This window comes from Varanus komodoensis, unplaced genomic scaffold (assembly GCF_004798865.1).
Source record: "Varanus komodoensis strain SLA01 unplaced genomic scaffold, ASM479886v1 scaffold39, whole genome shotgun sequence".
Taxonomy (NCBI): domain Eukaryota; kingdom Metazoa; phylum Chordata; class Lepidosauria; order Squamata; family Varanidae; genus Varanus; species Varanus komodoensis.
Window position 1 is genome coordinate 1,234,793 of NW_025335922.1, and position 71,058 is coordinate 1,305,850.

The following is a 71,058-nucleotide window of genomic DNA, read 5'->3' on the forward strand; positions in this document are numbered from 1 at the left end:
ATCTTGTCTTACATATTTTCCTTCAGCTATTACAAAATACATTTTTGTATTTTATTTTATTCTATTGGTTTTAATTGCTCACTGCCCAGGGAGTCCTATATAGGACTATTGGTGCAATTTATAAATTTAATAAATAAAAATAGTAATAATTATTACCTTGCATTTAATAATTGTTAAGTTATTGTAAATTTGCTGTAAACCACCCAGAGATCTTTGACTGTGGGTAGAATAGATATGAAATAATAATAATAATCCTCTTTTCTTTCTCTTGCAAGGAGCCTAAGGCAGATTACAAGGTTTTCCTCCTCTCCCTTTTATGCTCACAACAGCAACCTTATGTTAGACTGAGGGGCAGTGACTGACTCAAAAGCACCCAGTGGGCTTCTTGGCTAAGTGGGGCTGATGCCAAGATCTCCCTGTCCAGTCCAACTTGCTAATCACTCTGGTGCACTGGCTCTCCTACCCTATCACAGACATCTTTTCAATTTCTCCTTCCATGAATGTTCTCTGACTGCACAACCCATGAAAACTTCAGTCTTCTGGTCATGCCACAAAGTTGTTCCCACCCTCCTTTTAATTACCATGTAACCAAGTTATTGGTGTTTGGATATATGACTATTTATTTATTTATTTAAAAATTTCTATGCCGCCCCATTCGCCGAAGCCTCAGGGCGGCTTACAAAACAACAGTTAAAATATAAAACACTAAAAATATAAAACACATTAACATTATAAAATAAGTCGCCCTGGCAGAAAAATTAAGCAAATAATATTAGCAATTAAAATGACATTTGAATAAAAAGTGCAACTTTTGTTGCACATTTATCTAAAAAGATAAACAGTTGACGATGTCTTGAGAATAGGTCATGCAACAGTTTAGTTCAGATCTCATCTCTGCTGCAAACTGTCACAAAAACTGAATTTGGCAGGGCTTACTTCTAAGTAGGAACATGTAGGATTGTGATGCCTTAAGCAAACCACTATGTTTTAGGTCCCCATCGGGTACTGGGATTTCAAAGATCTGGGTCCTCTTTCCCACTTGGCCATGAAGCTGCCTGGGCCACTGACTCTCAGGCTAACCTACCTCACAGGGTTGTTGTGAGGATAAAATGGAGAAGAGGATCGTGTCAGCCACCTTGCATTCCTTGCAAGAGGATAGAAATGTAATACATCTGGAGATAATAATGGAGAACTACCTAACAGGGCTGCTTTAAAAGCTACTGGGAGAATACATGTGGAATGCTTTGAACACACAGAAGCACTATATAAATGCTCTTATTGAGTCAGCATATTATAATGCTTAAACTAGTGCTGGGCTTAGAGCAGGGAGACCTAGGTTCAAACCTCTGGTAAGCCAGAAAAATAACTGGATAGCCTTAGGCCAGTCATTCTTTCTCCTTGTGACCTACCTAACAGGGTTGTTATGAATGGTAAATAGGGGAAATGTGCATGCAACCATGAGCTCTTTGGAGGAAGGATACACTAAACTGACATTTAACTAGTCTTAAAGCATCGAATCCTCAAATCTTAGGACTCACCTGTCAAGAAAGTCCTGCATAGAGTGGGAGGTTGGACCTGATGGCATTACTGGACCCTTCCAACTGGGCATTTACATTCTATGAGTCTAAGAGAAGGTAATCAAAAATCAGATATGTATAGCATATTGCTTTACAGCAGTCAAGTTCATTTGCTTTTAAAGCTCAAGTTTATAGTAGATTCAAGGTACAGAGTGACCTGGGAGCAAGCTCCATTGAACATTGCAGAAATTCTGAATCAATATCTGGATTGCTCTGCATTACACACACTGACCTCAAGAAAGGGATAATATTATCTGAAGAAATACAATCATCTTCACAGACAGATTCTATCATTTTCTCTTAATGCGGCTTGGTAAAATTCAGATTGGGTGAAGGCTACACAGTTGATTAGACTGTCGGCCCAATGTGGTGGGTGGAAGAAATTAGGTTATAAATCTAATCTAATATATAGTTGGTTTTGCTGTAAATGTTTTATTATTCTATTAAGTGCATTATGAAGACTTTTATGGGGACTCGTTCTATTTATAGGATTATTTTATCCACTTATCTTTGGTGTTTATATTTACTTTTCTTTACTATTGTTGTAATTTGTGTTTTATCTTTTAGCACCGGGATCAGTGGCCAAGTCACTAGTAAATATACATACACGTAAGTGAATGTCCAATGAAAATCATTACTATAAATTACTGCTCTCTCCAAACAGAGGATAGGTTTCCCCTGCAACAATTGATGTATTACCACAGCAACTTCTCAGGATGCTGATTGCTTTAAAAAAGTAACTAAATCACTCTCCAAGCTGGGAAAATATAATTGCTTTTCCTATGTTGGAAGGAGCTGAGAGATTATGATTGCCATAACTGAGCAAAGAACTAGAGTAGTGGTTAAGAGAAGGCCAAATATCAAATAATAAGGTATCACATTAGTGGTGAACTCCTGAGGAGCAAATCACCTTAATCAAACCATGGACCAGGTGTGCATGACCGTCCCCTGTATCTTATTGAAGCCACAGCAAAGGCAATGAGCGTGGTCACCATTTGGAGTATGTGGCCTTCAGCAGAACATTGTTGTAGCTTGTCATATTTCAGAAGCCTGGGTGCTATGGGCTGTGAGAGGATTAAATTAAATTATCCTAGAGCAGTGGTGGCAAACCTATGGCACGCATGCCACATGGGCCCGCAGAGCCCTCTCTGTCAGCACGTGAGCCAAGTTGCCCCAGCATCGCCCCAGCAGCTGAGCATCAGATAACAGCGCACAGAGGGGCCATGGGCATGCTCGGAAAGGAGTAGTGGCACCGGCGATAACGTCATGAGCTGCGACTCATTAGGCTTGACTTGTCTGAGCTTTAGCCTGGCTGGTCAGTGTGCTGACAAGGATATATATATATTGCTTGGATTGACTGTGAGTTCTTTTTGCTAAACTCAGCTTTCAGGTTTTATTGTAGTATTGGCACTTTGGAATAAATAAGTGGGTTTTGGGTTGCAGTTTGCACACACAGTCTCTAAAAGGTTCACCATCACTGGGTTAGGATGAGAAAAACGAGGTGTCCTGGCATGACTTTGATGGTTGGAATGTGTTTAGACTGGGCAGAAATGATGAGCTGTGCAGAAACAGCCATTCAAGCAAGGCTTTTTCAGAATCCCTCTCTTTTCAATGGAGCTTTAGCCCTATGTTCGGGTTAGGGTTAGAAAAACGAGGTGTCCCAGCATGATTTTGATGGTCGGAATGTGTTTAGAATGGGCAGAAATGATGAGCTGTGCAGAAAAATCTACTCAAGCAAGGCTTTTTCAAAATCCCTCCCTTTTCAATGGAACTTTCGCCCTATATTAGGGTTAGGGGTGTGCACTAGGGTAGGGTTAGGGTTAGAAAAACGAGGTGTCTTGGCATGATTTTTATAGTTGGAATGTGTTTAGAATGGGCAGAAATGATGAGCTGTGCAGAAACAGCCACTCTGGCAGTGCTTTTTCAAAATCCCTCTCTTTTCAACGGAACTTTACCCCTCCATTAGGGTTAGGGGTGTGCACCAGGGTAGGGTTAGGGTTAGAAAAACGAGGTGTCCCGGCATGGTTTTGATGGTTGGAATGTGTTTAGAATGGGCAGAAAGGATGAGCTGTGCAGAAAAAGCTACTCAGGGAAGGCTTTTTCAAAATCCCTCTCTTTTCAATGGAACTTTCGCCCAATGTTAGGGTGAGGGGTGTGCACCAGGGTAGGGATAGGGCAGTGGTGGTGAACCTGTGGCACACGTGTTGGCATGCAGACCCCCCTCTGTCAGCACACGTGTCAAGTCAACCCAGCATCCCCCCAGCAGCCGAGCAGCGGATAACAGAGACCATGGGGCCATGCGCATGCTCGGACAGGAGTAGCAGTGCCAGGCAATGATGTCACGAGCCGTGACTCATCCAAGCTTTCTCCTGGCTGGTCAGTGCACTGCCAAGGTTATATATATAGTTTGCTTGGACTGGCTGTGAGTTGTTTTTTCTAAACTAAAACCTCAGTTTTCAGGTTTTATTGTAGTGTTGGCACTTTGCAATAAGTGGGTTTTGGGTTGCAGTTTGGGCACTCCTTCTCTAAAAGGTCGCCATCAGTGTTCTAGAAATACTCATGACTCCCGAATCTGCTAGACTTTGATTCCCATGTGTTGTGACAAGTTAATATTGTCCCACCTTATAAGGCCAATGTAAGGGTTACTAAGATGATGAAAATTTCATTAAATTTCTATGCTGCTCTTCTTCCTCTTGGAAACAACCCAGAGTGACCTTCAAGTTGCTCCTCTTCCCCATGATATTCTCACAACAACAATCTTGTGAGGTAGGTTAGGCTGAGAGTCAGTGACTGGCCACCCAGTGAATTTCATGGCTAAGTATCAGAACTCAGATCTCCTGAGTCCTCCTACAACACCCTCACAATGGCTCTCAGGAAGGAAAGGACTTAGGAAGAAGGCAGTATGAGAATTGAGGGCAGAATCCAATGAGGGACTTATACCCTCATCAATTTGTCTGTGCCCTGCGGATTTTGTTGCACAAGCAGTGGGTCCTGCCAATTCCATTAATGTTTCACAAAGGAAGCCCCCAGTGTGTATCAGGAATATATTCTTTATGTGATATAAACCATATGTAGTTCCTATGTAAGCTTCACCAAGCTGTCCTATCTCAAAATGAACATTTTTGTTAATTTCCAGCTACCCTCATGTTGGGAGTTATAGGCCTTTTTTTCCTTGTCTAAACTTTTTAAAAGAACTAACTAGACATATATTCAAAGCTATGGTTTTTCCAGTTGCAAGGTATGGCTGTGAAAGTTGGACTGTAAGGAAGGTTGAGCACCGAAGAACTGAGGCCTTTGAATTGTGGTGCTGGAGAAGACCCCTGAGAGTCCCTCAGACTGCAAAGAGGTCAAACCAATCAATCTTAAAGGAAATCAACCATGACTGCTCTTTAGAAGGCCAGATCCTTAAGATGAATCTCAAATACTTTGGCCACCTAATGAGAAAGAACAACTCACTGGAGAAGACCCTGATGCTGGGAACGATTGACAGCAAAAGGAGAAGGGGATGGCAGAGGATGAGGTGGCTAGATGAAGTTGCTGAAGCAGTTGGTGGGAGCTTAAGTGGACTCTGGGGGATGGTGGAGGACAGGAAGGCCTGGAGGAATGTTGTCCATGGGGTCGCGATGGGTCAGACACAACAAAAGACCTATATAATAGCATTCTTCCATACTGAGAGCCCTCCTTCAACACCAATATTCAAAATCAGACTTGATTTCAGTTTGTATTACCCTTCTTCCCTTTCGCCTTCACTCACTTCTCTCCTCGTGCTGGCCAGCTAGATCTTTACTTTCTGATCCCACCACCTCCATTTAGGTCCTAGGTTAATATTTTCCTGTTTCTGAATGTTTTTAATAGTTAATGCTGCTGTTAATTTTTTAACATGTATTCTAGTTTTGGAATGTTTTTAATAGTTAATGGTAAGTGTGCTTTGTGTTGTCATTTTCATGTTTTAAATATTTGTGATTGGTTTTCTTGCTTTTCTGTCCCTTTTAGGTTGCCTTGGAAGCTTGCCAAAATGCAATTCCTAAATGTGAAAAATAAATAAATGATATGTGGCACTAACTTTGGCACTTGACTGAAAGGGCTGGTCCTCCCATCTGGTAGGCAGAGAGGTCCTTTTCCAGGTAACTGATTTCTTTGTGAGCATATTATTAAATGACAGCAAATGGTAAGTTATTTAAGGGACAGTCCAATGACTGTAGATGGAGAAAAGTCCTGTATCTTTCAGCATTCCCTAGCCAACAAGGTTGGTTAGGGAATAACAAAAATTGTAGAACATTTCTCTGTCTAAACATGCATAGGATTGCACCTTTAAGACACAATCCTATGTGTGTTTAGACAGAAAAAGCAGAGCTGGCTGAGGCATGCTGGGACTTGTAGGCCTTTCTGTGGTCTAAATATGCACAGGATTGTGCCTTTAATGTAATATAACATTGTTAATTTAGGGTGTGCACCAGTTGCATTTCCAGGGACCGAAATGTCTGGGACTACCAAAATGATTGCCGTGGAAACTGCCTGATGATGTCCCCTATTCTTATGACAAGATGGCAATTCTTCTCTGAACCACATTTTTTTTGATAATAATAGCGCTCTTGGAATAAAGCTTTGTGTTTTGAACATGAAAAACAAACAAGAGGTATTTACTAGCAGTACTAAGCAGTAGCCAATATTAAGAGATCCAGCATGGCGCTTTAGTTAAAATGTTGAACTGGGACCTGGGAGATCCAGATACTAGTCCCTGCATGGCCATGAAATGCACTGGGTGCATTTGGGTCTTTCAGTGATGCTCAGTTTAACCTGCCTCACAGGTTTGTTGAGAGGATAAAATGGGGAGGAGAAGGACCATGTAAGCTGTGTTGGGTTCCTTGGAGGAAAAATGTGGGATATAAATGTAATAATAAAATAATAAGAAATATAACAAAGGATACCTACTTTCAAGGCTGTTTTAATGGCTGCTGAGATGATATATGTGGAACACTTTGAATAGGCAGAAGCACTATATAAATGCTGCAATTGAAGCAACAGGCATAATGGTTAAACTAGTGCTGTTTTTAGGGCTATTAGCTATTTAGAACATGTATAGACTCAGAAGAATGGGGCAGCCTGATTTTATTCTCCACAGGTATAGAGCATAGGATCAAGCTAGTGTTTGTTGAAAGCCAGGTCTCCTTTGGCCCTCCAAAGTCTAAGGTCAGACTTAATAAGGTCAAGGTCAGCAACAATCCCTGCCAAGTGAAAAGATCAGGTCTTAGGTAATAGGAAAGACCTCTTTCCACCTGAAACCTGGGAAAGCTGCTGCCAGCAGGGTATGCAATGCTGGAGTAAGTGGACAAATATATGGACCTGGGAACATACATAGTTCCCAGGTCTGGTATCAAGGATAGGCAAGGCTGGCCATCTGCCGAAGACCTACACCCCAGCAGGGCCCTGCAGACAAGACTTGCTTTTCCTCTTCTTCATTGCAACCTGCTTGTTCATCAGCTTCTTGCTCTAGCCTGCTTGAGGACGCCTGCGCTTGCTCAGTGATTCTTTGCCTCCCAAGCAAGTGAGATGATGAGAAAGAGGACGAGGAACATTAGTCACTAGTGATAGTGGTGAGGAGAAGGTAGGTTCCTCAGCCCAGCGGGTGGCAAACTCTTCTCACTACTTCCTTTGGGGTGGTTTATAAGTCATTCCACATAGTCATGGCTTGTTGCAGGGTTTGAAAAACCCTCTGTGTCTTGGCATGTCATCTGGGGAAGGAAGGACTGCCTCCTGTTGGCACGATGCAGGCCTTCCCTTCTTGCTGCCCAGACCTGACATCCCCAGCTGAGCTGTGCCATGGCTGAGCAATGGCGAAGGGGGCACAACCCACCCTTGCCTTGGTCTCCAAGCCAGCATTAGGTGGTTTGCGCCCCCCATTCTGGGTTCCCTATGCTGTGTTCCTGCAGATGCTGGGACAGTGGGATTGCTCATAAGCAGTCCCCTCTGTTGGCTTGGCAGGAGTGCAGGGCAGGGCAGCAGCCAACAGCTGCTGGAAATGCAAATTTTGGGCAGGTATAATCCTCAGTGCTCCAGTTCAGTGTCCCCTGGGCTACTGGCTGGAGGACTGTGGGGAAGCCGGGGGCGTAGTGCCTTAGGATCCCTGCTGTGCCCAATTGTTAGTTGGCCATAGCTGCCCCTCCAGCAACTCCAAGCCCAGTGTTCTGTGGCAGAGCATATGTTGTACATGCAGAAGTCACAGGCTCAGTCTCCAGCATCTCCACTGGTTTGATGGCCTCACATGATCTTTGCCAGCCTCAGCGCCTCCTCTTGCAAATCAGTAGTACAGAGTTGATAATAATCAGGGGTGTAGCAGAGGGAAGGATGCCTTAAAGTGCTTTGGGATGCCCTGCTTCGGAGCAGGAGTTCTGATGTCATTTGCTGGAAGGCCAACTCCTGGCTCTGAATGAAAAGGAAGGCAGGCAGGCAGGCAGGCATTCAAGTTTCACTGTGGTTTATGACAGATCAACTGAGGCTAGCAGTCAGAGAATGAGGGGCTGAGGGGATGGGGGAGGGAAAAGCCAGCAAAGTTTGAATGTTCCTTTTCTTTTGACAGTGTTCCCACATCAGCCCTGCAGTTTCAGTGGGAGCATTTCTTTGAAAAACTGATTGCCTTTCTAATTAAAAAGGAAAGGCTTCATTTCAGCTAGCTGAAGAATGCCTTTGGTTAAAGCTCAGTGTGTTTTACAGGTTGAACCAGTGAAGTTGGAAACAAGCACCACTGAGTTCAATGAAGTTTATTCTCACATAGATAGGACTACAGTCAAACCATTTTTTAAAAAGTTTCTGTTTCTTTCCCCATCCCCTGCTGTGCCAGGTAGGCAGATGAAAACTTCTGGAGAGCTCAAAAGCCTGCACAATCTTTTGTGGTACTTAGTTTGGTCTAAAGGCAGTTGTCTTCCACTTGATCAAGGTGGCTGTTTACCTGTGGCTGTCTGAGGAATGCTAGGAGTTGTAGGGCTTTTTGCATAGGATTGCATCCTAAAGGTGAATTTTGGTTCTTGCAAACACCCCCATCCTGATTGTTTTGAACTTTTGGGCCAATGCATCCACCTTCGTTTTTCAGACTGTGTGTTAGGCCTGCGCTCAATGCCCCCGAGATCCTCCCGCACTTCCAAATTTACCACCTGACCACGGAAGACCATTCAGACCAATCCCGCACCGTTGCTGAAGATGAAACCCGCCGGAAATGCTTTATAAATGCGCCATGTGCCTTCACTATTAATCGGACAGGCGCGAGAGAAGGGAACAGATGTGCGTGCCCTGCACCGTGTTCAGGAAGGCTCGCTCGCTCTCTCTCAACGCCCCCCGCCCCGCCCCCGTCAATCATCTTCCTTCGGGCTCGGGTTTCTTTTTGCCTTCCCTCCCCGCCCAGCGGGCTGAGTTTCTCTCCTCTGGGAATGCAGTCCTCGCGGCGCGCATTCCTGAGCGGGCGGAAGGGCTGTTGGGACTTGCTTGGTTCGGGCCACCTCGAGTTCTTCATTCAAACGCGAGCCCGCCCCCGCCCGGGCGGGGCTGCTGCGGCCGCTCCCGCCAGGTGTGGGTCTCGGCGTGAGTGAGCGTGGAAGAGGGGAGGGAGGGCCAAGGGAAGGCAAGCCAGCGAAGGAAGGACGGTGGCGCGTAGTAAACAGAGACGGAGAGAAAGTTGGCAAACTCCTGCATTGCTCTTGCTGGGTTGGGAGTTTGCGCCCCGTGGAATTAGCCCATCAGTTCAAAGGCTTAAGGTAACAGCCCTCATGCTTCAACAGGAGCCCACATTGGAAAGGGGTGTGTGGATGTGTTTGTGTACCTTTCACTGATAGCTGTGCATGTTTCCTGGCCGGCTGGGTGAATCTCATCCTGTCAGTGTGCGGGGTGGACGTGTCTCCAAGGGAGAACTAAACCTGAGTTTGCAAAACAGATAAATGCAGAGCCCTTTCCTTCTGGCCTCTGCCTCCTTTGTAAAGCTCTATCTGTGTTTGTGTGTGGGCAGATAGCTGGGGAATACTGGGTATAGTATACTTTTTCCATCTAAACCGGCATAGGATTGCACCCTTTAACAAAGGCAGAGCAGTTCTTGTCCAAGGTTGCTTGGAAAATAATTTCTTTGCACCCTATACTCCACCATGTGGAGATGGGGAGTCATTTCTTACTAACGTTGGGTGGAAGAGGTTCTCTGCACATTGTCCATTATGCTCTCATTTAAATTTTTTTCCACCAGTGAAGAGGCTGAGGCCTGGCATTGGATCCAGGTTATGGGAATAACCCTGGCCACTCCTGGTTTAAATTAAAGCAGGTGATGGTTTTAGGTCCATGCTGTGCTGTGTGCCTTCAGCATCCACACAAGAAGCTAATTTGACCAAAAGAATAGTGGAGCAGTGGGATTTCTTAAGGTGAGGCGGGAGGTGAAAGGTGATGTTGTCCCTCTGCCTCTTCATAACATTTTTTCTTCCCTTTGATTGCTTCAAACATTTGTGGGACGAAGTGTAAGCATTTTTATGTGATGTGTACTTTAGATATGTAGCATAGTAACAGGGAGTTGCATGGGGACAGAGGAAGAGAAGAGAGAGGAAAGGAATTTGAATGCCCATATGGGACAAGATGCATGATCCAGGCCATTAACAATTAGTCAACAAAAGAGGGATTGTAGTGTATTAATAATGACAACAACAACACAGGTTTTGTGTGCTCTTTTGCCAGCTTAACATCTCCTGGGAAAGTGGGATGGTCCATTGACACTTACAATAACAGAGGAGGATATATGGAGAAGAATTCACAAAAATAGACGTTTTTATCTGGTTTTACCCCTGACTTTCCAGCATGACAGGTAAGGTAGTATCAGTGATACAGTTTGGAGTGGATCCTGAGGCCAAAGCCGGGTTTCCACTGCCAGGAAATGCCTACTCAGAAATGGCGAGTGATGAGGGCTGCAGAAGCAAAGTCATATTAGAATTGGCAAGCAGTTCTGGCAATGTTGTTCTGCCATATCAAGATTGCAGATGCTGTGAAACAAGGACTGCTTCTGCAGTGCACATGGCCTTTTAACCTTTGCCTCCATTTCTGTTAAATCCGGGGTTCAAAATTACCAAGCTGCATCACTGGCTAGTATGAAAAGTGCAGATGTGATAAGCTGGAGATCTTGGCTAACTTTAAAACTGATGTTGGTACATATGAAAATATGAAAATGTGTTTGCGTAGCTGAGAGAGGCATTTCCTTTCCTTATCATGCTTGAATATTAAATATTTAATCCTATTAATTACTCAGGGTTGATGACAAACTCTCTATTGTAAAAAATACCTTATTCCCTGGGGAATCTGGGGTGGGGATGGCTAGACCTATGCTTGATGACTCAGCAATGTCTGAGACTTGTGATTCAGCATATCTCCTTGGAACTCCTCTCCCCTGACTCTTGGACAGCATCGCTTGTCCACACCTAGGGCTGCAAGAGAGAGCGCCACTTCCTCATATTTAGTTCAAAAAGGAGTAGGAATGTGGCTGCTTTTTTCTTTCCTTTTTTAGTCATACAAGATGCCTGAGACTTTTACTGCAATTCGGCAGGTGCAGCTTTTTCTCCTCCAATCTGGAGAAAAAGCTTTGCTGATAAATATCTGCCTGCAGATGTTACTGTCAGAGGAACCCTTGTGTGTATTTGAGTGAGAGAGAAACCCTTAAGAGGTGTCCAGGACCTACCCTTTTTTTCTTTCTTGTTCTAGCACCAGCCATCTATTGCCTTTCTAAGGGTCATGGTCATCTCCTGCCACTGCTCCCAGCTGCAGGAGTTAGAACAATTGAGATAATTTTTAAGAAGCTGCTTTATCCTGACTGGTCCATCTGACCACTGATCCATCTGAAGCCCTTGAGCATCTTCCTTGTCTGGCAGCTATTCTCAAAACTTTTCAGGCAGAGAACTCTCTCATCCTAGTTGTCTGCAATCTTTTAAAGTCCAAATAGTGGGATACAAACCAGTGACTCTTTCCAGACAAAGCTATGGGCTTTCTGCTAAAGTGGAGGACCCAGGTGACAGAGAGCATGCTACATGTGTTTCAGGTTCTCCACCTTGTACAGAGTGGAAAAAATAAGGTAACAGTCTTATGTAAAGAGGAGTGATATTTATGTTTTGTATTGCTATCCTGCCATCATTCCTTCAAGGAGCCTGAGGTGGCTTATGTAGCCCTACTCTCCATTTTATCCTGACAACAACCCTGGGAGGTAGGTTAGGCTGAGAGAAAGTGACCACCCAAAGTTTCATGGTCAACAGTGGAGCTCCAATACTCTAGGCTCTATACTACTTTGACTCCTGCATGTTTTCTTCATGTGAATATTATAAAATTTGTGTCTATTCCACCCATTCCCAACCTTCTACCTGCCAGAAATAGTTGACTGCAACTCCCATCATCCCCAGACCATTTGTTCCTGGATATGGGAATTACAGTCCAATGCATATGGAGGACATCTGGTTGGGAAGCCTGGTCTGTTATTTCTTCTTCCCCTGGGTGCTTCTGTCCAAAACCAAGAATATTGGCACTTTGTACATTAGGAAATGGAACCCAAAGTAACAGGACTCAGTAGAAAATGGTGCTCTAGTCAGTGACTGAAAATGGACAGTGTTATGTTCTTAAACCTGTTGTGAGCAGTATCCAAAGCTCCTGGCCCTTGTTCATGGCAATGCAGCCTTGGAATGTTCAGCTGGACACTTCTTCTATCCCTGTCTTGCCTGGATAATGCAATCCAGGCTTCCAAAAGTTTTGGACTATGAATCGCATTAGCTCTTACTATTGGTCATGCTGGCAGGGGCTGATAAGATCTGTAGTCCAGGGGCACCAAGTTGCCTACTTCTCTTGTTGGCTGTAAACCTTGTTAAAATTATGGGCAAGTTCATCCTGCTAAATTAAATTGTTTCAGCTGTCATACCGCCTTCCTAGGAAAGCATGGGAATTGCAGAGAGTTGGTGCTGGTGGTAGCTAAGGGATTTCTAAGAGAATTCTCAGTAAGATACGACTTCTGCCCATGCTGGCTAAGGAATGCTGGGAGTTGTAGGACTTTTAAAATAAATGTAAACATGCCCTGAATCATGAAATGACAGCTCCCCAGATTTGTGGAGGAGCCATGACACTTAAAATATCATGACATTAAATGTGTTTGTGCAGTAAGCCAGGACCTTTGATGGATTTTAGATCATGATGGAATAATGGATTTTCTATGGGCTATTTTTAGTTCATTTTTCCAGTGATAGTTTATTGACTTCAACTAGAGGTTCTGCTAATTGCTGGCTTGTTGGGTTGTCCTAGACCCCTGCAGGCAGCAAGAAGGTATTCTGAAAGCAGTTTCAGTGGCAATGTAAACATTTGAATCTGAGTCTCTTGTGCTGCAAAAGTGAGCTGTAATCTTCTTCTTGCCTCTTCAGTGCCTCCTAAAGCCTGGGAAAATCCCTTGAAGTGGGAACTGAAGAGCCCCAGGGAGCCTGGGGTCAGGTTCAGGCCTCCGGTTATGAGCCAGCCATATTGATACTGGGCTGCTTTGGAGGCCCTGAGGAGCTTTGCTTCTGTTTGATGGAATGACAGCTGGTATGCTCAATGCTGTTTTGTTCCCTGGGGATATTGGCTTTGTGCCATGTGAAGACTGACACAGTATTTGAGTGCTGGAGAGGAAGTAGAGGCAGGGATAACAATTTGCTTTTCAGAGGGTTGTTTTTTTGTTCCATTATGGGAGCTGTATTTTTGTTCTTACTGTCTACACTACTGACTAGTTGCTAATTTCTTGTACCCAGGAACTTTTAGCTTCTTCTGGGGAGGGTTATCCTGGAACCTTCAAAGTCTTCCCATTCTGGCTACCTTGGCTTATCACTGATGGCTGAGGGTCCTTTGTTTGCCATAAGGTGGCCAGATGCAGTAATATGCAGGTTCCTGAATCTCTTCACAGTTGCATTGATGAGGGGACTGGCATGTATTTATGACTTCTGCAGCAACGCCACATAGACGATGTTTTCCAGAGTAACTTGACCAGAAAGGGCAAGCCCTTGTTCTGACTAGCTTACGGTTTAGATTTCAGCAATAAGGGAAGATGCAAAGGAACAAGCGTAACAAGGATGGATCTCAGCAAATGAATTTTTATGTGCTGGTGGCGGGGAGGGAAATTTGCCCACAGGAAAAGTCCATCCAGGAGGTTGGGGGGCCTGTAGCCGATCTGTGAGTGCAGATAAGAAGGCATGTTCATATGGAGAGCCACAGAGGTGGGATGGGATTCTCAGTGTCCAGGAATGCATTTGGTGTCCAGGTCTGAGGTTCTACATCCCTGGCCTAATGTTAGTGTAGCCTTTTGCTCTAGGTCTGTAAATCTTTTAGGCCCTCAGGAATGACTCTTTCTGTAGTTCATAAATGTACTGCATAGATCACATCAAGAACATAAGAGGCTTCTATGTATAGGACGTGATATAAATCTTTTCAATAAATAAAGAGCCATGCTGGAGCAGAGCAAAGTGTTCTGTTTATGCAGTGGTCACCCAGCAGCCTGCAGAAAATGCAGAACAGCAGCTTCACATTTTCCTAGCCACTAGAGCACGAAAGTTTACTGCTACTGATACCGGCTGTAGTTTACCCTATAACATGTGGAGCACTTTGCTGTCCTCCATATGTTAATAAAGAGGAAACACAGCCCTAATTTTATGTTCTTGGTAGAGATCTTGTTTCAAGCATGCACTGAAAAGGCAGCATTGCTTGCTGGTGGAACAGACTGGTTAAAGAAGTCTGCAGTGCAGAAGAATTTCTTACTGCTTATCTTCTGCATGTACCCCCAGGGCCTGAGGAAATGGTCAGCCAGGTGGACAACCTCTTGGAGGCAGAAGAGGAAGAAGGTGCACTGTGGGAGAAGATTGAGAGTGTGCGGCACCAGCTCACCCGCTCTCTGAACCCAGCAAAGCTGACCCCGTACCTGCGGCAATGTCGTGTGATTGATGAACAGGACGAGGAGGAGGTGCTGAGTGCCTTTCGGTTTCCTTGCAAGAGCAACCGGACAGGTGGGAGAAATGAAGAACTTAACCTGCAATATACAGAAGTGATGGTGGGGAAAGCCTCATTGGCTTATAGATGGAGTGATATGGGGGATGTGTTTTCAAGGAAGTAAAGAAAGGACATTGAGTTCTGGCTTTCTGGCAACTGGGGCTCATTGATGCATGTCTCTGAGTGGCTGGGATGTATCTGTTCCTCTGCGCGCTCAGGATACTTGGTGAGCACTGATGGACCTGGGTTGGCATGCAAAGTATGGAGTAGCTCATATTGTGGCAGTGCTTCTTCCAGCTCCCCCTAACCCGCTATCTTCTAGATGGGATAGATTGCAACTCCTATCAGCCCCAGTGAGCATGGGCATTGCACACACAGGTGATTGGGAGGAAAAAGGTATATTTCAGTAATGGGTTGATTACCCACCAGCTCTGTGCAATGTTTTCATACAGGGATAAACCAGGATGTGATGCACACACGGTGTTCATGTGTTAGGGATTGTCTAAGTGGGATCTCCATGGATGGGAGAGCACGAAAAAGCTAACAAGCTGGGTGCTAACTTGATGAGGTTGCCCAGGCAAAGTACCTGGCACTTGCAACCTATGCATGTGGTTGTGTGGTTACGAGTGTATCAACACTGTGGTCTTCCTTATGTTGGTTGGTTTATATAAGTATGGAAAGTTTGCAGTGCACTGCCTCAGGCACAAGTTTGCTTTGGCTTCCCCTTGGACCTCTGGTCAGCAGGAGGCTTTGATTCAGTGTTATTCCAACATCCCTTGTTCCCCAGTGCTGTCTCCTTTGGGCCTTCAGGGAAGTCCTCTTTAATCCTCTTCCTGAACAGCTTTAAATGCCTGATTTCTTCTCCTGTTGCTTCTGCCAAGTGGCCCAAGGCATTGGCCTGAAGCCACATTCTACGCATGGATCCCAGACACATGCATCCATGATCCCACCTTGTTTTTTCCTCATTATTTACAGAACATCTTCATATGAAACAGATTTAAATTTCCTGTGTATGCCTTTTCCCTTCAGCAAGTTCTGGAGGGATGTCCTGATCCTTCTTTTTGAAAGATGGAGAATATAATTAACTTGAACTGTGATCTCCTAGATCCAACAAACTCTGCAAGCCCATGCAGCTTTTGGGGAGTGGCAATGGGTTGCACTAGGGAGGCCTGTGTGGGCCCTTCCAGCTCTATGATTCTAGGACTGTATGATTCTACCTGTGGAGGATGTGGTACCAATTAGTTTTGTGTCAGCATCTTTTTCTGCCTGCATCTGCTCCTGCAGGACTCCTCATGGATATCCTTCGAAGGCGAGGAAAACGAGGCTATGAAGCATTCCTTGAGTCCCTGGAGTTCTATTACCCTGAACATTTTACCCGGCTAACAGGGAAGCAACCTGTTCAGCGTTGTTCTATGATCCTGGGTAAGACATTGCAAGATGTTTCTAAATGTTTCTCAGAGAAGCTTCATCCCTCCTTGGAGTAATCCCAGCATATGCATGATGGACTGGGCTTTCTGCTGATGCATGGAATTCACCTGAATTCCACTGACCTGCATTGTGCTTGAACTCCTAGACTTCCTGTTTTTCTCGCCTCACCATCTTTTTATAAAATGCCTTCTCAACCATATAAAGGAAGGAAGTGGCTGCAATTTATAATATTAAACATGCCAGATCTACATGCTTAGCTAAGCCAGCTCTAAAAGAGGAGCCAGTTAAGTCACGTTATGCTCAAAAAGAAGGAATAAGCTTGACTCCGCAGGGGTTGTCCTCACTAGTTTAGGGTCCGCATTTGCAAACTGAGTCAAGATATCAGGATTGTGCTTCTGTCCCTATTGAGCCCCTTTCCCCTTGCAGCCCTGATTTGTCATCACACTGTCATCTGCAAAAGCATACCTTTTTTACCATTCTGGCAGGCAAAATCTTATAAGGAGACCAGAGCAAACGCACAGAGCAAGTTTTATGCCTAAAAATATGTTTCTGTGCATTTTATTTTCAGTTTTTTTGGCTACATGGAATTTGAACTTTTTGAGTGCAGAGTTGAAGTTTTTGAGTGCATCACAGCATGGAGCAAAAATTAGATTATGGGGATGTATTTATGATAGAAATATGCATGTATATGCCCTGTTTCTCATTCCCTTTTTCTCTTTCTCTCTCCCTCTAGTTAGAAGAGGGTAAGTAAAAATAGTTTTGGGTAGCATAGAACTGAGTGTGATCATGTAGGGATACACACACACGCATTTGAGAAGACTGGGACTTTGGAACCTTGTACAGTAAACATAAGCTTCTGATGTCTCTGGCACAGCAGCTGTTCCACCAAGTTCAAGAGCTGATTTATTCTTTCAAACACCATTTTGAGTGTGTTTGCAGCAGTCAACATCTCAAAGTGTGGCATATACGTGCATGTTTATAATTGTGTGTGTATGTATGCATGTGGGGAGAGCATGATGAACATGATGAACACATGCTGGGGTATTTTGATGGGCCTGCATTTTCCAGCACACGCCCCAGGTGTGCTTACAAAGGCACATCTCTGCTGGATAAGATAGGAACATGCTAAGCCAGCTTATGGGTGATCCATCTAGCCCAGCATTGGCAGTGGCTCTTCAAGCTTTCAAGCAAGATCTATTCCCAGGCCTGCTTGGAGATGCTGGCGATTGAACCCAGAACCTTTTGCATGCAGAGCAGATGCCCTGCTGCTGAGCTGCAACCTTGACCACAAAAAGCCACAGTCCCTGAGTTTATTGGTGCAAACACAAGCAGACATGTGGCAACTGTGCTTGTCATACAGTGTGTGAATTCTGCCCTGGATGAGAATCCATATGTCCAATTTGCTCACCATTCTTTTACAGACGAGGAAGGCCCTGAAGGCCTGACTCAGTTCCTGATGATGGAGGTCAAGAAGGCGCGGGCCCAGCGAAAAGGACACTTGGCAAAAGAGTACCAGCTCCAGGTGAAGAACGAGGCTTTGGAGGAGGAGAGTGCCCAGCTGAAGCGGCAGCTCCAGGAGCTGCAGAAGGTGCAGGAACGTTGCCGGCGGTTGCAGGAGGAGTGGGACTCCAACAGTCTGGAGCTGCTGAGGCTGAAGGATGAAAACTATCTGCTGGCCATGCGCTATGCACAGCTGTGTGAGGAGAAAAATGCGGCCATCCTTCGAAGCCGGGACCTGCAGCTGGGGGTATGGTGAGCCGTGGGGGCGGGGCTGGCGGAGAGAATGAGCAAGTGCATGTCAGGAGTGTCGAAACTCTGTCAGTCTGAGGGCCAAATTCCATTTTGCAGGCGCTGGTGAGGGCCGGTGCTGCGTGGGGCAGAAGAGGCAGGGCCAAGCATACTAACAGATTAGGCTAAAGCTTCTGCTGGCAGGAGCAACGCCTTAGGCCTTAGGAGAGGCGTTTCAGGCTTTTGCAGATGGGATGGGGAGGAGAGACTGCGCAAAGGGCAGAAGCCACCAAGTGATGATCAGTCACCTGCTGGAAGAGCAATGTGGGAACTGTCTGGGGCTGTGGGATAAAGGGTGAGGTCATTTTGGAGAACCTTGCAAGGACCCCAGGAGGGCCTAAGATTCTACAGCCTGGTGTATATACATGACTGCAGGATGGTGCAGGGGTTAATCAAGGTCACTTCCCGTTGCCAAAAGCAATGCAGCATTGCTTGCATGGGCGCAGCTCTTGTTTTAGACTCATTAGTTCCAGCCTCTCAGCAGCTCCTTTAAAAGGGAAGAGGGAAAAAAAGCTAAGGCCTGCTCTTGTCTGTGTTTCATCCTGAGTGCTTCATTGTTCAGACTGTCTGACTTCGCTTCTCGGCTTCTGTTGGCCTTCCCCTCTCTACACCTGGGGGAGCCTCTTTTTGGAGCCTTGTTTTTCTGCTGAATCCATTGCCACACCTTCCAAGCTGCCCTAGTTTGTTCCAGTTTGAGTCATTGAGGCTTTCTGATATGCCAGTCAATCTGAGTCCACAAAGGGAACATTTTATTCCTTAAAAAACACACTGCTCTGCTGTTAAGACATCAGACAGTGTGCTCTGACAGTCCCACCAGACCATGTTCTTGCACTGTCTGAGAAACCTTGTAGCTGCTACACAGGATTTGGTATTAGGATTTCATGCCTGTGATCTTGTACTAGCTGTGAGATGTGAAATTTTATGCACATGCTTGGAAATTGCAGGTGCTTTTTCTGGAAAAGACTCAGGTTGGAAGTTTTTGATCCAGGTTTGGAACAACTTGTTGCCCTGACTTGTCAGGGACTGATCATGTATGTTGCGTTGCATGTATTCACAAACCTGCATATTTGCAGTTCACAGGAATACAAGTTGCTTTATACTGGATTATTCTTGAGATGCTTCCAGTTAACCAAAAGAATTAAAATGAGCACTGTTCTACCCCTGCTAATCCAGAGGTGATTATCTCTGATCACTGGGTCTAGTGATCAAGCACAATATGACCATGCAAGTGGTTACTAGCCTTCACTACTCTGTGCAGTTCTGGAATAGCTAGAAGTAGAAGCTGGCCTTTACAAGGGTTGGCTGCCCTTTTCAGCACTCATAGTACACCTCTCTTACAACTGCAACTTGCAAGATTCACTGCACTGATTTTCAGGTGGTGGCAGCAGATGAAGCATTGCCAATTTTATCAGGTTTCCCCCCTTAGATATTGCTATGTGTTCAATAGGATTTTCTCAATTGGCTACTAAAGAAGGGGAAAGACTTTGTCAGTTTCAGTGGAGCGTTAAAACAAGGACTTATGGAGAACACAGGGATGGAGTAGTTTGAGATTAACTTCTTTGGACTTCTCAAGAATAAATGAGTAGTCTAGTAGTGTATATACAAGGGAAATGTTTTAAGTGGTGCTGAGAAAATGTTATTAATACAGTGGGTTTTTAAGTCCTGGGGCTAAGGCTTTCCACAATCATGTTCTTGCATGAAGGCTAGTCGATGCACATCCTTTGGGAAGACATGTTGGTGCAAATACAATGATCAGCATTGAATGATTGAATTCTGTCACTTTGATTTTTAATCTGAGCTTGCCTAGTCAGGTAGCTGGACATTGTGGAGTGTCTTCCTTGTTGAAGTTTTACCTGAGATCATCTCCCACCTCAGGGCAACATCCATCCTTCTTGAAATCCCAACGCTTGTCTGAGTGTAGAGCAAAACTCATCCATGGAGAGTTGCACCAGAATTGTTTTCGATTGGTAGGAACACTGGAAGCTGCATTGAACCAAGTGAAATGGTTTGTTTACCTAGTCCATTATTGTCTGTTTCAACCAACTGGCAGAAACTTTCCTGATTATATTAAGCAGCGATGCTCAGCTTTGAACTAGGAGCCGTCTTCACACAAGGCACATCCTCTGAACTGTGGTTCCCCTCCAGTATCTTCTCTCCAGATAAAACTTTCCCTAATTTTCCAAATATGCCTGGCCTTCTCCCCAACCCTGACCTTTCCCTTCAAATTCTTTCTCAGAACCCTTGTCTCCTTGTGCCTCTCTTTTGCTTTTCCCTAAGTACTCCCCGTTCCAGGGCTCAAATTACAGCTAATCTTAGCATATGTACAAGCTGCTCTCCTTCTCTTTCCTTTTATTGTATCTTTCCTCTTATTTTCTTGTATTCTGCAGGAAGTAAGAGTGGCTGGTTATATTGTTCTCTAAAGGTCCATGCATAGTGATGATGCTGTAAAAATGATAGTGGCACCCCTAGTCCTTGTTGCTCAGGTCTGATCCCTGCAGTCACTTCCAGAGTTGCTCTGTGAAAGCACGGGTACAATGTCCAAGACACTTCCTTAACCTACTTCAGATGGAACTAAACAGGCTGCATTGGGATTTCAGTTGTGGCCAGGGTTGGTCCACGGCCTTTTGTTGCCTAAGGCAAAGGGCAAAGTAGTGCGCTCAGTTCCACAGAGAGAAGCTAACCTGGCGGTTGCATCTGCCTCCTCCATCCTTCCCGGGGAGAGCAAGATCACTCTGGCTGGGGGCAGCAACTGCTGGAGTCAGGTTCCCCGCAACTCACTGGAGACTGCCTACCATTCACCATCACACTTTCCTCAGAACTGGTGGTATGAAGGCAGGAGCATATAGAAGCTGGTCAGTTTGATTGAGTTGGTGCAGTGACAGATTTGTTTTAGATATCTCTTAAAAAGACTGGAGAGGCCCTCCTGCTGCCAAAATTTAATGGAAAGCTTAGATGTTTTTCTTTTGTTGGTGTCACTTACCATAGAAAATTAGGGGCAGCTGTGGGGCTGCATGTGGCTTATGGGTTCTGAGTCCATAGAATCATAGACTGGTGGAATTGGAAGGGGCCAGAAGGCCATTGGGTGGACCCTCTGCTCAGTGCAGGACTCCCAAGTTACACCAAATGCTTTTTGAATGTCTCCAGTGAGGGAGAGCCCAAAACTCCCCCAGCTAATAGGTTTCATTGTTGTACTGCTCTGACAGTGAAGAAATTCTTCCTGGTGTCTAGTCTAAGTCTGGTTTCTTTTAGCTTAAGTCCATTATTTCATATCCTGTACTCTGGAATGGATGTGAAACGACCTTGTCCTTCCTCTTTGTGACAGCCTTTGAGGTACTTACAGAGTGCTATCATATTACCCCTCAGTCTTCTTTTCTTGAGGCTGAACATACCTAGTTCTTGCAATCTTTCCCCATAGGGCTTCACCTCCAGTCCCTGATTCATCCTTGTTGCCCTCCTCTGTACCCTTTCTAGCTTTCCTGCAACTTTGTAAAACTTAGGTGCCTAGAACTGGGCACAGTACTCCAGGTGTGGTCTGACTAGTGCTGAGTGTAGGGAAGCTAGTACTTCACATGTTTTGGAAGTGATACTTATTTATTATTTTATTTTATTAAAACATTTCTATGCCTCCCCATTCGCCAAAGCCGCGGGGCAGCTCACAACATTAAGTTAAAATACAAACAATAAGTTAAAACAACTTAACATAACATTAAGTTAAAATGCTTGTAAAATACAAACATTAAGTTAAAATACAAAAAATAACAATATAAAATAAGTCGCCTTGGCCAGATAAAATCAAATAATATTAACAATTAAAATGACGCTTAAATAAAAAGGTCTTTGCCTGGCGCCGAAAAACAAATAACGACAAATAAATAACAACAATTAACAAATACTTCTGTTAATGCAGTCCAAAACAGCATTTGCCCTTTTTGCAGCTGCATCATGTTGTTGGCTCATATTTAGCTTGTGAGCTACAACAACCCCAAGATCCTTCTCAATTGCGGTACTTTGGAGCCAAGCGTTCCCCATCATTTATGCTGCCCATTCCTGGTGTAAGAGGTGCAGGGTAAGCTGTGCTGCTCATACAACTCAGAACTGGAAGCTTCACCACAGCTCCCTGCCTGCCCATGTCTGTCATCTGACATGGCCGTACCACTCTGCCAATTGGTAGAGCCAGACCTCAGCAGCATGCCATTTTGTGTGGGATCCATGCTCCACAATGGGGGAAGTGTTTCTGGGTTGTGCTTCTGTGCACATTTCTGCTCTGGGAAGCACATGTAACATCATTTGTCTTATATTATTCCAGTTATTCCAACATTTTTCCTCCTGTGTCCCTAAAGGTATAGGGTTTAGCAACTTTTAAAAATTTCAATAAAAATAGCAGTACTTCTTAGCATTTTATGTGAGGCCTGAAGGCATGCCTATAGCTACACCCAAGGCATGGTCCTGTGGGAATACCTGTAACGCTCTGAAGTTGGAATATCTGGAGCATTCTGTGACCAAGAGGAACATGGAAGTGAAGGTTGCCTCTGTGTTCCCATCTCTTGGTGAAATTAGATGACCAGTTTCATTTATCAGCTATAATTGAATGAAGCCACAGTTAAAGCATCTGTCCTACTTATTTCTTGTTGCTAAAATGTATGCTTGTACGAACTGGGGTGTGCGTGTGTATAAGAGATGAAGGTAGTGAAAGTTTGACATTCCTGAGATTCTTGAACCACAATATTGATCTTTTCCATGTAGGTACCAATGGCAAAGTATTCTGTCTTCTGGTTTGAGTGTGAAAGTGTGCATGCAAGCATATAGCAGGCTTAATCCCCCTTTGTCTTCTGAGCATTTTTCTAAGACTTTAGCTAGGCAATCCTGGCTAATGCCTTCTCAGTGACTGTGCAGGTTCTCTGTGTGAAGCACAGCCCAAGATTCACTTAGCTAGAGGGTGGGTGGGAGAACAGAGTGCTCACATGACAAACCCCCAGCCTAGGCAGATTTTTTCACTCTAGATAGTTGAAGGAATGTATGGGACCATGCCTTGGTTTCCTTGCTTTTGTTCTGGGCAACTGACACACCTATTTCCGCTGTCTGTCTGCGCCGGGATCGCTCCATCATGAGCTCACCTGTTCATAACTGTGCTTAGATTACAAGCCTTCTGAAGTTGCTGTAGGGCCGGTCTCTGGCATGGGAAATTCTAATCACAGACTTCTCACTCACCACTGTCTTGCAGTACAGCTTTCCTTCTCACTCCTAAATTTATATCCTTCCCATTCACTTATATCTTAATTTCTCTCTGAGCTTTCTGTTGTGGCAGTGCAGGAACGAAGTGGAAGTGGGCCTAGAGAGAGAGCAGGAATGAGTGGGTGAATTAATATCTCAGTAGGCTGTTGTTGCTTAATTTGGGCCAAAATGCCGCCTGTTTTCAGCACTCAATTTGTACAGCTGAATGTTACTGCTTTGTTCTTTTTTGTGAGGTAACAACAACATCTGGTTCTTGCAAACACATTTTCCACACAGTGTAACTCCTGCTCAACAGAGATATGCAGGCATATGCAATAGAATCCATCTGTTGTATAGGTTCACAGTTACCCAGGACAATCTCATATGTTCACCAGGAGCTCAGTGGAACAGCACATGCTTTCTAGGTTCTAGGTTCAATCCACCAAAGCTCCAGGCAAGCCTGGAAAAACATTCTACCTGAAACTTTAGAGAGCCTCTGCCTAACAGTGTTGACTATATTGGATCAGATGGACCAGGGACGTGACTTCCTTTGTTCTAAGGTTTGGCCCTTTCAAAGTTAGAACAGCTCTGCAGTCCTCACAGCTCCTTCTGCAAAGCCATAACACTGAGACTGGCTTATGTAATGGGGCATGGCTGTGCCTTGGATGACTCAAAAAGGATCACTGCATTGCTGTGCATTGTTCCTTCTCTCTCCATCCTGCCCAGCTCTGATTGCCGCTCGCTTCCTCCACCTGCTGCAACTCTCCATCTGGTGTTGCAAACCAGGCTTCCTCAATCTGTCATCTTCCGGGTGTGTGGGACTGCATCTCCCATCAATGGCCGTGCTGGCTGGAAATGTTGGTAGTTCCAGGCCACCACATCTGGGGGATGCTAGGATCGTTTCTGGGAATCTCTGTCGCTACCTTGCAGTGTAGTTTTCTGTTTGTTCCTTGAAGGGATATCCTTTCTCGAATTCTCACACATTCCTTACAAATGGCAGTTCTAGGAGTGCATCCTCCCAGGTATGATGTTGTGGTCAAAGGCTCAGGTCCACAGGCTTATTTTGTATATCATGGCAAGAGTTCCCTCACACTACTGGAAAATAGGACAAATCTGTGCCTGTCTTATGCACCTGGAGCTGGGGAAGGTGGATCAGCCCTGAGCTTGTGCTGTGCTGTGGAGGCACCGCAAGCATCCAAGAAGATACTGCTCCTCCCTTGCTCCTTTAGCTGCCAATAAGCATCAGTAAGTAGGCATGAAAAGGAAGGGAAAAAGTCCTATTCTTATAGCATTCTGATCATGAATCCTGTAGAGTGGAGAAAACACACAAAAGGATAAATAATGGGCTTCCTGAGGCATTTATTGTGCACACCTTTCCTTGCTCACGGTTGCTAATGGATTATTTAGATGATGTCGTGACCCTCCAGTTTTGCTTCTGTGTCTAACCAGAACTTCTGGCGAGTTTTTCTTACAGCAGAAAAATGCAGCATTTCACTGTGAAATGAAAGAAAGTGCAATTTCCTGTTGTGCATTCTTGCTTTTCCACTACATCGCTCTGCTACCTAGAGGTTCTCTATTATCCTTATCATCCACATTACATTTATATCCCACCTTTTTCCTGTTGTGAGGAGCTCAAGGCAGCTTACATTGTTCTCTACTCCATTTTTATCTTCACAACAACCCTGTGAGGTAGGTTAAACTGCAAATGAGTGACTGGCCCAAAGTCACCCAGTGAGCTTCATGACTTAGTGAGGACTAGAACCTTGATTTCCTGGTCCCCATTCTGACACACTACTTGTCATACCACACTGACTCCTGGTGGAAAAGCAGGAAAGGCAATGCTTCTTGTATAATGTTCATTTCTCAGTTCTATGATAAAACCAAAGTAGATACAGTGGATTAGCAACCGATTAACACTCTTGAGTAGATTAGTTTAATTTGCTCTTTTTGTTTTGCATAAGTCTTTCTTCCAAATATCCTTTCTTCTTAAGTGATCCTGAATGTGTCCTCAAAAAGTGAAATGATTGTATGGAAATCTTATATCCTTCTTTAGATGAGCTGCAGTACAACTCCCATCACCCCCAGCCAGTGCTGCTAATGACCGTGCTGGCTGAGGATAATGGTATTTGTGGTCCAATACATCTGGAGGACACTGTCTTCCAGGACACTCTGTACACCTTGAAGCTCTGTCTCCAGAAATGGCAGATGAGTCGTTGGGTCAGAAATTCACTCTTTCCATGCTCAGATGTATTCCCTTTAAAAAAGTTATGTGTTTTAAGGACAAGCTTTCACATTCAAAACCTGTTCTGGAGTTGGCCCCTTTCCAAGCTAAGCCCCGTGTGTCCTCCTCCTGCTGCTTCCCTAGCACTGGTCAGTGCAGTGGCTCTGAGCCATCTTTGTTTCCTGCACCTTTCAGGTAGATCAACTGAAATGCAGAGTCAGTGGCATGGAGGAGGAGTGTGCCTTGCTGAGGAAACAGGCCCTGGCAGCTCCCCAGCGAGAAGTGGAGGATCACAGCCTTGCCGATACTGTCTCTGAGCTGCGGGCTGAGAACCAGCGGCTGATGACTTCACTTCAGGAGCTGCAGAATGCAGTGCAGGTACCTGTCGAACACGGGTGTTTGCCTGGATGCCAGCACACGGGAAAACGGGTTGCATCACCGCCAGTATCTCTGCTCTGGCATGTAAGCTTCTCCTGGATGGGGAGAGCCACTGGCCGGTTCACATCACTGCTGCAGCTTGTTGAAGCTGTGGTGAATCGCGGTGTGTGGCAATGGCTATTGTGAATATTCAGGCCACAAGGAGGATCCACTGGGACAGATTGTGATGCCTGAATCTAGTAAACGTGGGTTGTTGGGCTGCTGCTGTGGTTAGCAGACCACCCATCAGCCATGAGCTGGAACCGGAACCCAGAGGGCACCTTTGACCCACAAAGCCTGGATCCATTTTACCTGCAGAACCACAGGGGCCCAGAAGGTTATTCATTTGTTGCCATTCTGTACCATCCAACAGCTAAAGCTCTCTGGGCAGTTCACAAAATGAAACCTTGGAACTGTATCATACACAAACATAATGGGTGGGTTCACATGACACATTAATCCCTCCTGAGAATTTTATCGTGTGCTACAGGTAAAATTCTCTTGCTGATGCTAAAAGGAGACAGGATTGCTCCTGAGCAATTGTACTTTCCCTCCTGCATCAGCAGAAGCCTGGGAGAAAATGATGGCAGCCATGTTTTGCCAGCTGTAATCTTTTAGAGTTCCTTGATCAGAACTACAGCATTTTTTGTCCTCTCTGACCCAGGGACTCTTGAACATGTTGGTTTGACAATGACTTACCTGCAGTGGGTTATTTAAACCCTACAACCATTCATGGGCAATGGGGAGGGACTTTTAAAAGCCACCCCAAAGGAGCAGTGCTGGCTTTGAGCAACTTTTCAACTCACTGTGGCTTGTAATATTATAAGTCATGTTGAGTTACTGTCTATCCAAACCCAGTCAATGTAACAACCTAAGTTCAGAATGGAATAAATCAAAGCAGAAACCAGTAACAGTGCAAAATTTTAAAAGTGGCAACATGGTTTTTTTTTAAAGCTGAAGGACTAAAAACCCTGGGAGAATAAAAAGTGTCTCGCCTTGTATTGAAGAGCACCACAATGTAGGTGCCAGGCAAGCCTCTCGGGGGCGCATTCCACAAGCGGGATGCCACGGCTGAAACAGCTTTCAGCTTGGTAGTTGTCCAGCTTGCCTCATTTGCCAAGGGCACCCAGACAAAGGCCCCTGAAGATAGTCTTGTACTCTGATCAGGACTATATGATACTTCTGGAGCTGGACTTTTGCAGAACCTTTTTTGAGACACCCTCTCACAGTGTCCTGGACTATCTTGACATGTGATTATTATGCCTTGTCTTTGCAAAACATGTCACGTTCTCCTCACATCTTTCACACACATCTTTCAGGGCTCACATTCTACCTCAGTATCCCCTCAACTGGGCATTTCCCATGCTTTGCTTCAGAAAGGGAGATGTGCAGAAGAGAGCAACTTTCTACAGCAAATAGCCTATCCCAGCTAGGTGCTCTCCACATATTACGCAGGAGATGAAATATAGTGCCTCCAGTGCTGGATCAGGGCCAGGGTTCGTAAAATGCTAAAAATAAAATATGTTTAAAGGAAGGGCCTCTGGTGTTGGCTCAGACGCTGCTAAAATACCGATGGATGGTGTGAACAGCTGTGGATTTCAGCTGTTCAAGTGAGGGAGACTGCTTGCTGGTATCTGGTGCAAAATCCTCTCCATCTTACTTATGGATAATATGTGGACGTGTCATTTTAGAGTGTTACTCTGTTTGTGTTTTTAAAAGGTATCCTATATTTCAGAACTCTAATGGTTTCTGACATCTCTTATTTGTTAATGCTGTTTCTACAACTTTATCTCATAACTTCATGACTTGTGTTACTTCTTAAATCCTGGAGAAAACTGCTTAAATATGTTCTCAGTTCAAAATTCTGTCTCTCTGTCCCCATAAAACCTTGAGGCTTAACCAGAAGAATATATAAATTTTACTTGGGAAGGGAGTGGGGAAAAAAGGGGAAAAAGAAAGAAGTTGACTCAGAATGCAGCATCTGGATACAATCAGTTATATAAATCTATTACATGCTCAGCAAAATGTTGATACTGCCATTATACTGTATAATTTTGACTTAGAGTGGTTTCAGAACTGGTCCCATAAAGTATGAAATTATAATGTTTTTATCTTGGAAGACATGAGCCCATTTCTCCGTGTTCATAATGAGCCATAAAGCATCGCTTAGTTATGACATTTTGACTGTACAGTGTCAATCTGACACAGCTTGGCTCTTTAGTTCATCTTGGAGAGAGAATCATATTTTTCCCTGCTCTGAGCCCTCATATCAGTCATTTATAATTTGGTCAAGACTACAGCTGCCAGCTCTGATCTGGGCTCTACATTATCTGATTTGAATGCCACTGTGGTTCATTGGTTCTAGCAGCTTTCCCCATTCTAGTGCCTTGCAGAGGTTTTGAACTTGTACTCCCATCAGTCACAGCTAGTATGCCTGATGGTCAGGTTTGCTGGGAATGGTAAGCCAAAACCCCTGAAAGGCACCAAGCTGGGAAAGCCTGAGTTGAACCAGGCCGGAGAAGAAGTTGCAAATCCCCACTCAACCACAAAAGCTCACTAGGTCAATATATTTTGACCTCACCTACTTCATAGGGTGGTTGCAAGAATAAACATATGGAATGAGTGGAAGATAAAATGGAGGAGGGAACAACCATGTGCCCTGCTTTAATCCCCTTGGAAGAAGTTGGGAAGGAAAGAGGCAGTTGTTCTTGGCGTGCATTTCAGGGTGACATGGACTCTTCAGGTGAGGAGGGTGGGGCCTGGGAAATGAGCCCTCCAGACATAGAAATGGCAGAGGGGAAGAGCTTATCTCAGGGCCACGGTTTCCAGGTGTTCAGGGTGTGGAAGAGCTGGGAGGGGGCAGGGGAGAGGAGGGGCTGCATACAGCTGGGGGGCTGGCCTGTCTCCAGAGGGGTGGGGTCAAGGGCTACTCGAAAGGAGGGCTCTTAAAAATAGTTTCTAGGATGGGTTTGGCAAACCGCTCTGTGCATGCTCTGAGACCTTTTCTTAGCTGGCTGTAGATTGCTGATTGTACCTTGGAAGTAAAGAACTTTTGTCATCAAACAGCAGTCTGTTGCTTTGAAAGAGAGAAGGGGGAACCTAGTTCCCAACAACAGGTGAGATCTGCATGCTGTAAGCAACGAAACAATCCATTGATGGCTGTTGGAACTTTGCTGGGGTAACTCATTGTTGCAGTGTCCACCTCTACCATCATGCTGGAAACGGGACGGCTGGGGAGCTTCCACACTGATGTTGGACACCTATATGAACAGCTAGGTCTGGCGCATAAACGCTCCTGGTCATGGAGAGCCTCTATAGACAGGCAGTGCGACTCGTCACAGTGAAGAGCAGAGTCAGGGTGGCCAGCCCAACCATTAGGCGTGGCGAGGCTGATGTTTCAGGCAGCTGATTTCAAAGGGCAGCAAATGTGTTAACTGTTGTTGTTGAGCAGGGCTTTTCTGCCTCTCTCCCTAAGCAAAAGTGAAGGGACCCCTAACCGAAATATCTCAGTAGCACCCACAGCAGGCTCAAAGTCCCCAAATTCTTTCTTGGGCAAGGGGAAGCCTCGGTGGTTAGAGGGGCAGAAGTCTCTGTGAAGGTGCAGTGTGGACGTGCCTGTGGGAGAGGACCTGAACACCCGCAATGGATGGGCGTGGAACACGCAGGGCAATTTTTCTGTTCTGGCGTTCCCGAAGGAGATACGGCGGATTGCCCCGCTGTTCTGACTGCTGCCCTTTGCCCAGTTCATCAGGTTCTCCTTGATGCAGCTCATCCCAGCATCAAGTCATGGTGCTCTTTTGTTGCTTAGAAGGCAGGTGAGGGCCAAGTGCCGGGCTCTGAGAGGATCCTGCTAGATATTTTGGAGCACGACTGGAAAGAGGCACAAGCTGACCGACAGGAACTGTGTCAGAAACTGGATTCTGTGCAAAATGAACTGCAGTGGGCAGAGGAACTGAGAGATAAGGTAAGATGCACTGGTGAAGTTTTAGGCTTTTAACTAGCCAGATCCTTTGCAGTTCCTTTCTAAGAAAGATTGGCTTCTTCACATTCTCCCCCTCCCCCAGGGCTTTCCTTTCTCTGCCTTCCTCTGTTTTCTTTTACCTGACAACTTGCTGGCACAACAGAATTGTGCAAATGCCCCAGAGTTTCATGCCACCATCCCCATATATACCAGACTTTACATCTTAAGGGGGAAAACACTAAAATCATTGTTAAGCATGAGAGAGGCCCTGGGGGAGGAAGACATTGTGTAAAGCTCTTGTAAGTGACGAACTGTGAATGCACAATGAATGCCATGTGTAGAAAGGTTGACAAATTCCCCACTGGGGTTAGGATGTATTCAATCTTTAATGCAGGGCTGGGGAACTTTTGGACTGTGGGATATTCTGCAGAGCTCTAGACTTTTCAGTCTGGTTCATTAGACTCATCTCAGGTCCTGAACCCTGCTCCATGTTTCTGAGGCTGGTACTCCATTCCCTTTTGGCTGCAAGCAAAGGTGAGAGACATATTTGTAACTCCACCCACTTCTGCCTCTGGCCCTGCCCACTGTTGGAATATGGACCATGCTAGGTTTTGACAGAGATAAAGCAGATCTTGGCAGGAAAAAGGGTCCCCATCCATGCCAGAAAAGGGGATGCTGGGGCTCAAAATGGCCAGGAACCCTGTAAGCCTTAAATCCCAGTTTGAGGACTATTGTGGTTCCTGAGAGGTGGCAGTGGCAGGAAACATCTGCATATGTTCTGTTTTTCTGCTTGATACTGCTTGATTCTGCCTGAATCCTGCTACTGAAGGTCCCTTTCCTAGGGACCCTTAAAAATCTGGAGATAGCGCTGATTGCTGGCCTAAACTTCCCTCAGTGTAAGCCTTACATATGTACTTGGAAAGTATAATGCTCTCTGCTTTCCCTCTCTCAGTACCTGCATGATGTGGAGGATCTGCAGTTGAAGTACCAGACCCTGCAGAAGAACTGTGACCTGTACAAACACAGGATGAATACTGTGTTGGCTCAGCTGGATGAGATCGAGAAGGAAAGAGATCAGGTGGATTTCTTAGCTCCTGAAATCTTTCCTTTGTTAGAAGTGGGAGTCTCAGGTAGATGGTACAAGCCCTCTGTCATCAACCTTGGCTGCTCAGGTCTATAGACAGGTGGTGGTTTCCAGTCCCTTCCTTGCCTGTGCAATTAACAAAAGAAAGCAGAAAACAAAGGAGAGGCATGCTATCTGGAAGCACGGAATTGCTAACCTGTGCCCTTGATCTAGCCTGTTACGCCAACTCCCCATGGAAGTGCATGGCCCTGCAGGGGAAGCGCTGGGCTTCATGTAATATTATGTCAGTGAGGAATGTTTGCCTGATTGTTCAGTGTCTTGGGCAGACATTGTCCCAAAAGGTGACCTGCAGAAATTCAAAATAAACAAAGCGTACCATGGGGTGCTTCACCTCTTTCAGTGCCAAATCCAGTTTAAGAGGAGCTTTGGGAGTTGCATTGCCATGGCAGACAGGGCCAAAGGCAAAGGGGAGTTCCAGAATACCAGCCTATTTTCGTTTAGAGCTCTCACTGGCAGGAACTAAACCTTGGGAGAGACAATTCAGCCTTTCAGTTTGTGTGGGTGGGGGGAGTGGGGGAATGTGCAAAAGCCTGGAAACCACAAAATGTTTGGCAGGCAGGGGAAAGTGTGTGGGGCCAGGTACCAGATATCCCAATAATCGGGGGCAGAGATTCCTTTTTCTGTCTGTGTTCCTCTTCCATGGCTACTAAAAAACAAATGTATTAGGTAGCATGAGATATACACAATGTTGCTTAATTTGTACAATATATTCAGAAATTGGCTTTTAAAAAGAGAGCAAAAAAAAAAAAAAAGCCAATGGTGTGCTTAGTTCTGCTTGTTATCCCATCTGCCTGGGGTATATTGGCCTCCCCTACAGAGCTGCATTTCTTTCAGGCAATCCAGAGCCGAGATGGCATTCAGCTGCAATACTCCCAAAGCCTTGTTGAGAAGGACCAGTACCGTAAACGGGTCCGGGCCTTGGAGGAGGAGCGAGATGAGTTGCTGAGCAAACTTACGCAAGCTGAAGGCAAGATTGGCACCTTGGAAGCACAGCTGCAGCGATGCAACTGCACCAGGGGCCTGGCCAAGAAGGTGTGTTTAAAGAAGGACGTCACTGATAGAAAGGAACGGGTTGAACTGCCGTAGCGATGTGTAACTGCTGCCTACCTATGCCAGGATTATTCTGACATGTGCTTTAGAAGGCAGCAGGGCCTAGGGCAAGATCTGAAAGGTACATGATGCAGCCACCTGGCTGAAAATAAGCAAGTTAGATGGCTGAGTGGCTTCTGGGTGGACAACAGCTTGGGAATTCTGTGCCTGCCACCTTGACTTAGGAATATGAGAAGAGCTGAGGCTTAAATATGGGATGAGACTAAAAGCCCATCTGATCCAGTGTTCTCTTCCTGCAGTGGTCAACTGGATGCCGCAATGGGGAAGCCCACAACTAGAATGCCATTGCAAGCTGTATGTCGGCATACTGCCTCCCACATAGCAGTGGCTTCCTGCCACCATTCAGACTGAAGATAGACAATAGTTCTTGCCTTTATTTCATTCATTATTATTTCATGCATGTACTTCATAATAGCCAGAGCTCTTTGGGCCGTTCACAGCAAGGAAACCCTCAGAGAGCTGAAGGCATTGGGAAAGTGACTCTGTTGCCCAGAGCCTGCAGGTGTGTTGTTACCCCAGTATTCCTCTGAACAGGATTTGTAGATTTGTATTAATACTCAGACCAGATACACCAGTGGGGCAAATGCATGCACCATGGGCTGGGATTTGTGGCAGGCCAGCTTTGACTCTGCAGAGAGCCAAACTGAAAACCTCCTTACTGCCCATTATGTGGACTGTGCTGGTCCCGTGCTCTTTCCTGGCCTGTGTTGGGCTTTCCTGCGTCAGGTGCCGGCAGGTGAGTGGCCAGTGTGGGCTAGTGCTGGAAGGTCTTTCTATAGCAGGGTGTGCTGTCTTTGTCCTCAGCCTGATTCCTCAGTGCCATGGAGTCTGGGCTGGCCATCCTTGGACATCTGCCGAGACCTACACCCTGGTGAAGAGCCAGTAGCCTCTGGCCCAGCTTTCCAGCTTCTTGCTATCCATACCCATCCTCTGGTCCCATGACAGGAGCAGTGAGCAGGGAATGCAAAGAAGACTTAAACTCTTATTGCTCTAACATGCTTTGCAGTGCTGTGTAGTGGTGTAGGCAACTCATGGTGATGGTCCCTGCAGCTGCACTCTGGGAAGAGCCCAAAATCCAGGGGGCTGTGTTGATCCATGCTAACAAACCCATTGGAATAGTTCTTTTCTCCATCAGGAGCAGGCCTATCATAAAGCAAAGGGCCAGCCAAGGAATCCCAAAATCCTTCGCAATGAGGAACAACAGGTGGTTGCAGGAAGAGTTCCTTCCCCCTTGGCCGTGAGGAGTGCAGCTTCGCTCAGAAGGAACGGGAGCCTGGGCTGGGTGGGGGCTGGGGGCAGAGGTGGTCAGTGTTCCCCCCACCACTGGGCCCTGTCTCCACAGTGCCCCTGAGCCTGGTCCAGTTTTGAATGTGGCACTAGCTCTGAGAAGCACAATGAAAACCTCCATATGTTACTCAGAAGTAAGTTCCTCTCTGTTCAATGGGTTTACTTCCAGGGAAGTATGTAAAGGTTCCCAGCCTTGCTTTGGTCACCATCTCTCCGTTGTGCAGCCTTGTGGCACAATTGCCTGTTGCAGCTGCTTCGTTTCAGTGGTGTGAGTCCCAAGAGGAAGGGAGGTCTATCTAACACCCTGCTTCCTTCCCCCGCTCCCTAAAATAATGGCAGTATGCAGGTTCATGCAGGCTTCCAGGTTGAAAGTGTGGTTTGTAGGCCGGTTTAAGCCTCCATGCCTCTTTCTTTAGGAATGCTCTGCCGCATTGGGAACTCCTTTGTTCTTTCACCTCTTTCCAGATGTGCTCCTCTGCCCATTCGCTGTGTTCCATCCTTAGTAGCACTTGGAGTGTGATAGAGAAGCCTTCAACCCTGGATGATGGGGCTCTTGATACTCCAGGCATCCCTGACATCTCCTTTCCTTGTGACAATATAAGCCAAGATGTGGTAAGTGGATGATTGTGTGCACCAAGATGTTGCTTTGCGTTTGTAGAACTGGACAACCTGGAGAACATTAGCCTAATCTGCAGCATCACTGGGAGATGGCCTCTTGGATTTCCCTTCCTAAGGTCATAACTCAGTCTAGAGGTGCAAGGATGGGGAATCTGAGATGTCCTCTGCCCCTTGGGATGCACTCTCAAGGACCATAGGAATTAAGGGGACTTATACATGTTTGCAGCTCTTAGCATTCTCTAGGTAGCCAGCCAGCTGGGGGTCAAGACTTTAAAAGCCTGGAGAACAGGCGTAGCCTGCTGCTGAAATAAGAGTCTTGCAGATGCCAGGCAAGATTCCCTTGCAAGAGGATTCCAGAGTTATGGAAGGGTTGCTGCCAGAAAAGCCCCCTCTTTTCATGCTTTCCTGAGTCTCGGAATGAGGGGGCAATAGGCATAAAAATACCTGCATGCCTTAATTACACCTGCCCAGCCTGGTATCATTCAGATGCGTCTGACTATAGCTTGCATCATGTACAGCAAACATGGCCATTCTGGCGGGATGATGGGAACTGGAGTCAGGGAAGGCTGTCCTACAGGTTTCTGTGGATGTGATTAGGATTAGGTAAGTCATGTGCTCCAAACAACTTCTGGATTTATATTTTAACCTATTGGTGATCTCCCTCCCCACCTTTCTCCTCCTGGCTCTTTTATGTGATGTACCTTCTAAGGAGTCCTTTAATGCCCATGAGCCCCTATCAGTGATTAAACTGCTGATAGCCACCCCAACTCTTGGGATTGGGCAGGACATAAATAAGCAATGAAAATTGTGTGTGTGAGATATTGTCACAATTCTCAGCCTCTCCGTTTGCACTGTAAGGTAGAGAAAGACTGCAGTTTTTAAGCTGAGTTCTGGAAATCCAAAGGCATTAATAATTTTGTACTCATCATCCCTCGGATCTCTGCCCCGCCTTGTCCAAGGTGGTACCATCCAGGTGTTTTGGATTGTAACTCTCAGAGTTCCTGATCTTCGCTTGATTGGTTGGGATTTTTTTTTGCAAGGAGACAAGGGGGATTACAGAATCCCCCTCCTCCTTTCCATTTTATCCTCACAACAACCCCTTGAGGTTGGATAGGCTGAGAGTGAGCTTCCTGATCGAGTGTGGAGTAGAACCCAGATCTCTGGAGTTCAGGTCAGCACTCTCTGCACTATGCCCCACTGGACATGCTGGCTGGAGCAGATGGGATTTGAAGTCTGAAGGATCTGGAGGGCACTGGGTTGGGAAAGGTAGCTGTGTTCCTTCATTTTCCAAGTTACTTTTCCCATCCCTTTTCTCCTTGCCTGAGCCCTTAAGGTGAAATTGCAGATGGAGGAAAGCCTGCTCAGAGTGCATGCACAGTGACTCTCATAAGGCAATCCCCTTCCAGAAAGTGGGGCCAGTGACCAGCGATCAATATGGTCTCCCACTCTTGTATGCCTTTGTAAAGGAATCCGTCAGCTGCAGTCAGCATTCTTTTCTCAGCTGGCTTCCAGGTGGAGGGGAGCCACTCAGTGCTCTGGGTCCAATCTAAATGGTAAAATCTGAAATGTCTTGGAGAAAAATGCATTTGCCTTTACAGTGTGGGTGTATTCCAGAGTCGCATTGCCACAACTGAGAAGGCGTTCTCTTTTGTAGCCGCCCACTTAATTTCATTTGGCTGGGATGTGCAGAGCAGGGAGTCTGGAGATGCCTGCTAGATCCAGTTGTATATCGCATACGTCTGTTGCACAATTTAGCACTTGTGTTTGACTTTTAAAAGATTGGGCTGAACGGTAAATAAGGAACATTCAATATATTCTGAGAGTAGCTTTTAGTGTTAGTGTGATTAACGTAAATCATGCATCTAATTGGACTGCGCCTTCCAATAATTCCTAGCCAGAATTGGCCATGCTCTCTGGGAATTATGGGTGTTTCAGTCTAACACATCTGGAAGGTTTCAGGTTGGGGAAGGAGGAACCCTCCCCAACATGGTGCTCTCCAGATGCTTTGAACTTCAACACTCATCAGCCCCAGCCAGCATGCCTGAACACTGGAAGTTGTAGGCTGAAACAGCTGGGGAGCATCCTATAATTCTAGTGAGTACTGGTTTATAGGATTAGATGGAAGCACTGCTAAGCCAGTGGAACAGGAGGTGTGCCACCAAGTTCAAAACCAGACTGGTGCCGCCCCTCTCATGTGCCAGTGGAACACTGTGGTGGCAGAGCTGAATGGCTAAAACAGGGCATGGGTGGAAAGGTACACTTTGCCCTTTGTCTTTGCTCAGACAGACATGTGTCCATATTCAGCTAGATTCAATTGATTAAAGCTTACCTGATTTAACTGAATGACAGCTGTAGCTGAAGAAAGTGAGAAGAGGAAGTTTGGGGTGGAGGAGACTAATTTTAAGGTATGCATTTGTATATGTTATTCCTCTTCAGGATGTGTCCCCCGACACAGAAAAGGAAATAAACCGCCTTTCCATCTTCCCCTTCCCTCCCTGTGCTGGCTCCATACTTCGACGACAGCGTGAAGAGGGACTGGCTCCTATCAAGAGGTGACAGCGGGAATCCCAGGCAATGGGAGTTCCCCCTCCCTCCCTCCTAGTCGCTTGCATTGCAGGCTTCCTCATAAAGAAGAGAGCCTCTCTGACTACCAGATGTGGCTTCTTTTCACGGGGATTGGGGAGAGCACACGGTGCGCTCCCGGGCGCGTTCCAGCGGCTCAGGGGCCTCGGGCGAGTTTGCCCCAGTCGGGTGCCGAGGTTGCAAAGCCTGCGGCTAGGAATGGGGTGGCCCCTCCAGGTTTTCACTGGAATTGTAAGACTGAACGTGTGGAAATTGTCCCCCTCCCATTGCCCCTAGCTTGGACAGCTCAGTTCCTCCCCATCCGTAAGGCTTCCCACTGCTTCACCCTCTCTGCCACTCTCACCTTTTCCTCAAGAACACTTTTTAGGAAATAGGTAGGATAGCAATTTGCAGAGGACAGGAGAGGGAGCTGGGGGAGGCCCAGGAGGCCATCCAGGGTGGCTGCATGAAGCCCCTACAGGACACAGCCCACGCCACATGGCTCTCGGTTCTCTTTTCCAGCAGCTCACTGCTGCCTGCCAGCTTCTGCTGCCTGAGACAACTGCCTTACCCTGCCTTAAAAGCAGAACTGCCCATGAGTAGACGGGGATTTCTCCCCTCTTCCTCCGATTTATATCCTGCTTTTTTCTTACAGTGACCTCCAAGCAGCTTACATTGTTCTTCTCCTGCTGCTCTCAGTCTTATCCCCATGACAACAGCCCTGTGGACTGAGAGTTTGTCACTGGCCCAGAGTCACCCAGCTGGCTCCATGGCTGAGTGGGGACTAGAACCCAGATCGCCTGAGTCCCAGTCCCAGGCTCTTAACCACTACACCACAGTGGCTCTCAAAAAACCAACAACTACGCTAGTTTATGTATTCAACAATGCCCTGCTCTGAACTGTTGAAGGCATCAAAAGGCATAATTTTTGAAGAACAGTGTGGAGATAGGCTGATGGTTTTGTTCCTTGTAAAAATGGGAATTAATGCCTCCCTTTCTGTGTTCCTTTATGTCTTCAGCCAGTCTTATGGGTCCTTCGGCAGCATGGAAGACTTGACAGGTATTGCTAGCCCCGGTTTTCCATTACTGTGTGATGATGTGAGGAGGAGACGACGTCCCTCTGCTAGATGAGCTGCACGGCAGTGTGCCCACTAGGGGGCACCCTTGCCCCACACTTCTGCCTGCCTGCCTGCTCTGGCAGCACCTTTGGGGGCTCGCTAGCCTCATGCATGCATGCATGGGCAGCTCTTAGGCTATTCCGGTCTGGTGTTTAATTTATAGAGGGTTTTTATTTGACAATGAATTCAATTCAGTTTCAGAGGAGTAGGGATGAGATAAATGCTTCTGCTTCTGGCTGTTATCGGTTCTTGTTGACGGGCTATAAATTTCTACTGTATGTCCGACTGTATATCTTGGGCTTGGCTAGATTTGTGGCATTTTCCACCAATGCATCAGCCCAGGCAGACTGGCATATCTACAAAAACTGTCTGGCTTTGCCATTCAGGTGCTAAAAATGCAGAAGTTTCGCCTGGAGCCTATTAAATAGAATCCATGTTACTCTCAGGAGGATTCAGAATCAGACATGTTCACCTTCAGGGGAGCCCAAATCACTCCCCTCCCTACTTTCCCAGATGGAGGATGTAGTGCTCCCATCATCCAACTCTGACCTAGCAGCTTCTGCTGTCTCTGAGCCACATTGGATCATGAGATGCAGAAACCAACACTGGCCCTTTAAGAACTGTAGTCCAGTAGGGGTGGAATCATGGATAGAACAGGCACTGCCAGCCTTCTTAAGGCCTCAGCTGGCTGCAGCCCTTTGCTAAGACAACCGCTTCCTATGGGTGACTATACCAGCATAGTTTATGTAGTATATTTCCCAAGGACCTGCCATGCTTAACATGATGCCAAAAAGATTGTGTGTGCTGTTGTGCCACCTCCTTCCCTGGGGCCTCTCGTCCAGGCAGGCCAGATTGCTTGTTCTGTGTGAAGGCGTACACTGTGCCCTTGCTTGCATGGCTGGATCTTTAAATGTTAGCCCAGCTGTGTGGGAGCTGTTCAGGAGAGGAGCCATGGAGTTACAGGCTTTTCCTGTCCCACCTGCTTCAGTGCTATCACCACACCTGCTCTAGAGCAGGGGTCTCAAACTCGCGGCCCGCGGGCCAAATGCCGGGACGGGCAGGGCATGAGGGACAGGCCCTGCGGCCTTCAAAGCGCCAGCAGCGCCCGGGCCGGCCGCGGGATGAGCGGCCCACCACCACTGCGGTGGTGGAATCCTTGATGCGGCCCAGCCTCACCCAGACTCTACTTCCAGCGGCCGCCAGGGAAGTTGAGTTTGAGACCCCTGCTCTAGAGCCCTTTGGATGCAGGTTAATAGGTGACTCTTGGATGTTTTCTGTGGTGACCTGTTTTCCATCTTCCTCTCTTCCAGGCAGTGTGACCACCACCGTCTCATCCGTCAGGTCCCCTTCCTCTTCCAGCAGTGCGCACAGCAGGGCAAAGTCAGAAATTTGCCTGTCCAGCATCTCCGACCAGAATTTTGCCAGGAGGTCTGTTTGCCTTTCACATCATCCCCTCATGGTTTCTAGAAGCAGTTTTATGATGCTCCAGAGACGCCTGCAATTGTATAGTCAGGCCTGGGGCAAGAAAATATGGATGCAGACCTAATGGGTATGAGAAACAGCATATCGGGAAACAGTGTCCCTTGAGTTGGTGAATCATTGCTGAAAATGTGCCCCGAGGAAGGATTTCCCGAAATTCACTGGACCAGCAAATCTCTCTTTTTAGCATCTGGAATTTCTTTCCCCTTCCTCTTCTGTTTGTGCTGCCAGCCCATTTAGTTGCCACTGTCGTTGCTTCTGCTGTGGAGGATCCAGCATGACCCACTGATGCTTGTCCTGGCACTTGATGGGCATGTACAGCAATTCACTGGTGGTAGCAGGACGCCTCCTGCAGGGCAGACCTCAGCCCCCACTCCCTCTCCTGGCAGAGATCAATGGGGCTCCCTGTATCCTGCTGATTATGGCACAGATGCTTTGTGGAGATTTCAGCGCCTCTCTCTTTGTCGTTGTCTTCTCCCTACCATGCAGATCTGTTGTGCTGCATTTGTCTAGTGCAGGTCCCCTGAGCATTCCAGCGCCCCAAAGCAGGGGTCTTGCTGGGGACATCTCCATCCTGGGAGGAAACAGAACAGGGATTTACATCCAGTGGGTGAGACCAGGCTCCGAAGTGGAGAAGGCAGGACTCCGAGAGGGATGCCGGCTGCTAGAGGTATGAATGGATGAATGTGAAATCATTGCTGACTTTTGAGCAGAAAGCATTTGCGAAGGAAGGGGGGAAGTTGTAGGACTAAACCAGGGAGCAGCATAGGCTCCTCTCTATTGTCTCTTAGGGTTACTGGGTGCTCACCCTGCTTAGACCTGAGATGTATAATGCAGGGTGACACCTAGTGGCTGAGCTGTATACTGCGTGAATGGTTTCAGAGGTGACTTAAAGGCAAAGATTGGAATCCTACATTGCATATCTGTGTTTATTAACTGGTGAGTCACTCAACTGGCAGACCTCCTTGGGATGGTTTACAGTCCTTAAAGTAAACAAACACCCACCCCAAACCAAAATAACCAAAACAAATACAACAATGAAAATATCAAAATATTAAAAAGCTAGCACTAAAGATTATAAAGAGCAAAGGGTTAAAGATTAAATGCCAACTAGAGCAGGCAGGTATTTATTTGGCAAGACTCCCTGGGAAGGACAATCCTCAGATAGGGGGCCACTACAGAGAAGGCTGTTCCCTTTGGAGCCACCTGTTACACCATTATGGGAAGTGGGATTGAGAGAACTTAGCCACTGGGTAGGAGCACACCCCTGTGCATGAGCCCCATAGAATTCAAGGGGATTTAATTCTGTGATAGAATTTGGCCCTATGCAATACTAATCTCGGGATGAGTTTGTTCATGGTTTATTGACATGTGGTTTGTCAACATGTGGAATTGGTAGCGCTTCTGTGTGGATACTGCTGCCTATTCCCACTGCTTTGTTGGTCAGTCTTAAATGTATGGCTTGGTGCAATCACAGGACTGCACTAAATAATACTGAGTATTTGAGAAGGGGCCAGGGCTCAATGCTAGAGTGCCTGTTTCCTTTGCAGCTGTTCCTAGGCTCAGTTTTCAGCACCATTGAGAAGGGCTAGGAGAGAGTCCAGCCCGAAACCCTGGTGAATCACTCTCAAACTTTGCAGGCAGTATTGAGCTGGGTAAACCAATGCTTTGACTTAATTTAAGACAACTATCTTCATCATTGCAACTGTTACTGTTACTATTAAATTTTATTTCTGTGCTGCCCAATGGCCAAAGCTCCCTGCATGAGTCAGAACAGTTCATAAGCATACACTCTTAAAACATTTAGGATTAATGAACTTATATTCCTTATGACAATCCTGCAAGAAAGGTCAAGTATTTTTATAATGCTCTTTTTACAGAGAGCACATTGAAAGAGAGCTTTTCCCCAGCTCCCAGGAAGTTCATGATGCAAGACGGGAATCCAGTGCTGGGATTCGGAGCTCAGTTTCTTAGCTCTCTACAAAGGGGTTGCTTGTCCCGTGTGTGTGGACAGCTTGAGGAACATGAGTGGGAGGGTGTTACTCCATCCGTGCCCGGCTTCTGAGTTCTCCTCCACGGGCTGCCAGCTAGGCCCTCTATGAGAAGAACTGGACTTGATGGGCCCATGGTCTGACCCAACGTGGCTCTTCTTGTGTTCTTCTTGTGCCTGACCAACATCTCTGCAGTGCCTCGCCTGTATTTACCCATCACTGGCTGCCATCATTTGCTGTAGCTTGGAGCACAGGAGGCAAAGTGCCATTGGGTAGAACCCTTATGCAGCCCATGCCACTGTCCTAGTGACCTCGATTCGTGCGGCTGATTGCTTGTCTTGTCCTCTTGCTGACTCTCCAGACAGTGTCCTGGTACTCCAGTGTTGACATGGGTGTCAGGATGCCCTTGCCTACAGCCTCCCACCAAACAGAGATTCAAATGATTTTGGTGGCTTGTAAGCAAGTCTCACATGCGTTCAAGATTGCCACCCTCACCAGCAAAGCCTGTTTTTAAGATCATCCCAAGTTGCCGTTTGCCTTTTCTGTAGTATTCAAGATTACAGAAGAATCAGACGAAGAGGTAGACACAGCTTCTTGGCCTAAATGTATTATTAGAACACTAATGGTAGTTGTTCCACGTACCTTCTTTCTGTTATGTTTCTGTGGCAGCTTAGGGGGACACAGATAAATGGGGAGGTGCTCTCTCTGGAGAACTGCACACGGGAGGTGGCTTACCTGAGTCTTTTGCACTGGGATGATCCATCAGCTCTCCTCTTCTTGCCTGATATGACAGGTAGGCTATTGTAAGCATACCTGGTACTTGTGTTTATCTTGGGCTCATCTGGGCTGCCAAGGCAGTGTCTATTTTGTTTATCTGTGATTGGGTTGCAGAAACAAATAACTGAATGTAAAGCCTAGAATACCTTATCTTACAGATTAGATATTAAGTGTCTCTCTCCCCTCCCCTCTCCCTGTTTGGAGAGAGAGAAAGAGAGAGAAGTTTCTAGTCCTTATGGTAGCAGAAAGAAATCTTGGAATACTGAGGTAAGAATGATCCTGTTATCAGAAAGTGGTACTTCAGTACAGAGCTCTGTGTGATCACATTTCTCCATCACACCATGGAAAGTGAAACAGATTATGGGAAATGTTGTATATAAAGGCAAGTCAGCTGTACTGATGTTTATGGTTCTTGGTGTATTTTGAGAATTCTCCTTTGAGACTATCTAGGGCAATCAGAAAAACATTCTACACAGTAATCATTTACAAATTTTATTGCTACTTCCGAACAGCCTTCTAAGTCCTGAGTTTCTAAGTTTTGAATTGTCCACTGTTGCTTCTCCTTATGCTGTTCACCTCTGCTGTGTGCAAGATGGCCTGGCAGCCTCCGGATGTTTTGGAGTCCCAGCTGCCGTCATCAGCTAGTATGGCCAGTGGTGAGGAGGCTGGGCAAAACTTCTGAAGGGCATCAGATTAAAGAAGGAAGCTTTTCTGGCACTTTAATGGACAGTGGTCTGCTGGTGCCTGTTAGCCACAACACTGAAGTCCAGCCTCCTTGCTTGGCAGGAGACCTCTGTGTCCCAGGCGCTTGGCCTGGAGCAGGGGCAGGTGGCTGTCGCTTTCTGTTCTGCTTGTGAGCTTCCAGAAGTGCCTAGTTGTGCATCGTGGGAGACAGGATGCCGGATGGGATGGCCTGGGCTTTGTGCCAGTCCAGCGAGGCTGTTCTGATGCATGCCCTCTTCTTTTTGTCAGGATACCTGCCTCTTCAAGAAGCACGAGATGCCGGCCGGAAGGTTCCTGGAGACTCTTTCTATGTGCGCGTCAATCTGAGTCTCCTGGAGCTGGCAGACCCTTTGGCTCTGTGTGTGAAGTGCCAGGAGATCCTTCATGTCACGGACACCTTGCACAAGGGGCGGTTGGAGTGGTACTGTGCCCGAGTGGACCCCTTCACCCTCCGGGACCTGGACAGGGGCACGGTACCCAACTACAACAGGTAACGGGCCTCGGGCAGCTCTCTGTTGCTTCTTGTTGGTTGGTCCTTGATGTCCTCAAAGGCGGGAACCATTTCCCTAGGGAGGGGCCAGTAGAAGAGCATCTGCTTCACAGGCAGAGGGTCCCCTGTTCAATCCCTGGTGCACCCACATAAATGCCCCAGTACTAGATCATCTGTGGGGCTGAGGTGGTTCCTTCCTTCTGCCAGTGGCCCCCTGCACGCCTTCCACCCGGCGACAGCAGAGGAACGCATGTCACAGTTGCCCCAGCAGCAGTTCCTCACCTCGGCTGCTGTGCTGCCAATCGGAGCCAATATTGTCAGGTTTATTTAGGTGGTTATGCCCATAATAATACCCCATTTGTGGTTCTTCCTCTCATCCTACATTGCTGCATTCTGTTGCGGTCTGCAAGGGGCAAGGTGGAACTCTGCATCTGAAGGGAGCTTGCTTCTCAGCAGTACCCACTAACTGCTGCAGAATGAAATACGGCCATTGGCATGGCTGCTGGTCAAGGGACAAGCCCGTCTTCTTTTCCTCTAGAAACCAGGGTCTTCCACGGCAGGCTTAGCACTGACCTCAGCAACACTTCCAGTTACACCCTTTTACAGTCTCCCATATATGTGAATGGCTGTCCTGTGAATGTCGGAAAATGTAAAAATCACAACAGAGGAAGAACCAGATCCTTCTTGTGACACCGGATAGCTCAATTCCTAATGGGAACGTCTTCACAAGGAGTAGCAAAAGTGCTGCTGCATCACAGAACAGATGCTGTGGCTACTTGTAGCCAATCTCTTTATCTTATAAAAACGAGGGAAATCTCGGTCGGCTTTCCTTGCAAAAAAGGGCAAATGACAATTTTCTGTGCATCTGAGTTCCCCGTGTGCTTCTGGAGCACAATTGGTCATACTGTGATACTTTCCGTCTCACTTTTGACAGTCAGTGAAGTGGTTTTCAATTATTGTCATTCTTTCAGGGCCCAGCAGCTCTTGAAGATCCAGGTTGCGGCCCGTCAAAAAGGCTGCAGGACTAAGGTGAGCCGGAGGTGAGATATTGGCGGGGATGTGTATGTTGGAAAGAAAGAACGAACCTTTCATTGTTGCTTGTGGTGAACACTTGGGCCCTGCAGGGGTGTTATTTACAAACCGCAGTAGATTTGTCTTCACACTGGGTTGCTGATCAGAGTGGGCTTCCTTTTTGTTGACAAGAAAAAGTGTTTTTGGCTTGGGCGCAGCCCCAAAACCCATTTGCATTGCTAGGAACAGTGTTGTGTAGTGGACCTGAGAGAATTTAGCATAAATCCTGCTTTAGCCACGGGACTCTCTGGGTGTCTTTGTGATAGTCAACCTGTCTGGCTCATGTGTTCCCTTTCAGGAGCTCTGCCACATGGAGGGCAGAGTGTTGTTGGGTGCTGCGAGATCCAGGTTGCAAGGCGCCCATTATTTATCTGGTTCACTCTGATGTCTCGGGGCAGGTCAGGCTTGCCTGAAAAGAGGAGCCAGGTTTCCCAGAGAGCAGCACCATGGAGAGCTCCACATGATGTTGGGGCTGAAAGCCAAACATGCTTGCCCGTCTGTTGCTGCAACAGTAAGCCTTAGGTGTGGGTTTTGGTTCATTTAGGCTGCTTAGCCTCGCCCCTGTTCTGATTGAAGCATTTTTTCTCACTGGCAGGGAACTAAAACATGTCCATTCAGGATTCTGCAAAAAATGTAATGTTCAAATTGTTGGAAATACTGGATATGCATGTTTGGGGACATACCTCTTGAGAGGAATTTAGCTGCTGACAACCCACACTTCTGGGAGCAAACAATGATCTTGTCTTAGGGGGCTTATACCATGGCAAGCTTTGAAAAACAGCAACTCCACATACCCTGGTCAAGGCCTCCTCCCTTGTCCACTCACTCTGAACCCAGCAGGAAGCGTATGGCCCTGTTCTCTGATTGCACGCTGGCTTGGCATGGCGGCAGGGATAGTCCAACACACCTGGGGAACGCTGTTTTAAAGACTGGCACTTGAACAGGGCAGGGACTGGGAGAGCCGATTTCCCGCTCCCTTGGGGTCCAACGCTGCAGCACAGGGCACGTGCAGTGGGGGCTGCCGCCGCCCCTACCGGTGCAGCATTTTCTTAGGGGCAGGACTCTCGTGTTCGAGATACGAAGCCATGCCATGCATTCTTATCTTGAGGCGTGTCTCGAAGGAATATGGGAAGGGAGGAATCGTAATTGCTGATATGCCCCTCCTCGCCTGGGGAGTTGTACTCAAGACAGAGCCTATTTAAGGTCCAATAATAAACATGTTGCTGTCATTGTGCAAGCATCTGAGTGAAGCATTCTCTGATCTTCCTCTCCCTCTTCCCCTCCCTTCCCCTCCCCTGTGGCTCCTTTCAGCTGAAGAAACGAGCCCTGGACCAGCTTCGCCTGGTGAAGCACAAGCAGCCGGATGAGGCCTTTTGGAAGGACCCTTGCCCAGGTGAGTTGCAACTGCTCATTCCTGCCTTCTCACTGAGGAAGCAAGGCTTGCTTCTGAGTTGTGCCACCATTTCACATCAGAAACCCCCAGGGAACAATTTTGCCTCCCGTGGGAAATACTGTATATACCAGAACAGCATGTATTTTTCATAGTCCTGATATTTTATTTATGTATGTATTTATTGATCTATTAAGATTTAAACCCACTCTACCATCTCATGACCATGGCAGCTTACAATAAAATGTTGAGAAAACATGCACACACAATCACAGTACATAAAATCAACAAATTAAACAGTAAATTAATACAAACAGCATTAAAAAAATATGTGGGGCAGAGTCAAAGAGATCAGTTTAAAAGGCCAGGCAAGTGAAGAGCCGGAAAAGGGCTGAGTAAAGCTTCTAGTGGCTAGGAGTAGCCCAAGTATCTGTCCCCATTCCCCCTTGATCATGGTCCGTGCAGCTATTAAAAGCATAAGGATTGTTTCCCTGCATCAGGGACAGGGTTGGTGTGATCCTGTAGGTGTTACTGGGTGCATCTTCCATGATCCCTTAGCATTGGCTCTGCTGGCAAGGGCTGATGGGAAATGCAGTGGCATCTGGATGGCCACACATTTTCCACCTCTGCCTTATATCGAACCTCAAAGTTCCACCTTCACTCCCCTCCATTGTCCTTCTGCCCACAGATGGCGTGGTAAAACCTTACAGTCCAGTACGCCCCCTGGTGGTTCAGACCTGTCGCCCTGTTGTGCTCTCACCTGGCTGCTTGGCACCACAGCTCATTAGGAAACTTTTGGACCTCCCTTCTTCTCATCAGGACTTCTACTTGTGCCCATCTGGTAAGCTGGAGAGATCAAGTGACTTGGTCAGGACCAGGGAAGGAGTCAGAAACATCGGAAAAAAGTAGCCTTCCTGTTCTTGGAACTGGACTTTCACCTTGAGACCACATCTAGAAATGATCTTCTGACAGGGCTCCCTGACATGAGGCTGAGTGGGGGGATGACCTCGGGTGGCGGATGCTGGCGGCCAGTGGTGGCGCCCTCTTGTTCATTCTGAATCCCTTTCTCTTCCCTTCACTGGAGACAGGGTTGTGCAGGTCACGCAATCTATTTTGGGCCCTCTAAACCCGTCCCCTCTCCCCTGTCTAGGGGAGTGGCTACCCTGTGACCAGTGCTGACATTCTGCAGCAAAGTGCCAGCCTACCAACTTCTGGCAGGGCTGGTGGGAATGCAGTCTATGGATGGGGTGGGAAAGTGGCCTCTGGACCCTCTGAAGTTTTATTTATTTATTTAAAACATTTCTATGCCACCCCCATCGCAACACAGCCTCGGGATGGCTCACAGCATAAGTTGCCCACTCTTGGTCTAGGAAAAGAACTTCTGGCACCTCTTCTGTAGAAATCCCTCCCCTCCCCTCCAACAAATAGAATAAATGTGCATATTTCCCCACAGCTTCTGCATGTTTCCTCAGAAGTAAGTCACAGTGTTTCATGGGACTTGCTCCCAGGGAAGTGTTGCTAGGATTGTAGCCCAAGGCTGCTATCTCTGGCACACCCAACTTGGAAGTAAATCCAAAGAATTTGGGGGAGTGGGGGGCTTCCTTCTCATTCAAGATGAAGAGGAGGAATGAGGGTGCATGTCTCAGCCCAGCATGTTGAAGTGGGATTTTTGTGCCCTTCCCAGTCTTCCTGGCGTTTCTTTCTTCCAAGGAACTTAAGATGCACCTTTTCTTCTACAGATGCTCTTCCTGAACAAAGATTCTCCTCCGGTTCCTGCAAAAATATTCTTAATGCTGATATGACTCAATGTTCAAGGGATCATGGGAGGATCCGCACTATCCAAGAGGCTGCTGGAAAGGTGAGGAAGTGGAGCAGAGCAGGCTGAGAGGCCAAATTGTGCTAAGCACATTTTACTGTGAGGCACCAAACAAATTAAAGCTCCCTTTTGTTGCAATACAGGCCCAACAGCTTTTTGTAAGCCTAATGCTAACCCTCCTAGAGCAGAAAGGAATGCTCATGCACTCGTATGTGGCAGATGCAGTGGGGAACTGAAAGGGCCATACTCTGCATTCCTTGGTAGGTGCTGAATCAGTAAGGATCAGTAAGGCAGTGGAAAGAAGACATGATCTGGTCGAGGTAAATGGAGTGGTGTCTTGTGGGGAATGTGTGTTCCCAGAACATCGCTCAAGTCCTCTTGTAACATTGTCCAGAGTTTCCAGAGCAGAATTCCCTGTGCAAAACTGTAAGCTAGCAAGGCCTTTAGGTCTGTGGGGTGATGCTGTCCTGGACTAGCCCAGCATCCTGAGCGTCCCTGAAGGTGGCCACCAGGATCCTTTCCTGTCCAGACATTTGGACACTGGGTTTATTATATATCCACTGACTCTGCCCTTCGATCTCTTTTTCCCTTCATAGGGTTGGTTGTAAATCCCTTCTTTTAATGGAATTACTATTGGAAAAGCAATGATATTTCACACTCTGGGATTTGATTTAATGTAACTTGTCAGGGACAGGCTATTTCTTTTCCATTTAGATCAGTAAATCTGTTGGATTTCCTTGCAGAATAAACACTGCCTGCTAGAACTGGAGGTCCAGGTGGTGAGGGATCTAATTAAAAGTGAAATATACCCCATCATTATCCATGTTGAGGTCACTGAGAAGAACATCAGGGGAGTCAGGTATGAAAAGCCCGTCTCTGGATTGACAGAAGTTATGGTGTGGATGTGGGAAAGCTAATCGCTTCCAGGGGATAAGGCGGACTTCAGGGATGGCAGGGCTGCTGCTGGGCAAACAGGCTAATAGCCTTTGTTCAGCAGCCCTCACAAGGCTCAGCTTCTGTCTCAATGACTTTGGATTGCACGGGCGGTGGGAGGGGAACGTTCTTGCAAGCAGGAAATGTCGCTGCAGCAGGCGGCGCGAGAGTGTCATCAGGCCCTGTTTGCTTCGAAGTGAGATCCCCTGGGTGCAGTGGGACTTTCTCTCCATTGGGGGTGCCTGGTCTTCATGTGGGTGCCACTGAACTTGTGGCATTTGGCTTCTTACGAGTCTGCTGCTTCTCATCCATAAACTTATGCTGGTTCGCAGGTACCCTCTCTGCCCGGCCCCTACCTCACCCCCCACCCCGCAACCTAGATAAGGGATAGGCAAACTGGAGTACTCTGGGTTCTTTGGACCAAAGCTTCCATCAGTCTCAGCCGGGATGGTCAGGTGCATTATTATCAGTAGTATTATTACAAAAACAACCATAAATAGCATTTATATCTTCCCTTTGGCCCTCTTGCAAGGAACCCAAGATGGCTCTCATGGACCTCCTCCTCTCCATTTTATCCTCACAAACAACTCTGGGCTAAGATTCAGTGCCTGGCCCTAAGGCATCCAGTGAACTTTGTGGCTGCATGAGGACTAGAACCAGGATCTCCTGGGTTCCAGTCTTGTGCTGAATGTTCAGAAACGGGAGAGCGGCTGCTTCCATGTGGGCTCTCCCCACCAGAGGCACGCAGGATGCAATTGGAGAGCCATCTGAGAGGGGTGGTTTATTGGGAGTCCTGCACCAGCAGGGGGTTGGCCCCTCCTGCCCTTTCCAGCTCTGCCATTCTATGATGCGATGTCTGAGAGGACGGCTTCCACCTGTCACTGATCGCAGTGCTCCCGCTGGGCTCCATGTTGAAAATCCAGTCCCCATTTTCATTGCACTGTCTGAGCAAGGGAGACATACGCATCTGTGTGCAGAGCTGCAAATCTGGAGGTCTGTTTCCGCCTGGACCTGGTCTTTGTTCAGGGGCCCTTCCTGAAAGAATTGGGGTGCTGGTCCGGTGAGCTCTCCAGGCTTTTGGCTGGGGTGATCCAGCCCAGCCAACCCATGGTGTGGCTGTCCTAGGCCAGACCGCCTCAGTGGGCCAGTCTAAGCTTCTCTTGCTGCTCACCCTCCTCCTCTTCAGTGCTACCACCACTTGGCAGGCAGGGAGCCCATGAGCAAGTGGGCCGTTGTGCCATTGGCTCCTCCTCCTGATCTGGGCTGAGAGAGAGGCAGGTGAACAAGCAGGTTGCAATGGTGAAGAGTGGAAGCAAGTCCAGGAGGTTCTTGTCAATGGGCCCTCAGCCTTGGCAGGTGCCCTGCCATGCCTATATTTGGCGCCAGCCCTGGGTGGCACACACCGCCCTTCCAGTTTGGGTTCTCAGCCAGCTGTCCAGTGTTGAAGACAGTTCAACCAGAATGCTTGCATCTGTTAGCAACACAAGTGTAATATAATTTATATATTATACAGCCTTCCCCAAGCTGGGGTCTTCCAAATAGGTTGGACAAAGACTCCCGTCATTCCTAGCTAGCATGATGGTGGGAGGCTGTACTGGTGCAATGGGCAAGCATTTATTGGGCAACCCATCACTTCTTGGAAGCAGACCATTGGACTTCAACATGCTGAAGATAACATGCTTCACATCTCCCTTCTCTGCTAATGCATTATTCCCTATGTTGAGAAGAATGTACTGATGATGCATTTCTCTTCTTCTGTGCTTCCCTCCTAGGAGCTTGCTCGGGAAGGTAGGGCAGCGTGATTCTGAGGTGCTGAAGCAGTGCCAGTGGGCCGAATGGTCTCTCCGCACCTTGCCCTCTTCGTGGACCAGAGTGGACCCTCAGTCCTGGGGTAGCACAGAGGAGCTGGTGAAGGTGGTGCGGGCTCACATCTTCCAGGAACAGGCCAGGATAGTGTGGGTTGAAGAGAGTGATATGTGACTGGCTTCTTGATGGGTTAGGTGGTCTTTGGTGAGATCAGTGAGTTTGCACAAGAAGAAAGGCCTCTGCAGGACAGGGGATTGGACGTACTGTTCCACCAAAGTTCTTCCAAATGTAAGATACATGCCACAGATCCTTGGCCCTTGGTGCATGCTTGGCCAGGTTGACTTCCTTGCAGTCTGGCCATTTCTTTGTTTGGCCTGACAAACGGGAGGAAGACTCTCACTGCCATCAGGCATATGAGAAGAGCCGTGCTGGTGGATCAGACTAAAGGCCTCGCTTGTTCAGTATTCTCTTCCCACTGTCGCCAAAGAGATGCTTCCAGGAAGCCCGCAAATGGGACATGAAACAGCCCCCGCCTACCCATGTTCCCCAGCAACTGGTACACAGAGCCAGATTGTCACCTGGTGGCTCAACCTCTGCCCTACTGTGGACCCTTTGTACCTCCCAGTGTTCTCTGTGGCTCTCGTCTCTACCTCAGTCCACATCCCAGCAGAAGCAGGCGCATGTGGCCAGGGAACTGGGGTGGACATGGTCATGTGCACGTGCACCTGCGGACAGGCAGCATCTTCAGCCGAAGCAGCAGTGAGTGGGCTTCTGAAATCATCATTGTGAGCCTTTCTGTGTATAAAGGATGAATGGACACTCTTTATTGGAAGGTCTGCACACGAAAAAGAGAATTAAATTGCAATGAAAATGAATGACTGGCTCCTTCTTTTAGCATTAACTGAGGGTAAGTGCAAGCAGTGTAAGGGAAAGCACACTTCTTAAGGGAAGAGTGGTGGGCATGAGGCCAGCATGTCTGTCTTCTGTTCCTGGGAACTTATTTGTTCCAGCAGCTTTCTCTGGATGTGCTATTTGTTCTGAAACCACGGAAGAATGTGGGCCCAGAAGGGCCCTGCACGTCTTCCAGTCAGCAGAGGCAATCCCTTTTCCTTCTAAAGACCCCTTATCCCTTTGAGCTAAGACTGGGGTGCAGGGCAGCTCACAGCTAGCAGGTCAGATGCAGGCTCTGCAGTGACCCCAGCTCTGTCCCACTGCCTGTTGCCTTCCCCATAATTCAGGGGCTTAAAAGGCATCTGTGGCAGTCAAGGAACGTTAAAGGGGTCAAAAGTAGCTTTTTTGCAAGCTAACTTTCATCCTTTTAGCACTCTGTGGCCAGAATGGAGCATTTAAGGGTCAAATTTTACTTGCAAACAAGCTGGATCTGACTTGCTTTGTTGTTCTGTAGTGCTGCAAATGACATTTTTTATATTTAGTTTTTTTGACACCTGTAAGGGAGGGTGGCCTGAGGGAAAAGGTTGCAGCGAGAAAAAATGCCTGCCTCAATTAAGGCAGTTCAACCCTGTACTATTGGAGACAAGAATGAAGTGGAGTATCGGGAGGAGGAATGGATTCCGTTAAATGTACGGAGGGAAGGGAAAAGGAGAATAGAAACTAGCACATAAAAAGCCTAGCACCCAAGTTGGCTCATAATGCGGAGTGAACTTTTGGGTTGCTTTTGCAGTCGTTCTCTGGGAATGGCTTGATTGACTCTCTGCTCACAGAGTTAAACTTTAGTTGCCACAGGGTTAAATTTTAGAGGTGATCTTAGCAAAGCGCACACAAAAGGCTTGAGTGATCTCAGTTTTCTTTAATACTAGAATCTGAATATCCACCACCTGGAGCAAAAACTCTACACTGAGAAGAAGAGGGCTGAGTCCTGGTGTTTGGATCAAGCGCCAGAACTGAATGGAGTGCCCAGTCCTTCCATACAAAACTCATTCCTGGTTTCCCCAGACTTTCTTCATTTCAGTAGTATAATCAGTGGTAGGGAAGAGTCATTTTGTTGCTGCTGTTAGAAGGAAGATATATTTGCCCAAATGCTTAGATTGGCCAGAGATCTACGAATCGCTCCTGCACTCCCTTCTGATCTCCCCTGTTCTAGAGGATTAGTACAGGCTGGCTAATATATTTGGCAGAGGAAATGCTCATGTGCCTGATGCGAATGCATGCGACCACCCAAGAGTCATATGGCACATCAAAGCTGGACACATGTCCGTATGATGGTGTAAGCTCTCACAGGCGTCTTGCTTCTAATGAAGCAGAATGGAGCGTTATCCTGCGTTACATATGGTTTGAGGCAGTGGATTGTAAGCACAGGTCAGAGAAAAAGGGAAAGCAGATAGAACAGGCTGTGCAGAGTATATTATTAACAGTGGCCGTTCAAAGGACAGTCGTGGACTGTGCTCCCTGAAAGTATATACTAAAAGAGATTGTTCTTTAACATGGAATCAGTTTCTTGCTCTAAAAGGCTAATATGGCTGCTCTTCTGGATGCAATTATCAAGGCACAATCCTGTGAATGTTTAGACTTGTAGGAATTGCAGGGCTTCTTTCTGCTAAAATTGCACAGTATTGGATCCTTAATCTGTTAGAGATGTTAAAATAAGCTTTTCTGTCACCATCCAGATCTTCCTGTCAGCTATGGTAGTGGAGAACCACGATGTTGCTACCCCGAAAATGTGCCAGCATCTCAAAATTACTTCATGCTGAGTCTCCACGGTATGAAGGTTAAGCAGATGACAGGTGTGAAATCTGGCATAGCTCCCATGTCTGATCTTTGGCTATTTGTTTTGCGATCTGGATTAACTGAAAGAGAGCCAGAGTGGAAGGTTATGTCAAGAGATCTGCCCGCCACTTTTCCCTCTCTGCTGCCTTTGGCAGATGGGTGGGCAGGTTTCAGCTGTGTGTTCACACAGGACTTTCTGCATTCATTACACAAGTTTAAGATTTATGAGGGCAAGATGTAAACACAACAGGGCTGGCTAACAAGCAGCTTAGATGCACAGGGGAAGTCCTGGGCAAATAAAAGGATCTTTGGCTGCAGAAGGAAACGGTGTTAGCCCTGGGAAGTCCCTGCCATGGGGAAGGCATTCTGTGTGCGGAGTGCCACAACTGGTGGCAACCCTTATAACAGAGATAGGACTTGACTTTATTGACCCAGGGAGGTTCTCATTATTATTACTTTGTTACATATCTGTACTGTTTAATAGCTGGAGCTCCCTGGAGAGTTACTTCAGTTGTGAGCTGCCTGCTGCCGGAATCCCCAGTGTTATCTCTGATCTGAGAATGGAGATAATGGACAGTTATTACTTTACATTTGTTTCCCCTGCTAATTGGGAGGGGAAACAAGCAGGAAACAGCACTGCCTAGTTTTATAGGAACTGTCCATGGTACTGAACCCAACCCATGAAAAACTGCAAATATAGGCATTTAAGATGACCCTTGAAACCAAAAATAGCAAAGCAAAAATTGGAGGTCATCTTATACACCCAACAGAACACCAGGAAAACAGTCCAAAATATTGACCTCATATGTGAGGCACCGTATATGCCAATATATAAGGTAGTTTCACCACCATGGAGCACCATGAATGGCTACTATAAAACTCAAATGCTGCAACGGATAGGGCATCCCAGTGCCCTAGGAAGCACCAGCCTCCCCTTTGTAGGACTTTAGCTGCCCCGCATTTGCCTTGGCAGGTTGAAAGCAGTACTTCAGTCTTATTTCTTTGTTAAAAACATTTCTTTTTTTAAAGAAGTTATCCCTTTTCTTACTACCTGTCAACGTAGCTATAAAATAAAAAAATAAAGAAAAATTGTTCTAAAAAACTCAGCACTGACTCCCAATGCATCCTGATGAAAAGCACCAAACAAGTCTGTTGGGTCATATTACAAAACCTTGAATAGCCCAGTGAGAAAGAAACAAAGCTTCAGTGGACCTGTTAAAAGTCGTCAGGACTGGACTCTGGTGAAGGAGTGCTGGAATACTTGAGGTTCCGCTGCTTGCTGCTCTTTTTGGTGGGCTTAATTCTTGGACTCGGGGGCTGGCACAGTGAGGGCTGGGTCTTGGGGCCCAATCCAGGCCCAGCAACCCAGGAGCGCTGGGAGAGCCATCTGAAGGGCAACAGCTGATTGGGGAATGCCAAGAGGGCTGATATGGACATTTTAAAGAATATTGTGTAGATCTAAATTTAATTATCATCTCTTGTACTTCCTCATCTAAATCATTGATAAAGATGTTGAAGAGCGCTGATGGAATGAACCTACAGCAGCCCACTAGTTACCTTTCTCCAGTCTGAGAAGGTATCGTTGATGATCACTCTTTGTGTCTGATTTAGCAGCCAATTTTGGATCCAGCTAATAGTTTTTCTATCTAGTCCACTTTTTGCCAGTTTGCTTATCAGGATGTGGTGGAGCACTATGTCGAGAGCTTTGCTAAAGTAAGGGCAAATTATGTCCACAGTGTTTCTGCTGTCCATTTGGGAGGTAACCCAGTCAAAATATGGATTAAATTAGTCTGACAGCATTTATTCTTGATAAATCCATGTTGGCTTTTATTAATCAGTACATTTTCTTTGAGGTGCTTGCAGACTGATATTTTAATAATTTGCTCCAGAATTTTTCCAGGGATTGATGTCAGACTAACTGGTCTGTAGTTCCCAGAGTCATCTTTTTTCCCTTTTTTGAAGATGGGGACAATGTTAGCCCTTCTTGTTAGTCATCTGGCACTTCTGTTTTCTATGATTTATTGAAGATAATAGACAGTGGTTCTGAGAGTTCCTCTGCTGACTTTTTTATGACTCTGAGATGGAGCTCACTGGACCTTGGAGATTTGCATGTGTTTATTCCATCTAGATATTCCTTGACCATTTGTTTGTTGATCTTGGGCTGCCATCCCTCACTTTCAGCTCATACTTCCTCTGCACTGCAGATCTTCCTGTGGGAGAAGACTGAGGAAAAGTAGAAACTGAGCACCTCTGCCTTTTCCTTGTCATCTCTTATCACTTTGGCATCCATTTTAGATAGTTAGACAGCTTTCTCTTTCATATGTCTTTTGTTTTGGACATTTCTGAAGAAGGCTTTTTTGTTGTGTTTAGCATCCCTCACTAGTCTTAGTTCATTTCCTGCTTTAGCCTTGCTGACACCATCCCTGCAATTTCTTGCTATTTATTTATATTCTTCCTTTGTGACCTGGATCTGCTCCCATCACCTGTACATGTTCTTTTGTTCTTTCAGGTCATCAACTTTTTTCTCCTCTTCCCATTCAATTTATACCCCATCTGGGCAGAACCCAGGGAAGCTTACATAGTTCTCTTCCACTTCATTTTGTCCTTACAACACCAACCCTATGAAATGGGTTCAGGCTGAGAGTGAGTGACTGGTCAAAGTCACCCAGGGAGCTTCATGCCTGAGTGGGACTGCAACATCACCCAGATCCCCAGTTGAACACTAACCACCATACCACAGTGGCTCTCCCTACTTATAGGCCAGGGTGAGTTGTTTGAAGATAGGGGTATAGCCCAGGTCCTGTAGGTCCTCTTCAAGTCAAAAACAAAGCCGTTGACTGGGTTTAGACAACATGATAACTCACACTCAAAGGGTAGAGTGTGGTTGTCATGGAAGAATAGGTTATTGCTGAAACATTGGTTATCATGTTGTCTTGAACCCAGGTGAAATAAACCATGGTGAACAACCCACAATTTACAACCCAGGAACAAAGCATGAGTTTTCTTCATGGGTTGTTCATGGTTAACAAGCCATGGTTTGTTAGTGAAGCTAGGTTCAGACAATATGGCAACCCACGTTTCAACAGCAGCTCCCAGTTCAGGAACAAGACACACTCAACCCATACTCGGTCCTCAAGTATGGGTTATCATGTTGTCTGAACCCATTGAACTCACCAGAAAGCACATGGAGCTCTCTGATGAGTGGGTGCTCACCTGAGGAGGAGCACAATAGAGAGGTTCAAACCAGGAACAATAGTGTCATTGAATTATACCTGCATGTTAACTGGCAACCTGTGCGGGAGCTCAGGATTGTTTGCAGATGCCATTGTGTTGCTTTCTACTCTACAGGGAGGCAGTCTGCGAGATCCTGCACAAATTGGTTGTGCAAGAAAAGTGCCTTTTGGTGAAAGGCAATGCTTAACAATACAAAGGGGCAGAAAGTAGTAGCTAGAGCCCTAGTGGACAGGCTGGGAAGATGTTAGCAGCAGGGAGGATGAGGAGTCCAGATGATGTTATGCCAGAGGAGTCATATAATAATTGTTTCTTTAGCACCGTACAACCAGATACTATACAAACTGATAGAGGACAATACAGCAGATGGTCCTGTCAATAGTTTACTACCTGTAAATCAAAGACACAGCAGATGTGCTAAATTAACTCCCCTTGATAGCTGCCCGTGAATGCATTGCTGGCCTCAGGCCAGTTTGGAAGTGCCACACAGATGCAAACGCAACGGCAGGCGCTTAGGGACATCCTGCTGTGCTCTCTGGGCCCCAGGAAGAAGTGCCTCCAGCAAGGTTGAGGAATGCTGTTTAATCACATTTTTGAAGGCTCGCATCACTCAGGGAGTTCCCCTCTCATCACGGGGAGCCCCAGGGAGCTGTTGCTGTTTGCGCCTCTGCCGCTTTGATGCAGGAGCATGCCCAGAGATCCGCCCTCCTTGGGCTTTGCCAATGCAGGCAGGGCCGGTACCATTGCTTTGTGAGTGTGCCGTTGATCAGATCACAGGGGTTCTAACGTGCAGTCACCTGAGAATCACAGGCCCTCTGGCACAGTGTTCCCAATAAGTCAGAAAAAGAACATGCTGATGTTCAAAGGGAATCTAAAAATAATATATATATATTAAAATATCAGGGGAGCACCAAAGAGATGGGAAGCTGCCTGGAGTTCTTTGAGAGATCTGAGACTGCCAGAATGCTGTGCCTTCTGGAAAGAAAGGGCTCAGGCACTGCTAAAGTAGAAGATCGAAAGTATTTTGCTGGGATGGCTTTGGACTATGGGTTGGGACAAAATTGAAACATGAGCAGTGATTTGCATGATTTCCCCTTTCTCATCTAGTCCGTTCTACTCCATTCGGCTCTAGGTGCTCTTACCTCCACCAGAATCCTGTAACCTATATGAATTATGCAAATGGAGCAAATTTGCATGATTTGCCTTGTTTGCATAATTTATTCTACAGTGTTTATTCCTTTGCATGATTTATTCTGGTGTTGATTTTACACGAATCAGAGAGAGAGAAAAGATACACGCAGAACACAACGAAACTCCACCTGCAATCACCGGAAATGGTATGTAGTCATCCCATAGACTTTTGAGAACTCAAAAGATACTGTGCTTGTAGGGTTTCAAATATAACCTTGCAACAATAAGGACTAGAAAAATATTTTAAAAGAAAGCTAAAATGTTCAGGAAGCTGTGTTAGGCAACCGCCACCAAAGTCAGCAGTTCTTAGATAGTTCTGCAGATAACATCATTTGCAACCCTGAACTTTGGGTAAATATGAATGGTTAAATATACAATGCGAATAATTTTAAAATACAATGCAATAGTACAAACAGTGCAGAAACAGATAAATCTATATAAGAACAATTATACAACCATAGAACTAATTCTCTAAAATGCCCAGGAGAAAAGAAAGATCTTTGCCTGGCACTGAAAAGATAACACGGTAGGCACCAGGCAAAGCCCTTTGGAGAGGCCCTTTCAGAAGTTGGTGCCATGACTGAGAGGGCCCTCTTGCGTGTAGCACCTGTCCAGCTTCTTTTGGTAGGGACACTTGAAGATGATGGCCCTTTTCAGACACTGGTCCCAAGCCATTTAGGGCTTTAAGGGTCAATGCCAGCACTTTGAATTGGTTTTGAAGATTGTCTGGAAGGCATTGCTGACAAAGTCCTGACATCTATGCAGGGCTGGCCCTTCCATGGGCAGGGTGAATTCCTTATTCAGACATGGAGCCCTTCAGGCACTTTGCTGATATCAGAGTTTGAGAGAGCGTGCAGCAGTGAAGTCAGAGAACTAGCAATGAACAACATCCTCCAGAAACTAAAACTCAAGATATTACAGGGCCATCCAGAACAAAATAGCAAATACCACCAAAGAGAATACTGTTCCTCCAGATATGCAATGTAATTTGGATACATCATGACGTCATCTTCCAGGAAGGAAGATTGGTTCTACTAGAAACCCTTTGGACGGAGATTATTCAGAAAGTGCATTCATCACATCTGGAAGTGGAAGGATGTCTACAACAGGCAAGGGGAGCAGCCCGCAGGCACAGAATGGATGAGCCACTGAAGGCACTTGTCAGGAAATGTAAAGCCTGCTGATCCTAGGAAGACCACCCAGCCAAAGAAATGCTGTTGTAGCTTGGCGTTCCTCAGTGAGCTTGAGCAAAAGCGGGTGTAGGAATTGTTGTTTAGCTGAGCAGACAAGGAATACAAGATCGTTGTGGATGCCTTTTCACGTTTCTGGGTGACAGGCTACTTATCAGACATCTTTGACAGAACACTCATTCTTTTTTGGGATGAATGGGATTTTGTTACAACTTTCAGTTGAAGAAAGTAGGTTGCCTTTCCAGATTTTGCTTTATAACATTGCACCTATTTGCTGCCGTGTACTAACCACTTCTTTTCCACTTCAGTTAGATTGTCCACCTTCGTCTGTATTGGAATCTTCTCATCTGGTTCCTCTCTCAAAACAGATTAACTTTTCAGCACATTAACTAAATAGGATTCTTCCCCCAGTTATGGCTATATAATGACATCTGGTGCATCAATTACATTTTGATCCTTCTTCTCATGCTTCGTTGACTTTATGGGGAAAGCCAGATTCAACAAACAGTAAGATAATGTTGTGAACGACTTGGATCTATAAGTTGATTTTTTTACTTTGAATCACCTAATGGGTGCTGATGATGTGTTTTTGTGATTTCAAATATAAATTGTCTGCTGTGACTGAATGACAATATTTGTAGTTGCAACTTTTGTTCGAATACAGGTTTGGTCCTGCTGCTTCTCAGTCTTCAGAGTCCCCTTTGCTGTTGGAAGCACTTATTAAGACTAAGCACTTACATCAACCCATGATCCATGTTTCTAAATGTTTATTATTGGTGAACAAATGCGATACATAGGGTCTTAAATAGGAGTGGCATAGGGAACTTGATTGTCCCAATTTCAGTGGCTTGCCACCTAAGCACTTATATCAGAAGTTTCTATGGATTTCAGGTTATGGCTTATTCAGCAAAATCTCTTGCCAATTGGATGCTACAGTGTCTCTTTAATAAGGGTTTGTCTAAGTTGGTTGGTTGCTGGAGGTGTAACACAGCTAATGCTTCTTTTACCATAAGTTTTGCCAGTTCCCAAAAGATGCTTCTGTTTTGGAGGAAGTTATTATATGGATAAACTTTGTATTGGAGCACTCTTTAATATTTATTGAGATACATGTCCTTTTAAATAATTTACCTGCTGCCTGAAAGTTAACACAGGGTCACACACAGCAAATGGATTCTCCATGCCCTTTTGACAACTCAAAGGCTGATATTAAAACATTGGAAGGATAAATATTTAGCTCCTACAATGCCAAGGATTGAAGACCTTACAGTGCTTTCAACATTTAGATGGGTGTTGTATAGATGCCACCTGTGAATGGATACATGCTTGGATGTTTGGTCCGCTTTGTTGAAGTTTATGTATATTTTTAGAAAGCCATGTTTCTCTTTATCGCATACATCTTTCATATGAATGACTAGAAAGTGATATATTCAATTTTATGTAGCTACTTTTTTCTTTCCATTCATATAATTTTACAAAAAACCAAGCATGAACATGAGAGAAGAACAATCATAGGTTGCTGTAGCAGATTTGCAGAAATGCTGCAAGAATGGGGATTTTGAACACAAGTGCTTCATCACCTGGCTATTCTCAAAGGAATGGCAAAATAGAATCTGCGGTAAAGAACAGGTAAGAAACTTTTGAAAGAAACAAAAACAACAGGGGCAGACAGAATTCCCAAGGCCTAATCTCAAGTGCATCACAAAGATGAATGAATCAAAGAGCAAAAACACTTCAAGAACATGGGGGGGGGGGGGCTACCAGAGCCAGGGGTTACAGGACCATCCCTTGGAGAACTGAGAAGATAGTGGCAAAAGGTTTTACAGCTGATCACCCAGAGATCTTCTAGACTTAGGGCAACGGGACACAGAGAGGAGTGTTTCTCCTTGCTGTATTTAGCTATTATAAGCATTTACACTAAACATTCTCATCCCCTCCCCACAACTCTCCCCCCCCCCCCAAACCCTGCCTTTTTCATAGGCAGTGACCCAGATTCTGTACCTGGCATCTCTGATTAAAAGGATCAGGTAGCAGGTGAATGAAGAATCTCTGCCTGAGACCAAAGAGTGCTGCTGCCAGCCAAAAGCATGCTGGGCTATCTCGCACGTGGGGGACCTGTGGCCAGCCTGCAGCCTTGGAGGCCTTAGTGTTACCCAGGCAGGTAGTACAGTTGAACCTCGACTTCCACAGATTTGGTTATTCACGAGTTTGCCCTTTGTAATTGAATGAGATTATTTGGGAGTTTTGCAGCCAAGTGTGGAAAATTGTCATCACCTCAGAGAGAGAAGAAATTAAAGGGGAGAGAGGGAGGGCCTCTGAAGCATGCCTTCTTGCCCTGCCCATTTGGAGGGGGAAACTCTGGCTTTTCCTTGGTGCAAATAGGAGGCATTGGTGAGTGAAAGGGAGAGTGGGGAATAAGAACATAAGAATGTAGTAAGTGAAGAAGAGGAGCCCTGCCGGATCAGACCAAGGTCTGAGAGAGGGAGAGGGAGAAGCAATCCAGTACATGCATGGTCAAGAGTTAAGGTTTGGGGGGAAGGGTAGAGATACTTGGTTTTTCTGCTTTTGCAGGGGTCCTGTGCCCCTAACCCCCACAAACGTGAAGGGCCTACTGTACCACTGCATCACCAGCACTAAATTTGCCCCCCCCTCCTCAAGCTTGACACTTGCCTGTTTGTAAGTTGTACGTGGCAACAGTTTATCTCAGGGGAGGGAGCATGCAGAAATGACCCACTTCATGCACAATCTCCCATCCCATTCCTGGTCCCCCCAGCCCAGCAAGCAGGAGAATTCTGCTCATATGGTAGAGGTTGTGCAAGAATCTACAGAAAGGCTGCATGATTTGCAGATGTTAATTTCTTTGTCTTGCTTTTGAGACCAGCAGAGTTGCAAGCAGTTCGTGAAGTTGAGGTTCAGTGACAACATTCTTGTAGGATTTCAGCTGAAGGATAGATGGCTAGGATTGCATAGCTGGGCATGATCACAGTGGGGAAGCTGAAAGGGAATTAAAGGCTGAAAGGGAACATAAAAATCTAGGTCAAGCAATAAAACTGCACATATCTTCCCTTTGAGATGCCATTGATAATATTCTGAAAGGCAACATTTTTAATTAGGTCACTGCTCATCAAAGCACGTAACAAAGAGAGGAATGTGCATAAAACGCAGAGCTGTGTGATCTACTTGGAATGAATGACTGTCCCTTATGGGAAGGTCTTTAAAAATAGGGGAGGGGAGCTTGGTAAGTTTCACTTCCCAAAAGTAGGAGGAGGTCAGCTTGCTTCAATCAGTCTATGAAGCACACATTAAAAATGGGAGTGCAAGAGTGCGCGTGTGTGCACGCATGCATGCATGCATGAGTCTCTTTCCTTGCTAATCTAGGATTGCCAGATGCTGCTCATTCTTTCTGTGGATTATTACTTACTGCGGAACGCCACAGAGACAGAAAGCCCATCCATAAGGTGCTCTTGCAGCATTTAGAAAATGCTGCATTTAGAACTTCCCTGTCTCCTCCGCTTCAGAGTAGCAGCAACAATGAACGCTCTGTCGGACACTTGCCTTTTCCCTCCCCACGTCCAGCAATAAATTCATCTGGGAACAGTCCTGCATCATTATGTATCATCCTGCTCACATGGCTTCAGGGGAACGACATGGTGGCCACTGGGAAGGGATCTCATTATCCCCCTGCTGGTGTGACCTACTGAATTGGGAGAACCTATAGCTGCTTTGGTGGGAATAACAAAATCAGAGTGGGAATTTCAGTCACAACATGTCTGGAAGTGGCAACTTTGGGGAAATTTGATTTAAATATATACCTAAGCATGAGTGCTATGGAAGACACACGCTTGCAAGCACCATCATACAGGTATACAAATAGGGAACTGGGATTTGCTGGTTCTTAACTTATCAGACCTAGATTGCTTCTGGATAGTATATTATTCTTGATAAGGTATGATATCCTAGTTATGTTTTACAGGAAAACTCAGTTTAGGTTGTAATGCAGGAACAGGGGCAGGAAACTTCCTATGTTTTATTCTCTTCATTGTTTCTGCATACAGTTGCAGCTTTCAAGTTAAACAAAATTAATTTGCATTAATTGATCTTTGGTTAGACGGCATACTTTTTTAGAAGAGAACCCAACCTGGGAAATCAATCTAATGCAATATCTCTTCATTTTTTTTAATTGGTGAGAATTTGAAGTCTCTCATTTAATTTTTAAAATTCACAATCACAAATACATCGAATTCAAATCTCATTGTTGACAGAGGATAGTACATTTTATGTACCCCCTGCCTTTCCTTTACAGTCAAACATATAGATGAATTCCACTAGCTGTAATGAAGTTTCCATTATAGTTTATCATCATCATCATCATCATCAGGATGATATTTCTTTCACATAATCTGAGAAAAAGTTTTTGCAATGCTGAGAATGTCCCTGTTTCCTGCATATAATAAAATTGCTTCATGTTTTATAAACTTCAACTAGATTTGACCTTGTCTTAGCTAATTGCATTTGGTGAGTTCATTTTTCCGCCATGGCGATTTGCCATAGGTTCATGGACCAAGACGTCAGTGTTAAGAGTTCTGCAGTCCTCCAGCTTTTATCCTGCATGCTGCCATCAGCACGAACATGATTAATTCCTTCCACGTCACTTTGGCATTTTGTTCTTTCCATATTGCTAGTAGAACTGAATGCTGATGTGAGACTTAGGGACTGACCCATACGCTTTGTCATTTCTGAGAGTATCATGTTTCAAACCTGTAACATGCCAGGACATGACCACCACAACCACACACAGAAGGGGGTGGGGGGAGGAGGGGGGAGGGAGGGAGAGGGTACTTTTTGCTGTTTTACAAAACTAGCCAGAGGGTGGCAGCTGGGAACGGAGGCAGGTGGGCAAGCAGATGGCTGTTAGATGGGACATTTCCCTTGGGACACCGGAAGACTAACCAAGCCTTGTTTCATCCATAAAAGGAGCTGGGTGGAGTTTGCTGCCTGCAGCCAAAGTGGAGCAAGCAGCAAGGAGGGAGGGGTCGGCATCAGACAGCTGGTGGGATCGGAAGAGAGCACTTCCCTCTTCTGCCCTGCCTTTCTTTTACCCTGTTGTTGCTGTGTAGCCTGGCAGGCAAACAGCCTTGCATTTTAGGCATTTTGCACTTCTGACTGGAAAACAGAGGCCATTACTTGGGGTCTTTCCTTTAGAAACCTGGGTACTCCCTGACCTGCCATTGAGATGGGCTCTTTTCGCCATGGTGGACCCTTCAGTTGCCAGCTGGGTCTGCTCCTGGGTCTTTTTTGGTTATTAGACTTCATGGTCCTCTTACCTGCAACCAACAAGGTATCTGTCAGCTGTCCTTGGCTATCTGGAAAATCAGGTCTTCCTAGCTATGGTGTCTACCCTGGAGGCTTCCCTATAGCCTTAGGTGTGAATGGGGAGTGGGTGGGGGGTTAGTGTGAGACAGAACTCTTTGATAATTTCAGCTTTAAGAACCTCAACGTCCCACTCAGGACTCCTCCTCTTGCATTCCGGGAGCATTTCTTGACAGGATCTCTTTGCTTGTCTCTTTGCTTAATGCCGTTTTCCTTTCAGGGTGAAGGTATAGAACTGAACTAGCACTGCAGGCACTGAAGCATGAAGGGAGAATTGGGGACACCCTCAATTTCCTCGCCCTGGGATCAAAAGCAGGAGCAATGAACCAGTGTCTCATCCGGGCCTTCTCTGGAGTTGCTTTCCTTCTTGTGAGCACAGCACTCCTCTCCATGAGGCATTATGTCATCCAAAAGGACGTCAATGACCATAGTCTTGCAGGGCAACCCTTTCATAGATGGGCACAGCATGAGAGGACATCGGTGGATACGATGGACCTCAATAGCACCAGGAAGCCAAAGCATGAAAAGCTCAAGACCCTCACAGCGCATTCCAGTATTGGAAAAGGCCTGTTGCTTGAGGAACTCTTCTTTGCTGTAAAGACAACTTGGAAGTTCCACCAGACCAGGATGGGATTATTGCTGGATACCTGGATATCCCGGGTCAAAGAACAGGTTGGTATGAAGGTGAGAGGGAGGGCTGCATAGCCTCAGTCTTTCCTAGTCTTGAAGCCAGAGGCCAAAGTTTATCTGGAAGAATTTAATGCTTTCTATGTAGAATTGCACCAAGGAATGATTTTCTACTAAGGACAAATCTGGAAGCACTTTTTGTTTTGTTTGCAGGGGATTTTAGATGCACTTGCTGAATTATTTCATTTTTGTCGTGCTCTTTCTCCAAGGATCTAAGGGCTCCATTCATGGCTTCCCACCAATTTTTTCTTCACAGCAACTCCGTGAGGTAGGTGAGACTGGGAGATGATGACTAACCCGAGGTTTAGTGGCCTTGCTCTAGGGTCTAGTGCAGAATCCCTTTCAGCCCAGGGCTCAAATTCTATTTCAGACAAGCATATTTTTGGGAGGGGATCGTGTTCCTGAAAGCAAAAGAGCTGGGCCCATATCCCTAAAATATCATATTGTAGCTTACAGATCTTCCTGCCAATAAGTAAGCCTTGGGGAAACTATGTCAACCTTCTAGCATGGGGAAAGTAAATGCCAAAGCCAGCAGTCACCAAATAATTGGTGGTTGAGGCAAAGAATGTAGGATTGTTGGGACCCCAGAGGGCCCAAAAGTTGTAACGCATTTTGACCCGCAGGCACACAGAACTGTGGCCCTTGGGCCTGAGGCTCAAAGTCCCTGTGCTAAGCAGATGTTGCGTGAAGCCCTGCCACCACGAATTCAAATGCTCGGGTATTCTATCCCTTCCACTGTTCATTATGCTGCTGCTGATCCTGCTCATCTGTCATTTTATTTTACCCAGGAAAAGAAGCAGCAGTGTTTCTTAGTGAACCTCAAATCAAATTGAGGGAGGAAACCACATTGATCTGAAGCAGGCAGATAATAAGAGAGGGAGGAATGCAGAACAGGGTGGGCACTTTCTCAAAACATCCAGCTTTAGTTCGCTGAATGGTTTGGGGGATTCCTGATGAAGATGTAGCTTTCTTTCCAGTGAGCTTATTCCCTTTGGCCAAACTGGTCCCACATACCTCTTGTTCAGGGCTCCCCCCAGGGTTTCTTATGAATATTATGTAGATTGATCACCTATAGATGGTGCCCCTGGTTATAGGGTGTGAACTGTCACATCTGCAGAAGAACAATCAGTCTCCAAAAGAGCAACCAGTCAGGGTGAAGAGCGAGTGATCAGGAATGGTTCCAAGACTGGCTGAAAATGGTCACGACGTTGAACGAATGGTATCTGCCTTAACTCAGAGTTATAGAATAGCAGAGTTGGAAGGGGCCAGAAGCCAGAGGGTCCAACCAAGCTCAGTGCACCAAGTTAAACCATCCCTCTCAGATGGCTGTCCAGCCAACAAAGACTGGATGAACATGCAGGTGGGAAGGTGTTCTGTTTTACTGCAAATAATTTTGGAGAGCTGTCAGAGGATAATGATCTATTTGGAGGCTTCCTCTATTTGATGGGCTGTCCAGACCAAGCCTGGTTTGAGGTCAAAGAACTCTAAGGGGGAAGAACCAGCAAGGCCTGGAAACCGCCTGCCTACCGGAACAAAGTAGAGAGCTGGGCCGCTTAGCCTGTCCTTTGGTGAGATAGATTATATTTCTATTTCAGTTACAGGAATGATGTCTAAAAGTGCATCTATACAGATACATTTGCATATGGAATATTGTTCCAAGATGTGTTTCCTCTTATTTTGGTTACATGTATGCGGCCATGCTAGTTTTGTGTGTGTGTGTCTATGTGTGTGTGTGTGTAGCAATGGTCATGAGACCAGAGGCAAAAGAAATACTGGCTTTCCAAAACACATTACTTGTGGGCTTTCTCACGTAATACATTTAGGTGTAGGCATAAAACAGTGAAGCGTAGCCACGACAAAACAAATTTGCAGAGACATATTTCCATGCAGGAACACTTGTGAGGGCTCTGTGGCAGACTCGATTGCCTGGAGTCCTGAGTGAAATAGGCCTTCAGGACCTCAGCATTGAACACCCCTTCAGAAGCAGGCACACCTCTGATTGCCTGATGATTTCGCGATTCACATCCCCAATTAGCACAGGCATCGAGCAAACCCGCCATATTTGCCTAGCCAGCTCCATCCTCTTCCAAGCGCTGGGCATTTTTCTGCCTCACATGGTTCTGGTTACTTTTTGTTTCCTCACCTTTATAGCTGTCCCAGGCCTTTCTTCTTCTGGGAACAGACCCACAATAATACCCAGGCTGGATGCATGAAAAGGCCTTGCCACGGTCAGACCCAGGGGAGGCCCACGTGCCATGCCGGGCCACTGTCTGAATGACTTTCCCCTTTTCAATACATAATGCAAGCGCAGTGTTTAACCAGCCTGCAGGCAGCTGGTGGGGAGATTGTTTAAGGCTCGTGTGTCTCTCTCTTTCAGTCCCCTTGGCTCCTTGAAAGCCCATTTTCCGCTTGAGAGGAGCTATTCTTTGCTGGACGTGATCCCCACTCTTGCCCTTGGGATGGGAGAACATGCCACACAATGTTGTTAAGAGGAGTTGGGAAGCATTGGGGGAAGAGGAGGAGGGCTGAGAAACAGCAGGGAGCTTATAGATCTTTTACACACAAGCAGATGTTCTTTTCTGAACTCTAGCTTCCTTTCGCCACAAAGTTTCTGCTTTTTCTGCAGTTCAGTACCTTATGAATGTGTGATAGGGACTTGGGTTTATAGACATGTTTCCAAAACCATTTCAAACATACTGAATGGGCAATGGACCCAGGTCAGTCCCCCCACCAGGAGACAGTGGTTGCTGAAGAAATAGGGGGCTGCTGTGGACAATAGTCAACTCCCTCTCAAGACCACAATAGGATTTTTTTTTGGCGGGGGGAGAACTCATGTTAATTAAAAAAAGAGTCTCAAAACATTTGAAATTGGAATGTACAAGCCATCAGAGAACAAGATTTAAAGATAAAAAGGGGCTAATCTAGGAGGAGTTTATCTCTTTCTATGTAAAAAAGCTGGGGCAGATGCTCATTTTCAGTTATCATGTTCCACTTTAAAAATATCTGAACTCGCTACAACTTTTATTTTTGCAGCATCCCTGTGAGATGGGGGCATCATTATTCCATTTGTACAGATGAAAACACATTCAGAGTGTTGGAAGCACCTCATGCCGTACAATGTTTAGTAATAATGCATCTCAGATTATGCATAGCTGAAGGAATTGTGTGGCTTGTCACTGGATGTCACATGTGGAAACAGCAACTTTTAGACACCGGAGTAACCCCTTTCTCTTCTTTTTGTCAGACATATGTCTTCACAGATAAAGAAGATGATGAGCTGCAGGAAAGACTGGGTAATCTAACCTTTACCATTGCACAACACCTGCTAACTGACTTTTCTGTGCTGTGTATTGGAAATCCTCCTTTGTTAAAAGTGTCCTTATATAGCTAATCTTGGGGAAAGGTCCGTTTGGTGGTTGAGGATATGCTTTATATGCAGACGTTTCCAGGTTCAGTCCTGGAATCTACAATTTGGGTTGCTGAAGATCTGTGACTGAAATCTTGGAGAGATGCTACCGGTCAGTTTAGCTCTCCAGATACTCTGGACTTCTATTCCCAGAAATTCTGGCCACTGGGTATACTGGGAGAAATCTCAGACATCTGGAGATCTCCAGGCTGTCCACCCTGGGGCAGATACTCAGGAGCTAGGGGGAACCACAGCAGTTTCCTACATTTCTGACCAAGAGCCAGATCTAATTTTCTATACAGGGTTGGCTTTGGATTTTGCTGACAGATTTCTCAGCGTATCAGGGAGGGTCTGCCTTAAGGGAATATCTGGCCAGGGTCGTGGACTTGCCAAAGGAGTGTTAATAACCCTGGATAGTTAGTTCTCTATTTGATGGGTGGTGTGGTTCAAGTTTAGTTTAAAAAGAATGAACTTTGGTAAGGTGAACAAGCACATTTGAGGTCTTGAAATTTCCTGTGCATGAACAACAGACTGTGCTAGCATACAGTTCACCCGATCACAGGCTTTCCCACTCCAGTGAGGTGCATTATATTTCTGCATAAATTACTCCAGTGCTTTTGAATTGTGCATATATTCCCCCTTTAATGTACAATTATGTCCTTTTTTGCCCTGTTGTTTGGGTAGGCATTTTGTTTCATTTCATTTTGGTGATGCATAAGTGGCCACTGTAGCTGGCCTTGACCTATGCTCAGTATATTTGTAAGTAAAGTCAAATCTCACAAAATGTCCTTAAGTTCTCCCATGACCTCCTTTGAAAGGTAACCAAACTTGGGTAAGTGTTGCGCCATGATACTTCTCATTGCTCAGAAAAACAGGAAACCAGAACAGTATTCTGAAAACAGGTGACATTTAATATTGGGCACAGAATTTAGCATCTTGAAAAATCACGGATTTTGTTTTATATAGAAAAGTGAGTTTCTAGCCCTTAAGGCTATAAGGGTAAGTTCTGACAAAAATATATATGCAATGAAATCGCAGCAGGCAGAATAGATAAGCGTAGGGACCCTATCAAAATTTCCAGTGATGAGGAAATGGGTTTCATTTCACAGCACAACATTTTCCATTCCTAATAATGAGCACAAGCAGAATGAAGTATAGAAGCAAATCTGTGCAGATTTACTTAGTCTGAAGATGAGCAATTCACAACAAATTAGTCTGGTTCTGTTAAGATTCAGTTCAGGGTTGGTTGTTTATCTCATGTATTCATTATTATTGCTAATTTATTTAAAATGCAAAATACAAAGAAAGCTATAATGATAAAGAAAAGGAGTAAGGCAGGATATATTTTCATTACATCATAGAAAGAAAGTGTAATTTCTTTCCTATGATCCTATCCTGAAAGCTTATACCATCCTATCCATCTTTCAATAAATCTATCTGACTGAATACCCTCCTGAGTCCTTTCGTAATGAGTTAATTTAGACATGAGTACAGTGATTCAGATCTTACAATACCAGTCAGAAACTGAGTGTTACTGCTTTTTCCTCTCCAATTAGCTGCTATATATTGGCTGCACAAAGATTTATCACCAGTTTCAATCCAAATCTGTTTCATGGACAAAGCCCTTAAGGTAACATAACAAAACTATTTTTGGATCTTCACATACCAAATAACCAGTAATTTCATTTATCATGTCTTGTACAGTTCTCCAGAAAATTTCCATTGATGGCTACCCTGCCCCAGAACAGCCAAAATGAAGGAAATCTGTATTTATGAAACAAAGAATACATGTTTGATAAATAGAAGTCATACCTATATGAGGTTAAGTACTGTACTGATTTTAAAAAGAAACATTTTAAATTGGCAGGTAATCTTGGGAGTATTTAAAATGCATAATTAAGCTGGTAAATATGCAGAAAATGGCAACCAAAATGATCAGGGGATTGGAGCAAACCTTGTGAGAAAAGTTGATAATGTTTGGGCTCTTTAACCCAGGAAAAATGGTGAATAAGGGGGAAATAATGAAGGTGTACAAATTACATAGTATGGAGAAAATAAATATGGAGATATTTTCCCTCAGCTGTCGGGAAACTATACCCTGGGGTCATCCCATGAAGCTGAGTGTTGCAAGATTCAGGACAAAACAAAACAACAAAACAACAGCAACAAAAAACCAAGTCCTTCACACTGTATATATTTCCACTGTGGCATTTACTTGCACAAGAAGTCATGATGGCCACCAATTTGGACATCTTTAAAAGGGGACAAAGTAATGGGGGAATAAGGCTTTTCCTGCCAAGCAGTCATGGAGACAGTATGTTCTCTCCAGTACTGGAGGCAGTACTCCTGCATGCCCCCGTGGTGGGGAACATGGGTGGGAGAGTACTACTGCACTCAGTCCTGCTTCTGGGCCTCCGGCACTCAGCTGGCTGTCCACAAGAGAACGCGGGCCTTCAGACACCTGTTGCGTGACCCAGCAGGGCTCTTCCAGTCTACGCATTTGGTGCAGGAGCTGCTAGACGGTGCTTCTGTTGAGGACGTACCTCATTGCCCAGTGCTCAGAAGCTCAGTCTCTTGTTGCTGAGAAAATGAGATTCTTCTCCTGGCTAGTGTCATCATTACTAATGCGATTACTGTGCATAAGGTAATTGGGCAAGTGTCATCAGCACTTCTTAAGTCATGCCTGGAGAAGAATGATGGCCACATTACAGCTCCTTGCCTGCCCCTCAGCACCCTGACCGTGTAATTTCTGACTCCTTTAGAAAAACACAACATATTCCTGAGGGAACACTCCCTGCCTGTCTTTGCAATCAATAATTTTATAGAGTGTTCAACAACATTTTTTTTTAAAAAAAATCTATGTTACACACTGCATAAAAGTTAAACTAAAGTTCTGAATTATTACTTCAATTTCCCTGTATACATCCTAGCTTTTTTGGTGAAATTAAAAAGGGAGGAAGGGAGAGGGAGAGGGAGAGGGATCCCATCAACTCCTGCTCAGAAGCATGTATCTAAGGCCTCTGAGTGGATTATGGTGGCTGCACAAGTAGGGAAGGAAGGATACAATTTACATAAAATTTTCATATGCAAATATATGTGCTAGTTTAGAAAATGGCACCAATTTAACTAGAAGTATTGGCCATCTCACCACAATGGGTAGACTATGGACAGGTGAGCTGCGGGCCTGCCCTGTCTGCTGTCCAGGTGCTGATTGTGGATGGGTGACTTGGCAGGACATGTTAGCTCCCTCTTCTTATAGTTCTTTATCTCTAAAGTGGACTTGGACTGGACGGACCTTCAGGTAGAGGACTGCCGACTGTCAGCCCTTCAAACACAGAGCAATCTTCTG

At 46.0% G+C, this 71,058-nt stretch overlaps 2 protein-coding genes across 2 annotated transcripts in view; both read left to right on the forward strand.

Annotated features, from left to right (window-relative positions):
* Nucleotides 1-9,259: 9,259 nt before the first annotated feature.
* Nucleotides 9,260-50,757, forward strand: CARD10 (caspase recruitment domain family member 10). The gene is made up of 22 exons (XM_044441172.1): nucleotides 9,260-9,322; nucleotides 10,278-10,404; nucleotides 14,372-14,590; nucleotides 15,858-15,995; nucleotides 17,423-17,748; nucleotides 25,417-25,599; nucleotides 29,447-29,602; nucleotides 30,552-30,677; nucleotides 31,578-31,775; nucleotides 33,606-33,752; nucleotides 36,195-36,310; nucleotides 37,339-37,379; nucleotides 38,748-38,865; nucleotides 39,406-39,586; nucleotides 41,577-41,700; nucleotides 42,657-42,897; nucleotides 43,869-43,926; nucleotides 45,280-45,361; nucleotides 46,047-46,199; nucleotides 47,098-47,216; nucleotides 47,918-48,033; nucleotides 49,880-50,757. The coding sequence occupies exons 2-22, from the start codon at nucleotides 10,398-10,400 to the stop codon at nucleotides 50,085-50,087; spliced, it is 3,057 nt and encodes a 1,018-aa protein (XP_044297107.1). The 5' UTR covers nucleotides 9,260-9,322; nucleotides 10,278-10,397; the 3' UTR covers nucleotides 50,088-50,757.
* Nucleotides 50,758-63,937: 13,180 nt separating this feature from the next.
* The window catches only part of MFNG (MFNG O-fucosylpeptide 3-beta-N-acetylglucosaminyltransferase), a 27,584-nt gene continuing 20,463 nt past the window's right edge, over nucleotides 63,938-71,058 (forward strand). Inside the window, exons 1-2 of the mRNA XM_044441182.1 lie at nucleotides 63,938-64,288; nucleotides 67,548-67,596. Coding sequence (XP_044297117.1) covers nucleotides 63,938-64,288; nucleotides 67,548-67,596 — 400 coding nt within the window. The remainder of the gene's footprint in view (nucleotides 64,289-67,547; nucleotides 67,597-71,058) is intronic.

Coding starts and splice junctions, on each gene's coding strand:
- CARD10 (XM_044441172.1), top strand. Junction 25,600..29,446: donor AGCTGCAGAATGCAGTGCAG/GTACCTGTCGAA, acceptor TTTGTTGCTTAG/AAGGCAGGTGAGGGCCAAGT. Junction 46,200..47,097: donor CTTCTACTTGTGCCCATCTG/GTAAGCTGGAGA, acceptor TTTCTTCTACAG/ATGCTCTTCCTGAACAAAGA.